At 39.5% G+C, this 53,786-nt stretch overlaps 1 protein-coding gene across 1 annotated transcript; it reads left to right on the top strand.

Moving 5' to 3' along the window:
- The first annotated feature begins 1,805 nt into the window (after positions 1-1,805).
- LGSN (lengsin, lens protein with glutamine synthetase domain) lies at positions 1,806-28,414 on the top strand. The gene is given in 10 exon segments (XM_088455918.1): positions 1,806-1,868; positions 5,293-5,560; positions 5,563-5,667; positions 5,703-6,093; positions 15,512-15,523; positions 22,479-22,544; positions 23,088-23,217; positions 27,258-27,394; positions 27,396-27,917; positions 27,919-28,414. Coding segments are annotated over 10 exon segments (2,190 nt in total).
- The last annotated feature ends 25,372 nt before the right edge of the window (positions 28,415-53,786 follow it).

A 53,786-nucleotide genomic window follows, 5' to 3' on the forward strand; every position in this document is an offset into this window, starting at 1 on the left:
TTCCTGCTCTACTAGAGCAGGAAGTCCACCTACTGACATCACAAGTGATGTCAGTAGGGCCGTCCACAAACGCCAGGCGTTCCTGCAGGAACTCCTCAGTTTGCTCAGCCACCGCCCCGCCTTCCAAAAGGGCCTAGCTGTCGATCAACATCGACAGCCGTCCCTTTTTGGATGCGAGCGCCGGAGCGAGTGCTTTGTGGGCTCGCGCACGCGCAGTGTGCACGCCACATGTGTGCACTGCCTAACAATCGCTTGTGAGCGGATCTGAATCGGGCCCATTGTCCCATTTGGGCAGTTATTTTAGACCTCTTACCACAGATTTGCTAGATATCTATATTCATCTCTATCATTGCATATCTACAGTAAATACTATTTTTGTTATATACCTACGTGCCTATCATTATATACACCTACATTTTGTCAGGATTACACACACTGACATTTGGTAAAATATACCATCTCCAAAGGAGTATAGATCGCATTTAATTGTATTTGCAAGACAAACCTCATTACTTTGCAGAAAGAATGCCAAGAGTGTGTTTGGCAATTATATCTGCACTTACATCTGCAAAAGGTGGCTACTTCGATGCATCATAAATTTAGATCAAATTTTGTTAAACAAAATTATTTTGGTTTCTTTTTTATCTCTAATTGTTTATTAGTTATATGCTTTAATTTCAGAGTACATTAAACTGTGTGACTTTGATTAAAGACTGGAATAATGTGGGTGTTTTAAAACTATTGGCCGATTATATAAATATATACAGCGTGACCATAATTAAATTTCACCTATTCAGAGCCATCTGTAGCTCAATCTAACAACCGTAATGTCACCACATTTGTTAAGGATATTAATTAGGACATGGGAAGCAGGATTCAGATAAAAAACATTTAGTGCAAAATTTCACCAATACGGGGATTATTGCACTGTACAATTTGTTCTAAATTACTGTTCTAAACTAAATTGATATTTAATGTTTTATTGCTGTGTTGTCATTAGTGTAACACAATAAAGGCAATTGTTTATTACAGTTTAGTCTTGCTATTCATTTGTCTATCCATTTTTACATTGTTTTCACATTGTACAGTGCAATATTCCCCCTATCTGCAACGTTTTGCATAAAAAAAAAAATTCATCAGGATCCTGCTTTCCATGTCCTAATTAGCCTCCCTACAAAATGTGGTCACATTGTGGGTATTAGACCGAGCTGCAGGTGCCTCTGTATAGGTGAATTTTAATTATAGCCACCTTGTATATAGTAGATAAAATGCCATGTGACTCCTATAAATTATTATTTCTCGGTACTCACTCTCTAGATAGTATTCCTGAATGCCTGTGTGCCCTCTGAAGTAGGTAACTGACAGGAGGAGAAAGTGGCACTCTCAGGACTTGCAAAAATGTAGAAACAGGCTGTAAAGCTTTAAATGAAGGTCAACATCAGGAGAATCAATACGGAAACACGTCTTACACTTGTACCTGATGTCTACACAGTGCATTGACCACTCCGACAGCGTGCCGCATGTGAGACTTCCATGACATCACTACCCTGCGACGTGCACAGCCTGGCACTCCCAGCATGTGTGGTGGTTGTAGGCAACTAAACAAACCCTTAAACAATAAAAGAGAGGGAAAATTGGATGTTTTACATGTAATATGTTTATTTTATTGTATATGTTTATTTATTTCCAGAAATAAGGTAATCTGCTATAATAAAGTAAAACAAAATGAAAAAATTATGTTTTCTTCTGTTTTATTGATTCGTAATGACTATGTGTACAGACTCACTCTGTCTCTACCAAGAGTCATGAACAGTCAGAACTCACTCGGGGATATCTTGATATCCATTCATTCTATTAGCTTGACTCAAGTAATTTATCCTACAGACTACACTATCCACTTATTAATGAACCCAAAACATCCTACTGTGTATGACAGTAGAAATTGTGAGGTCACTGTATTTGCAAGAGAAAAACTGAAAAAATATCAATTGTAGCTTTCAAAAGTATGGACATTTATTTATTTTGATAATAAACAATGAAAATATAGACTTCCATGCTTTTTAGTTTCCATAACAAATAGTTAAAATCTATGCCATTATTTAGAAGTGAAGCAATTATAGTAAACAATTATGCTTTCCCTGTGGTTATTCAGCTAGAATGTGTTGTTATAGGTGCAATTAATCTCTATAATAAGCACATTTTCAGTACTTACTGAAGTGCAGCATTTACCTGGATTACAGCATGTTCTTTATTGTGTTTTGTATATCACTGAGTGCAGAGAATGCATTTACCATAGAGGTAAATCATTTCTATAATTATATGCTTTTTATGTAGGGATTGCCATCGGAATCTGATGGTTTGTAATTATAAATATTTTGGGGTTTTCTATGGCAAGGGTTTTTCTATTCAATGCTAGCTAAGCAATGGTTGACATTATTGTTTACCTTTTCCAATGGTTCTACCGATATGACCTTGAACCCCCCCTACCCCACTTTTACAGAAGCACTGATATATGGCTAGCAATCCTGCTTATTTGGAGGTATGCACAAGTAAACCATCATTGGCTTAGCCTTTGAATGGTTTGCAAACAATGCACGCATGCCATCATGAGAATGTTGCAAAGGTGCCCTTCCCATGGACATCTCTAGTTCTATAGTTCTAGCTGTGTCTATCATGAATGAAACTAATAGCACTGTAGGTAATACGTGATTGTCTACCTAATGTGTGAGAGCTCATTTTATACAAACAATAATAGAAATTACACAAAGTTATTTTTTGAACCATGTCCTGATGATTGTACAGTGATGTGTGCATATAAGGAAATAATATAATAAACATTCAAAGACAGGATGCAGTTACATAAAATATTTTGCTAAATTGCATGAAAGAAACACGTGGAAGAAAGTATTTGGACAAAACAAAAACATTTTCTTTTAAATGCAGAAAATAAGGAAGTAATAACAACACGAGAGTAGAATATATGATAAATGTGATCACAAAATTATGTAATGTGAAGAGAGGCTAATACCCCTTTTACAGCAAAGTCCTGGGTCTGACCCCCCCTTTCACACTGCGGAGGCGACCCGGGTTTTTCCATTCCGCCCATGTGCAGTGGAACTCTTCTGTTGGCACTTTGGAGATTATGGCCCTCATTCAGAGCCGTACGCTCTGAGCAGAGCGCACGCTCTGAATGAGGGCCGGCCTCCATTTTCATGGAGCGTCCTCCTGGACGCTCGTATAGCTGTGGGTCACCACCCACAGGCTATACGAGCGTCCATTGTGATGGTCGCGATGGTCGAGACCATCGCGACCATCGAATTTGCGAGCCGGAGCCTGCGGTTGAGGTTTTCAACCGCAAGCTCCGGAGTGATTTTGGCTCTATCAGAGCCAAAATCACTCCCACTGACATCACTAGTGATGTCAGTGGGCCGGCTTCTGACGGGAGGCGTTCCCGTGGGAACGCCCCCGTCAGGGAGGCACGCCCACCAAAGGGGGCGTGCTGTCAATCAACATTGACAGCACGCCCCCTTTGATCGGACACAACGAGCGAAGGACTTTCCTTCGCTCGTCGCGTCTGGCGCATGCGCACGACGGAGCTCCCTCCGTCGTGCGCATGCTCAGTCCATAACATCGACCCACTTGCGAGCGGACAGCCGCTCGCGAGTGGGTCTGAATCAGGCCCTATGTCATTTCCAAGCATCGGGGATCCGCATCTTCCAATGTTGTGAATGGGACCCGGGTAGGGTCCCATTCACACTGCCAAGTAATCCAGGTAGCTCTCATGTTAAACCCTGCAAGCTACCCGGGTTGGATTGCCGTGTCACTCAACCCAGGAATCAACCCTGGACCCTTTTACACTGAGCCATGACCTGGGTTAAGCCGATTATAACATTGGTTATTTGGCTTGTGTAAAAGGGTTATAAGAGAGAACAGAATGAGAGAGAAGAAAATTATTTAAAATGAAAGGACAAAATGCAACCTAGGATGATCCACTACAAAGAAAGAAAATAGAGAACTTCATATAAGTTCAAGCATTTCTCATTGCAACAATTGCCATGTATTATATATACTTTTAAAGGTACTAGGAAAATGTATACAAAATCTGTTACAAAAGTTTAAAACGAGGAAATTAGAAAATCTGGAAACAATTCAGACTTGAGGTAAAATAAATACAAAATAATACAGAAGACAGTTTACAGTAAAATATAGTGGTTTATTGTGTTTGTTAGTCCAGACTCCAGCATGTTGACTTTCCATGATAAAAAAAACAAACAAATGTATATTTTCAGTACAATAAGATTTTAAACAGTTGGGATAAAAACAGTATTTATTGTATTGCAATAAAACACATCCAGCTCTGTATACAGAATGTAAAGTATTTTTGGAACTTTTGTATTTTGGGCAGGGAAAAAAAACAAGGAATGTGTAAATACAAGGACCATAAAGCTGCGATTTGGCTGCATGATCAATAAACAATAAAATAAAGTAACATACTGTACAGTATATGTCCACACAGTTCTTCAAATGTCTAACAGAGAAATAAAAAATGTATAATATATAAAATTAATGAAAAGATAATGTTTATCAGCGTATGTATGTTATTGTTACATTACTCTCCTAATACTCTTTTGCTAATTAAGTTAAATTAATTGGCTTGGTTAAGGGACTGAGGAGCTCATTCAAACCCGCTCACTAGATGCGTACGCTCGCACCCAGTGTATGCAAATTTGGGTAGGCAGGCGATCGTACGGCAAGGCATTAGCATGCCCACTATGTCTTGGCGTACGATCGCTTTGTGTATACAGACGCCCACTTGCGCACGTCATCTCCAGGAAGTGTATGCAACCATTGGTATATCGAGCACCATTGGGTGCGATCGCAGCACTTGAGGCGGACCATACCCTACCACAAGCACTGCGAGCACTTCAGTGTAAAATCCAGCCAGGTGACTTGTACTATGGTGCTGCCTCTAAATTATGCATGCCTCTGAAACGGCGTTGAGACGCTCAAGCACGCCAGCGTTCGCATCTCCACTTCCCCGTTTTTAGCAGCCAGCCTCTGTCACCAATCTCAAACGGCTTCTCCTGTCACTCACTCTGCTGGGCAGTCTATGTGCAGCGAGCAAACACTTACCAATCTCTCGCACTGGTTTGCGCACGCGCAATGCGATGCGTACACATGCACATAAAGTGAAAATCACCCAGCTACGAGCGAACGCATCCTAGCGAGCGTGTCTGACTCAAACAAAAAGGGATTGTACACCCTGATTAATATTTACTTTGATGACTTCAGGACCCTGGCAACACTGTAAATGATGAAGTAGATGGCAGTGTGATATCAAGACTTAGAAGAAAAAGAGGAGTAAAAGTTACTGGAAAATATATTCATCCATTAGATTGGGAGAAGATAGATGAATCAAATTCTGTAAGTTCCTTGAATAATTCTTATTTTGCATACATATATGATATGGAAAACAAATGTCAAGCATCTGCTATGTCTATAAACTACTTCTCAAAACAAGGTACTGCACAAACAGACTACAAAGGAGATAATACATCTAAAAAGAACAGGCAAAACAAAGAAAGGAGCCGCTGGGGTCTCTACAGCTTTCTAGCACCAAAAATGCTGAGGACGTGCCCAAAGAAAAAATAAAAGCCAAAAAAAAACGTAACAAAAATATTTATGCAAAGTCAATTAGAGAGAGCTGTTACCTCTGGGCTCAGGAATACCCAAAGAGACATTAGAAGAGCTAAAAAACATTCTGAAGGAGAGTCCATTAGTTAATCATAAAAACCAATGTAACCTGAAAAGCAGCACTAGCATAACTCAGATACAACTTCCAAAATGTACTGAAAATGTAAGTGAAAAACAAAGCTTAACTTTTGAAACATTCCATCTACATTTGAAGAAAGAAAATCAGAAGTCACAGTCCACAAAAGTAACTGAGATAAACAATTCACATATTTTGCCAAGACCTGTAGAAAGAGAGAAACAGCCAATACATCCTATTTGTCAATTTGATGGAAACCAGATATTAATACCCAATAAGTTAAGTATTGCTTCAGAGACAAAGGTTGATTTTCCTGCAACTGAGCTTAATGGGAAGAATATTAATTCCAGAGTATGCAGGTATATGCCTGATGTGAATTCTGTGTATTTCTGTGTTATGCTAAAGCTTACAGCAAATAGTTTTTAAGTAAATTATTTGTTAAAAATTATAATGCTACATAGTATTTTTAATTAAATCTTGGCACAAATTAGTGTACTTAAACTAAACTATGTGTGCATCACAAAAATGGAATGCAGATATTATAAATGGTTTACTTAAAAAATATATTTATTTATAGCAAATAAAATAAATGTCATATGAAATAAAAAACCTTCAATTGGTAGTTCATTCTGATAGCACAAAGAAAACCTTCAAATGTAAAAGGTATTATTAAAAATAAAAATCCTGTATAGGGAAACTATCTCTCTCCCTGCTGGTGTAGTGCTGTTTACTGCAATTGCTGTTGCTGAAATAGTTAGCCAGCTAGGGATACAGAGTCAAAAGCAAACTAAAATAGTCAGGTATCCATGCAGTGTAAAACAGTGTGTCAGAATAATACTTATTTCTCCTTCATCCACCAGGGGACACTGGAGCCTCAGTACAATGGGGTATAGGAGTGGGTTAACCGGGAGCTGGCACCTTTAAATGAAAACTACTGGTAGCTAGCTCCTCCCCCTCTATACCCCCCAGGTCAGTCTAAAAAATGTGCCCTGGGAGCTGGACATAAGCCTCCTTAGGGCTCTGAAAAGTTCAAGATCTTCTATTGTGCAAGAGGACAGACAGGCATCCTTTTGCCCCTGCCTGTCTGCGCCGATGGAGCTGCCGGGGAGACCTCACCGCTGCTGCATGTGGTTTGCGCTGAGGTCTCCTGCTACAGAGACCTCAGTCTCTGGGGTGCCCAAAGACGCGCTGCATGCAGTGCACGTCGCGGGACCCCGTAGCACATGCCCGCCGCAGCACAGGCAGGGCTAAGGTTAGTGTATACCTGGCTCTCTGGTTAGCAGAGGAGCCAGGACAAGTGTTTAGGTGGGCATCCACTGTGCGCTCTGCTAGCGCTGAGAGCGCCATAGCGGGGGGTGGAGCCTAAGTTTCCTTCTGCTCCTGCCTCCCAGCAGCCACAGTGCTTCCAGAAGGACGCTGGTGGCCATTTTACACGCACTACAGGGTGGAGACTGTACAGAGAGCTGTGTCAGGAGTCAGGCTAGTACTCTGTGTATCAGCACTTGCATTTTATTCTTGTTATCAGCACTATTCTGTTAGAGCTGCAAAGACCATAGTTTATCTCCCTCTGTGCCCCTTTCAGAAGGGTCTCTGGTGTGTTTGTATAATCTGTTATTACAGTATTACTATCCTTTTCTCTGTGTGTGTGTGGGTGTCTGTGGTATAGACATGTCTACCAAGGGGTTTAAAGCTGCCCAAAAATCATTTTCTTTCAAGACTTGAGGTGAGAAATTCACACAGGGACAGTCTAATACTTCCTTACTGTGTGACAAATGTGTGTCTCTGCCTCAAGATACTGATCTTGTAGTTCAACCTATGTGGTTTGATCAATTGACATCAGTTATATAAAATCTGTCATCAGAGCTGGAAGCAGCTTGCAAGGACAGGGAAAGGCTAAGACAGACAGCAGCTGAACCAGATTGGGCTTGCTCATTGGCCAGATCTGTTGAGGGACTTACAAAAGCAATGTCCCAGGCTACGTCTGCTTCTTCTCCTGCTCAGGTACTTAGTAAGAGATTGATTCATAGCCCCTTACGCTGGGATGAATCAGAGGATGAGGAGTTGCAGGACCCTGAAGAGGGCGAGGTTCAGGAAGAGGAAATTTACATTCCTGAGGACCCCGAATCTGCATCTCAGGGCGTGGATGCTTTAATTACAGCAGTACGCCAGGTGTTACATGTAGAGGATTTAGAGGTTACTGAAAAACCTGGATGAGATTCTTTCTTCCGCATGGAAACACCCAGACAAAAAATTTCAAATTTCTAAGAAATATCTGTCTTATTACCCCTTTCCACCTGATAGTAGGAGATTATGTGAAACTCCTCCAGCAGTGGACCCATCAGTAGCCCGTCTTTCCAAGAAAACGGTGCTTCCGGAGCCTGGCGCTGTTTCCTTAAAGGAAACCTCTGATAGGAAGATGGAACACACATTAAAATCCTTATATATAGTTGCAGGGGTTTTGATGCGTCCAGCACTAGTTAGTTGGGTAAATAAGGCCATTGAAGCCTGGGCGCTGCAGCTGGCAGAGGGGATTAAGACAGGTACGCAAACTGATGACCTAATTCAGTTAGCCGAACAGATTGCAGAGTCAGCTGCATTCCTTGGAAAGCGTCTAAGGACATTTGTAATCTATCCGCCAGATCTTCAGCATTAGCTATATCTGCTAGAAGGGCTCTGTGGCTGCATCAATGGCAAGCAGATGCAGAGTCCAAGAGAGCGGTAGAGGCCCTTCCTTTTACTGGGGAGGTACTTTTCAGATCAGAATTAGATAAGTGGATCTCGCAAGCTACAGGTGGGAAATCCACTTACCTACCATCTGCAACTCCTCCTCCTACTAGAAGACCTTTAGCAGGTCCCTCCTTTCGGTCCTTTCGTGCTTCTGAAAGATTTAGAGGGCGTTCCAGAGGAGCTCCGGCTTTTTCCAGAGGCCGCAGTAGAGCTTCGGCATCAGCCGCCTCCAACACACAGCAGGACAAGGCAGCTGCCAAGCCTGCCGCATGACGTCCTTCTGATTTGGGGGATCCCAGGGTTGGGGCGCACCTTTTACATTTCAAGGAGATTTGGATCCAGTCTTGCCAGGATGCCTGGGTCAGGGACATCATTATTCACGGCCTGAAGTTGGACTGCAGGGTCCAGCCTCCTTTTCTTCAAAACCGGTTTACCTCTGGTTGCAGAAAAATGAGGAGAGATTCAGGAGGCAATACAAAAGCTGTTATTGTCTCAGGTAATAGTGAATGTTCCGACCCACCAGAGAGGTCAAGGGTTTTATTCCAGCCTGTTTGTGGTGCCCAAACCGGACGGCTCCATGAGACCATACTCAGTATCAAGGATTTAAACCCTCATCTTCGAGTTTTCAAATTCAAGATGCAATCTCTCCAATCCGTTATAGCGGGTCTCGACAGGAACGAGTTTCTGGTGTCCTTAGACATAAAGGATGCTTATCTCCACATCCCCATCTGGCCCCCCCATCAGGCCTTCCTTTGTTTTGCGGTCCCAGACTCGCATTTTCAATTCCAGGCCCTACCTTTCGGTCTTTCGTCAGCTCCAATAGTATTCACAAAAGTACAGCGGCAATGATGGCCCTGCTGCATGGTCAAGGGGTCGTCATTGTTCCATACTTAGACGATCTCTTGATAAAAGCCTCATCGGAAGCTCGGCTGTTAAGGGACATTCACTTAACTCAGAGCATTCTCTTGCAACGTGGTTGGATACTAAATTTCAAGAAGTCCTCCCTGATCCCTACACAACGCTTACTATTCCTGGGAATGAAACTGGACACAGTGCAACAAAAAGTTTTCCTGCCTCAAGACAAGGCGGCCTCCATTCAGCACATGGTGCGCCTGGTCTTACAACATCACCGAGTGTCTGTACATCTCTGTATCCGCCTTCTTGGGAAGATGGTAGCGGCCTTCGAGGCGATTCAGTATGCAAGATTTCACACCCGTCCTTTTCAACTGGATCTCCTCTCCCAGTTGTCAGGATCCCACCTCTTTCTCCATCAGAGAGTTCTCCTGGCACCTCAGACTCGAACATCTCTCATTTGGTGGTTGAACTCTTCCCACCTGCTGGCGGGAAGAAGGTTTGCGGTGTGGGATTGGACCCTCCTCACCACGGACGCAAGTCTGAGGGGCTGGGGAGCAGTGACTCTGGGAAAGCATTTTCAGGGGCACTGGACGCAGCAGGAAGCCAGACTGCCTATAAATATCCCAGAGTTGAGAGCGGTATTTTATGCTCTCCAGCTGGCGCATCCGCTGCTGGAGGGTCAGGCAATCAGAGTCCAGTCGGACAACGCCACTGCAGTGGCGTATATAAACAGGCAGGGCGGCACAAAAAGCAGAGCCGCCATGAGGGAGGTAACCAGGATTCTGCTTTGGGTAGAGGAATTCTACCCAAAGACCATCAAGACCATCGCGACCATCGGGCTTGCGACGAGATCCTTGTGGTAGGGTCTCATGGCCGCAAGCCCCAGTGGACTTCCTGCTCTAATAGAGTAGGAAGTCCACCTACTGACATCACGAGTGATGTCACTAGGGCTGCCCACAAACGGCAGGCGTTCCTGCAGGAACGCCTCCATTTGCCCAGCCACCCCCCCTGTCCGCCTCCAAAACGGGGCAAGCTGTCAATCACCATTGACAACTGAAATCTTCATATCTTAAGAAAATTATCAATATGTGATTGGTCCCTTAGAAAAAAAAGATAACATATACAGTGAGAACAATGATTTACACTCATTTGCCAAGCTGCACAATAAATTTTACAGTTTTATAAGTGTTTCAGAATAATTTGTGTTAAGAAATCTGGTATAAATATAAATGACATGATTATAAATGTTTTAAATGTGTTATTTTTAAAGGGTCACATTGACCTATACAACATTATGCAGAGTATAGTTGTTCTGGATAAATGTATATACAACATAATATACAGTACTGTAGTACTAAAGATTAATTGGCATATAAAGTCCAAAAATTATATCCATATGTGAACTGTACATTCCTTTGAATTATAGGTGGCAGTTGGCCTTTCAAATGTGTTATCAACACTCATAATACAGCATATCAAATTGTGTAAAAAATAAATAAATACAAACACAAGGTGTCCCTGTACCAAAACTATAATTGTATTGGCCACATATAACTGTAGTAATAGCCGGAAATCTATCTGTTGTTTAGTTTCTGCTCCTAGCTGGCAAGGCTGTAGTCCAGAGTCAATTATGTCCAGATGCAGTACCTTGTCCATGATCCACTGCTACCAGGGGCAAACACAAGATTTCTTATGAAATATGACCTTGCAATGTACTAATACTTGATTAATCCAGCTTTTCTTTTTATTATATATATATATATATATATATATATATATATATACTTTTATTGTAGTGAGACAAACAATTGAAAAGAGAAAAATACCAAAATACAATCAGATATAGTAGTTACACACAATAATGAGAAAAACTTGGTATAGAACTCAAACAGACGTGCCAAGAAAAGTAACCTATCGCAAAAGCAATTTTAAGAGCTATAGTACCATAATTAATATTCATCAATGAGAACAATTGATCATTATAGCAAAGCAGATAGGTCAGGAAATGAGATGATTGCAAAACCTTTCACAAACAAGGTACTGTAAACTATAGAAGAAAGGAAGAAATCTGACCAGCAGCATAAAGTCTGACCTGCCTTATTAAATATGTCAATTGTAAATTAAAAATATAAAATCAATTATTTAAAAATTTAACTCATGCATAAATAATCTAATCATAAGTGTGCACATCATGCCTATTTCTCAAAATGTACTTATTCAATCATTAATGAATCTAATTTCAAAAACAATCAATTAATAAAATATATGGAATGTCAGAATCCTGTCCAGAATAGAGGTGTAAACAAAACATAATTGCATATTGTTTGTATTCAATTAAATATTACATTATAAAGTCTGCTTTTATTTATAATTCTAATAATACTGCAGTACTTCATATTGACATCAATCATATTTTAAATATATTCTTTTTATTTTATAGTATGTATTTATTGTATATTAGATGTTTTCCCAAGCACTACCTTTGTTTTATTTTTTTTACTTTCTCTCTCCCCTCTTTTAGTCCTCTTTCTCCCCCTCTTACTCCATCTCTTTTTTCCCAACTCATCTTTCTTTTTCTGTAATCAGTAATAGATTTTATTTTATAGATTATCTTTAGCATTAACTTTTTCATTTTCATCTTTACTATTGTACTGTACAATTGGCTTTAATTCATGGCACTCAACCTTCTGCTGTGCCTGTTATATAAAAAAAATCATGCAGACTTAGCATTTACCTAAATACATTCCAAACTGTTTCATTTAAGTTCAGGGAATGTTAGTTCCAAATTACTGTTTTGTAATAATTTGTCAAACTAACCACATATGTGTGATTTTTTTTTTTAAATGGTGTTGTCACATACCACAGGCACTGCAGATGGTTGAGTGCCATAGATTAAAGCCATTTGTTTATGTAAAATGTTTTGTGGTCACACTTTCTCATGCATCCTAATTTCCCATATGCAAGTCAAATTGTGTCATCTTATTTCCCAGGTACTCATCAATTGATATGCTTGGGTGTGGTTCTGTCTCTTTAAGCCAGTGAGCCAGTACCTAACCCATGGAAGAAGCATAATTTGTGTTTAAAATCTGTGTGATACTTGGAGTCAAGTGATGCAGAGCAATGCTCATATTTTTGAGAGTCAGTGTAGGGCTGTAGGGACTGATCAGAAGGGGATACCCTGACGTGATTAGTCATCTTGACAAATTATTGCAATACCTTGGAACTAACATTGCCTGAATTTAAATGAAATACAGCTTATTACTGGGTTTATTAATAGAACTCAGAGATCCGAACCCACCCGAATTTTGAGTTCCGGGGCGAGAACCGAACGCTTGTTTGGTTTCCCCGCTGGCCCACGAGCAAAAACCGAGGCAAAACCGTAGAGATGAAATCTCGCGGCTCACGAGCTTTCATCTCTATATATAAGGGACCACGCGGCGGCTGCCATTTCACTCCAGCTGTGGAGACTGAACAGGGAGGGTGGGTAGTGTAGGGCTGGGAGGTACTTACCTGTGCTGGTGCTGTGCTGTCCTGTCGCTATGCTGTCTGCTGTGTCCTGGGCTGGTGCATTGCTGATCCATCTGGTGCTGTCACTGCTGTGCTGACTGATGTGTCCATCTGGGCTGGTGCTGTTGTTGATCCATCTGGGCTGGTGCTATGCTGTCTGTGGCATCCATCTGGGCTGGTGCTGATCAATCTGGGCTGGTGCTGTGCTGTCTGCTGCATCCATCTGGGCTGGTGTTGATCCATCCGGGCTGGTGCTATTCTGTCTGCTGCGTCCATCTGGGCTGGTGCTGTGCTGTGTGCTGCGTCCATCTGGGCCCAAGTTCTGGACCCGAAAAAAAATATATTGTCTTTTTATTATTTTCTGTGTGTGCGTGTTAGACTTAGCCGCACAATATACAGAAACGCAACCTAGTGCTGCCCACTGCTCCAGTCATCATCAATCTGTGCTCTGGGCCCAAGTTCTGGACCCCCCCCAAAAAATAAAACAAATAGTGTCTTTTTTGTGTAATATTTTTCTGTGTCTGCACGACTGCACGTTTGTGAATTTTGTAACTGCACCTTGGCTACACTATTGGTGCTTGTGACACTGCTTCAAGACAGCAGAAAATATGTAGGGCTGTCACATGACAGGAGAGCAAGGTCAAGAACCACATGGTGTAGCTGCCGCCAGCAGTCATCATGATAATGCAAGGCCGTCAACTTCCTCGTCCTCTATGAAGGCCCGTGACCCAGGGCTTAAGTCACGCCATGGATATGGTAAAGCTACTTTTACTATAGTAAAGAAAAAAAAATCAAAAGGCAAGTTGCCATTAGAGAAACAAAAAATTGGCAATATGCCATTCACTACACAAAGTGGCAAGGAAAGGATAAGGCCTTAGCCTTTATTTATGTTGACTGCTGGTTCTAATTGCCCTTCTGCTTGTAGTAGTAGTGGTGGTAGTACCATTAAAAAATTGACAGTTAAGAAGAGTAAGGCAGCTTCGGAAAAAACAACTGTGTGCCCTGAGAAATCGAAATCACAAATCCCTGAGTAGAGTCCAAGTGTGTCCACGGTTGCCATTTGTGAGCCAGACCTAAATACTAGTGTACTGGAGGATCCTCCAAGTTCCAACATTTGTGTGCCCTCTGTAAATGTGGGGAAGGGCAGTCAACATCTTGCAGACGTAGATATCGAGGATGCTTCTGTGGAATTGCACATGGAGGAGGATATTTTGGTAGTTGAAGGCACTAAGATTGATGAGGATGTTGATGACGAAGATGTTGGTGATGAGGATGTTGATGCCGAGGATGTCCTTTGTGTAAGTAAGGCAACAGCTGTTGCCCATGGATTGAAAAAGCCAAAGCCCATTGTTGTCATGCCGGGGCAAAAGACAAAAAAATTAACTTCTCATGTGTGGAATTATTTCCACCCCAATCCAGACAACAGTTGTCAAGCCATATGTAACCATTGCCAAGCAAGAGTGAGTAGAGGGAGGGACCTAAACCACCTAGGAACCTCCTTGTTACGTCACTTGGAGCGCATTCTTCAAATATCAAAGTGTATGTCGCCAAGTTCCAAAACTCAAAACATAACAAGTCCAGTATCACCTACCTGCTCCCTCTCTATGGGATCCAAGCGCCTTTGATCTCCACCACCAACACCTGCATCATCAACATCCTCAGTCATCATCAGGAGTAGTCCTGCTGCATCCAATGTTGTTATTCGAAGCATGATTGACTCCTCTCCTATCTGTGATTCTTCAGAAGGATCCTTGATGACTACGCCTGTTGCTGTGAGTGGATCTTCATCCCAGAAGGGGACTAGGAGGAAGACTACTTGTAGCGTATCCTCCAAAAAACAATTGACTGTCAAACAATCATTTGCAAGGGCAAACAAGTGTGACAGCAATCACCCAGTTGCACAGCGGATTACTGATGACATAACCGCTATGCTGGTATTAGATGTGCTCCAGTGTCCACCATTACTGCAATGGGTTTTCAACAGTTAATTGAGGCCCTTTGTCCTCGCTACCAGATCTCTTCTAGATTCAACTTCGCTAGAACAGCAATTTCAAGTCTGTACAAGGACATTAAAAAAAGCCTTATTAATGTCAGACTAACCAGGGAAAGGGAGATAGGGAGTTATCCTTGAGCACTGGATAAGAGAATTACTCTAATATATATGTAATTAGATACACTATTTTGCATATACAACCCTAATTGGGTATGAGAATAACAAATGTGAAGGTGCTCCCCTCGAGAGTAGGGATAATGCAACAAACAGAGAAGGAAAAAGAACTCAAGTTGGGGTCACACTTATGTGATATTAGATCAAATTAAAAAATATCTTTTAATTAATATGTATTAAAACGTCAGATCTGCCATATATTTGTCAATACTGACACACAAATTATGAATATTAATAATGACAAACAGTACAAGACAAAGACAATATATATATATATTAATAATGACAAACAGTACAAGATAAAGACATTTATACATGATAATTGTATATATCACTGATGCGAAAAGCAGGGTGAAGTATTAATTGGTGACAGCAGAGAGTAGGAAATGATGTATCCTCAGATGGATTCTCAGAGTACACCTCTCTTATTGTCAGAGCACCGTGTTGAAATGAAATGTATTGTTGCAAAATTACAACTACTAAAGGTATAATGATTGGTTTACATACCTAACAACACAAGTAGAGTAGTGTGTTGTAGAGCTGATCCAATGTATATAGATAATGTGTTTTATCATAAAACCGTTAGTATTGGATCAATAAGTGCAATGACACAATGGGTTAACAGCAAGCAAAGAAAAAATCATCACAGAAGTGTTATATGGATATTATATTATAATGATACGGGAATATGTATATACCAAGAACTCCCTATGTTTATAACCACAAAATTGGATATTGAGGAAAAGCACAATCATACATCTATCCTGTTAACAAAATAACACAAGTAACCATAAAGATGTAATAAATAACGTTTGTGAATCCACCAATAGCCATATATACAGTAAATTGACAGGTACCTTTGAATATAGTGAGATAAAGGAGACTCAGATGTATATATATAGAGAAAGATCCCTTTATTGGTCATCAGAACGGCAGCTGCTGCCTGTCATTATGTAATCCAAACAGTGAATGACATGTGAGCGTGCAGTTATGTTTATCCAAGGGTAAGAATGAGTTAAATGAGCATCTGCTTTCAGATTCAGTCAGGAAAAGGGGCCTGGTATGAATAGTGCAGGAGCCTATTCGGACTGAACTCTAATGAGAGTGCCCAAAAATAGGATAATAGTAAAATAAATAACTCTGATGAGTGGGGGGGAGGTAATAGAATAAATGTGGGGTTAACACAGTATATGTTCGAAAATAGTGCTGCTGCCACTCACATGCCAGAAGGTATTGGTGGGTAGTGAGAAGCACAGATTCGTATACAGTGATAGAAAAAAGATAGTGAAGGTGGCACAGTGACAGGTATATGGTGAGTTATGCTCTGTCTACCTTTTGGTTGTTGCAGAGCTAATCACTCACTCAAATGTATCGGTCTCCGTGCACACCTAGAAAGAGGGAAGGAAAGGTACCTGCTTGCTCAAAATCGAGCCGGCAAGGGGTGAACAGGATCTGTCCGCAGTCCCGCCTGTACACAGCGGGAGTGCCCGGATCCAAGACGCGTGTTTCACAGCCGCTTCATCAGTCAGAAAACGCCATTGTACCCACTGTCCACTTGACCACCGATATGTGGACAAGTGGGACAGGGCAAATTAAGGATTACATGACTGTGACAGCCCACTGGGTAGGTGTATTGCCTACAACAGCAGCAGCAACATCTACCAAAAGACAGCTGATAGAGAGGCAGGCTACTCTTTGTATAACTGGTTTCACTAAGAGGCATAACGCTGAGAACCTCTTAGAAAAACTCAGGGAAATCATTGCTAAATGGCTTACCCCACTTGGACTCTTCTCGGGATTTGTGATTTCAGACAATGCCACCAATATTGTGAGAGCATTACATGTGGGCAAATTCCAACACGTCCCATGTTTTGCTCACACAATTTGGTGGTGCAACATTTTTTTAAAAAATGACGGGCGTGCAGGAGATGCTCTCAGTGGCCCTCAAAATATCCGGCCATTTTAGACCTTCGGTGACCGCTTGTCGAAGATTGCATGACCAGCGGTTACTGTTAAATTTGCCCTGCCATCAGCTGAAGCAAGAGGTAGTAACTCGGTGGAATTCTACCCACTATATGCTTCAGCGGATGGAGGAACAGCAAAAGGCCATCCAGGGCTATACAATGGCCTATGACATAGGCTGTGGAGGGGGAATGCACCTTACTCAAGCGCAGTGGAGAATAATTTCCATGTTGTGCAAGGTTTTCAAACCCTTTGAACTTGCCACTCGTGAAGTTAGTTCAGACACTGCCAGCTTGAGTCAGGTCATTCCCCTCATCAAACTTTTGCAAAAACAGCTGGAGAAACTGAAGGAGGAGCTGAAATGGAGCGATTGCGCAAGGTATGTCAGACTGGTGGATCAAGCCCTTGATTCACTTCACCAGGATCCAAGAGTCATCAATCTTTTGGAATCTGAAAAATATATTTTGGCGACCATTCTGGATCCTAGGTTTAAGTCCTACCTTGTGAGTTTTTTTCCAACAGACCGAAATCTAAAACTATGCAAAGAGCTTTTGTTAAAAAAATTGTCAGCTGCAGCCGCACGTGAAACGCCATCTTCTCCTCCTTCAGTTTCTGCAGCTGCCAGGAAAAAACTGAATTTTCCTTACAGAAAGCCTGCTGGTCATGCAGATCGTTCACCAAAAAATTACATCTGGTCGGGCCTAAGAGAACTGCCTACTAGTGACATGTCTACCGTGACTATGTGTGATACGGTCTCCATTCACAGAATGGTGGACTATTTCAGAGATAACATCCTAATAGGCATGTCAGACAGTCCCTTTCAGTACTGGCAGGAAAAAGAGGAAATTTGGAGTCCCATACACAAACTGGCTTTGCATTGCTTAAGTTGCCCACCCTCCAGTGTGTACTCCAAAAGAATTTTCAGTGCAGTTGGCAACCTTGTCAGTGATCGGCGTAGGAGGTTATTTCCTCAAAATGTGGACAAGATGATGTTCATTTAAAAATGAATTACAAATTCCACGAGGAAGACCTCTACCAACAATTACATCAAAAAATTACAGAGGTGCCTATGGTGGATTGCAGCGGGGACTAATTAAGAGGATGAGGATGTACACACTGATGGGGAGGACGAGGATGACGACAACTTGTAATGTAAAGCCAGTTTGTATATGGGATCATTTGCATTTCCATGTCCAATTCACATTGGCAGCTTGTTTTAAGGGGGTCCAAACAAACCTATCATTTCAGCCACAATTGGCATTCCTTGTTGATGAAATGATTGGTTTGTTAAACTGTGTCCTGTTTTGTATACAACATAAGGGTGGGTGGGAGGGCCCAAGGACTGTTCCATCTTGCACCTTTTTCTTTTCCATTATGTGCTGGTTGGGGTATTGCTGCCTGACATTTTAAATTAATGTTATGGTTGGTTTTGGAACCAATGATTTGTTTTTAAATTAATTTATCATCAATTTTACAGCCAGGGGCTGCACCAATGAATTTCATTTTATTAATTATTCAGCCTGGGGTTGCACCAATGAATTGTTTTTATAATTTATTTAACATCAATTTTACAGCCAGGGGCTACACCAATTAATTGTTTTCTAATTAATTATCAATTTTACAGCCAGGGGCTGCACCAATGAATTTATTTTTATTATTAATTATTCAGCCTGGGGCTGCACCCAATGAATTGTTTTTTACTTTTTTACTTAAATTATTATTAATTATTCAGCATTGGGGTTGCACCAATTAATTGTTTTTTTTTATTAATTTATTATCAATTTTACAGCCAGGGGTTGCACCAATGAATTTCTTTTTATTATTAATTATTCAGCCTGGGGCTGCACCAATGAATTGTTTTTTAATTATTATCAATTTTACAGCCAGGGGCTGCACCAATGAATTATTTTTTAATTAATTTATTACCAATTTTACAGCCAGTGGCTGCACCAATTAATTGTTTTTTAATTAATTTATTATCAATTTTACAGCCAGGCGCTGCACCAACTATCAACTATCAATTCTTCAATCCTCAAGGGTATCCCAACCATCAACTTTGCACAGTCCTCAACTTTATTAATAATTATATCAATCAGTTTTGAGCCAGCAAGCTGGATGCAAGCTTTTGGCCCTTTAACTAGATGAAAAAATCAATATTGTGAGCTGTGAGGTGGTCAAAATTGACTGGAAACTAGTGGAAATAAATGTTATTGAGGTTATTAATACTGTAGGAACAAAAAAAAGCCAATTTTATGTGATTTTAGCTGTTTTTTTTTAAGAAAAAAATCCAGATCCAAAACCAAAACACGAAGGTGAGGTTTTGGCAAAACCAATCCAGATCCAAAACCAGGGGAGATCCAAAACCAAAATACGGTGGTCGGCGCACATCCCTAGTTATAACCTGGTGTGAATGACAGATTTTAGACAGATCTTTGTACCCAGCGGAGATATGCATGGAAACAAGAGTGTTTGGAGAAGTGGTTTACTCAACATAGGCCCACAGTGTACACGGGGACAGTAGTGTGGTTATCCCTCACCTTGTGATGAGATAATGAAATTATGGGATTTTTGCACTGTACCTATATAAACAAAATATTCTCACCAGGAAAACTGATTGGATGATACTTTTTTAAAAGGTCAGTACTATTTAGAGTGAGATAGATCCTTATGGGCAACAGTAAGTGTGAGCAGTCCTTCTGGATCAGGAAAGTTACTTTGAAAGAACCTTTTTTTGAAACCAATGAAATTATAATAAATAGTTAAAAACAATGATTTCAAAGAATAATTAAAAACTCACACACTGCTACAGCGTTATACATCTTTATTTGGGAGAATTCTGGATCTCCAAGAATTATAGGTTGCAAACTCAAACTATGAGATTAACTCTTGAACATCATCAGAGTTCTTTGGTGTTTTACCACCAATCTTAACTTCAGTGGCAGAACCTCACTGGAGGCCCCCACCTTTCCCCCTCTGCCACTTGGGCATCATCTCCAACAGTCCCTGTACCCTGGAATTAGATTTCTTACCTGACTGAAATTTTGCCACTGTATAAGGGTCTGTGCAGCCTGTGTAAAATGTAAATTGCAATATGCTGCCTCTCTTATACTACAGGTATCTGGCAGCCAGTTTTACAAAGACCATAGTACTATGCAATGGGCCCTGGTACTTTCAGTGCCTAACATAATATAATAAAATATTAAAATTGTGTATAAATAAGGTTCATTAAATACTTCTTAAGCAGAAGATAATTTAAGTTATAATTTTTTTAGATATACTGTATTCCATTTTTTTATCATTGTGTTTTAATGTTAACACATATTAATCATAACAGTTTTGAGGTCAAAAGTTGAAACTACATTACTTTATAACCTAGTCACTTCTGATTATTATCCCTTCTCTAAACAAATATATTAAGGTTAACCCCTACTACACTAAATAAGCTGGCACCTTGAAAGTCTTCAATTAATCAAAATAAAGTACATATGCACACAGTATGTGGATCTTAACATACAAACAATTTTCTCCATTTCTAATGGAAACATGTATTATTAGAAGTGATAAACCACTTACTGTAATAAAAAAGATGTAAAGTCACATAGAAGCTCTATGACCTTTTCTTGGACTCATGGTTTGTCGTTTTAAATGGCCATAGCCTTATATTTTACAGTAGGGGATATACTGTATAATTCCCATTATAGTATAGTTTTGCCTGCAGAATTGACTTTTATACAGTCTGGCCATATATCTCTGGGGACCTCTACTTTTGCTTTTATTTTTACAATAGTTCATTCATCTTTCCTCATGGCAATAACTTTTAATTTGAAAGAAAGTAATTTACCCATATAAGGTTTTCCTTATATATGTGGCATGCCTCCCCCTCATGAGAGTTATGCATTCCATCATTGAACACTTCCAAAGTAGGTCATGTGACACTATTCACCACATTTTTGTGATATAACTACTCAAATAAAGAGTAGTTGCTGATTGGTCTCCCTGCTTTAGTGTACATTTACTCCTTTCTACATGACTTGTAAATAACCCTATCTCTATCAACAGGATTTTTTTCCCAAAAAATATTTTAATTGCAGAAGCATAGGAAAGTCACTGAATGAGTTATGCTGAGCATACACTATACAATTATCTGTCAGACATCTGTTCAATCTGGTTGGTTGGAATGAAAACCTGGTAATGTATTATTATTATTATTATTATTATTATTATTGCAAATGACATTCAACCATGTCCCAAACACTGGAAAACAGACAAAAACGATTGTTCATATTGGTTAAATTAGTTTGATTTAACCAATTTGTGTGAACAACCATTTTTGTCTGTTTCCCAGTGTTTGTGAGCAAATGGTCGATTGTCATTTGCTCCCATACACTACCAGATTTTCATTCTAACCAGCCAGATTGGACATATGTCAGACAGATAATTGTATAGTGTATGACCAGCATTACACAGTGGTCATGTAAATATACAGAAAGTAACAAGTAATGAATTAATACAATTCTCCTACACCTCAAAAAAATTTCAGACTCACAGCTTTTTAGGTATAGAGTATTCTACCCAGGCAAAGAAAAGTTTGGTCTTAAAAATATGTGAGGAAAGAGGTAGAGCATGAACCCACATTTGCAGAATGCTTTTTCTAGCAACTGTGGAGATGATCAAAAGTAACTTCTTGGCTCCTACAGACATACAAGTAGAGTTGGTGGAAATGCCCAACAACATTCAGGGGAAGCGGGAACATAGTTAAGTTAGTGCTGTGGCAGTATCACCAGAGGTGGCACTGGTGAGCAGCAGATTCTGTGTGGGCAGGGGAGATCCGCCCGCACAGACTAGAAAAGCATTGTGGGAAGATGCCTAAGGGCTGCCCTTTGCACAGAGCCCAAGAGGGGCTGGAGAAGTCATACAGTCCAGGAGGACGGCAGTCAGAGTGAAACAGGCCGGGTGGCCAGGGTCAGACCTGAAGGATGCAGGGAGATCCTAAATTCTCTGACACAAACCTCGTGGAGCTGTGGCAGCCAGCTAAGCCAGGCCAGAGCCTATGTTACCCTGCAGGAAGCAGGGCTGAGACTGAAATTGTGAGTGGGCCAGAAGGCCAGTCCAGATCTGCATGTGGCAGAGGGGAGCTACTAAGATTTGGACATTTCATGTGAGAGACTTTTTTTTGCATTTACAGATTACCTGTGTTCTGGTAGTAAGGGTTCAAGAAGTGAGTTAGACGCCCTAAACAGGGTCTAGGTTGTTTATTATTTTCTGTTCCTTTGTGTTGTACCTGTTTTTCCCTGCTGGAAGTAAAGCACCATTTCATTTATTTTACCTGGAAAAGCTGCATGGGTCCACATTTGAGCACTAAACACTGCACAACCGACATCCATCTACTGAGCTAAATACCCCAAGTAATCACAGTGCATAATAAAAAATTGCAGACCTACCATTATTTTATTTTACAATTAATATGATATTTCCTTCTGTTTCAGATAGTTTACACATCATTAGTAAAGAAGTTATTCCAAGTGCTAGTGGAAATCAGAATTCTCTTAACTTAGGGCCTGATTCAGACCCACTCGCGAGCGGCTGTCCGCTCGCAAGTGGGTCGATGTTATGCACTGAGCATGCGCACGGCGGAGGGAGCTCCGTCGTGCGCATGCGCCAGACGCGACGAGCGAAGGAAAGTCCTTCGCTCGTTGTGTCCGATCAAAGGGGGCGTGCTGTCAATGTTGATTGACAGCACGCCCCCTTTGGTGGGCGTGCCGGGGGCGTGCCTCCCTGACGGGGGCGTTCCCATGGGAACGCCTCCCGTCAGAAGCCGGCCCACTGACATCACTAGTGATGTCAGTGGGAGTGATTTTGGCTCTGATAGAGCCAAAATCACTCCGGAGCTTGCGGTTGAAAACCTCAACCGCAGGCTCCGGCTCGCAATTTCGATGGTCGCGATGGTCTCGACCATCGCGGCCATCAAAAAGCACGCTCGTATAGCCTGTGGGTGGTGACCCACAGCTATACGAGCGTCCAGGAGGATGCTCCATGAAAATGGAGCCCGGCCCTCATTCAGAGCGTGCGCTCTGCTCAGAGCGTACGGCTCTGAATGAGGGCCTTAATTTCTTGTGTTGAACATATTAAATAGCAGATTTCTAGAGAAGATATATATTTTGTGCGGTTTGAAGCAGCCGATCTCCATGGAGTCTCGAGGCCAAAGACTATTCCTGCACGAATTTTCCAAGTAAGCTTAAAATATTTTACATTTAGTCTAATGATTACCATGTAATCGAAAATGTTGCAAAGAAATGTTGCATGTATGAGTGTTTCAAATGTATACCTTTCAATTATGTGGGCCATACATCTACAGCCCGATTCCCTGTTCTGCCGCTGCCAATCCACCGATCAGTGACCAAAAACACAGATCGGTGGACATCGATGATATGTGATCTGCTGGGGAATCAGAGAAATTAGACATGTTAAAAATCCCAGACTCATTTATTCCAAGTAGTTTCGGGTCGGAATCGGGGAATCAAGATTGTCCAACATTTAGATATCTCCAGTCCCACGACCCTGTCTGCGTCAGAACGGGGAATTGTCCTGATATAGGCTAGATGTATGGGCCCAATTGCTTTCATACCACTAAAAAGATGTATTTGATTACTGCATTCTATGTTGCAGATCAATGTTTGTTTGTTTTTTTTAATTTATGTTAAAGTACTAAGGTGGGTATGTATCAAAGCTTGGAGAGAGATAAAGTACTAACTAATCACCTCCTAACTTTCATTTTTCAAACACAGCCTGTAAAGTGACAGTTAGGAGCTGATTGGTTGGTACTTTATCTCTCTCCACTGTATCCCTCTCCAAGACTTGATACATAAATATCCCCCTAAGGGTTCTACTTATTAAACAAAAAAATGCTGTCAAACCTGCATTTTAGAGTATTAAGACTATTTAGCAAGGTGGTACTGCAGATACCCCTTATTAGCTTTTACTTTACACTTTACCTGTCAGACTAGTATTTGTTTGTAAACCCGGTGTTGAATATTTGTCTGTGTTGGTGTCTGGAGGTGTGTACAGCAAGCTGGCTGGCCTAAGGAGACCTCCTGGCATGTAGTGAAGAATTCTTCCCTGACTGGGTCTCGGCGGAGAGATGCCGGATTGTACCCACTAGACCACTAGAGTCATCAGTGTTGAAGACAAGTTGTTATGTGCAATCAGAGGAGAGTGTGGCAGTAGATTGACCAGGCTGATACTGGATTAGTACTTTAGATATAATAATAAAAACACTCTTCTTACTGTAACCGGAAATGCTGGAGTGGTAGATCTTGGCAACGTATTCACCAGGCTGAAACTGGGTTGTCGCTGTAGTCCAGGATCCAGGAGCACTCAGATGGTAACACTACCATATGCAACAAAACACCGGAATGGGTAGTAGGTGATGATACCAGGAAAGGCATCTAATGGAGCAGGAATCAGGAACGCTCACCATGCAATGAGAATAGTATACACAGGCGAGTGGCAGGTTCGGATATCAGGAACAGGTAGGTATTTTCTGTGCAACTAGTAGGATAGCTGCCTCAGGCATAGACAGAACCGGATTCAGACTGGACACCGGAATGGATAGTAAATGATACCAGGGATGGCATCAATGGTGCAGGAACCAGGAATGCTCACCATGCAATGAGAATGGTATACACAGGCGAGTGGCAGGTTCAGATATCAGGAACAGGTAGGTATTTTCTGTGCAACTAGTGGGATAGATGCCTCAGGCATAGACAGAACCGGATTCAGACCGGACACCGGAATGGATAGTGAATGATGATACCAGGGATGGCATCAATGGTGCAGGAACCAGGAATGCTCACCATGCAATGAGAATGGTATACACAGGCGAGTGGCAGGTTCAGATATCAGGAACAGGTTGAGATTCTCCGTGCAGCCAGTGGAATAGCTGCACCAGGTGTAGATCACTTGCAGGAGTCCATTTAGCAGAAGGAAGCAAAACTGTACAAACAGGATACAAGTAAGCAACAGGAGCTCATTATAGCTCACTCAGTAGGAACTGAGGATAGGTTGAGCAGAGACAGGTGGTACGGAGAGGCTCAGGCTATAACTTTGATTAGCCGCTACAGTCAGGTGATCGGGTCTTGTTAATGCAGTACTCTGTAGCAGGCTTAGATCTTGCTTGAGGCCTAGCAGGCCGAGAAACACTGAAACCTATGTGTCTGGAATGTGACAGAGAATGCTGGCAGAATTGGTGAGTGACCCGGCGACAGGGGAAACAGACTCGGGTTGTGACATTACTCTTTAAAAAGATGGGCAGCATAATAAATAGCCCCTAATAAAGCATTCCATATTGCAATATGCAGAGATAAGGAATGCAAATTTTTAGGGCCAAAGTACAGTTTTTAATGAACTAGTAATATGGACCTGAAACTTGCCAAACTGTACACACCCCGTGTTGGTGCTTCCCTTCTCTTGGTTTGTTCCGTGTATGCCCAGACAGCAAGCATATGTGGCTATCAGATTTGTGTGAATTTGAAATGACCACTTGTGACTGGGGGATGTGGGAAGGAAGAAGCATTCAAGCGTAATCCAAGTAAAGTAATAGCATATTTAAATTAATTGCAAACACATGCAGATAGGCACACAGACGCATATATGATTGTCAACGTCCTATTTCATGAGGGTGCCAGCGGGCTGATGCAAATATGTAATGATTATGGTCACCAGCAATAGCTATCCAATTCTAATTAGCTGATTCGGGATTCACCCCTGAATCTGCTTTTTTTGCACATGCCTATGTTATGATTTTGTGAGCAAAGGTAATTCCTTAAAAAATATAGACACAAGAAGGAGAGTTGTACCTGCTGTTATTGATAGATTTTGTTTACTTGATTCATACATAGACCCGTATTCAATTTGAAAGACTTTTCGCCTAGGCGGAAAGTCAATGCAATGTAATAGGCGAAAAAGTTTCGCCTATGAATAGCAGGCGGAAAACAAGTGCAGAATTGGGGTTTTGGGGGGCAACATTGCAGGAACCCCCGTGCAGCCTTCAGACAGTCCCCCAAATGTAAACTGTGTCAAAATTTAAGAAAAAAACACTTTGAATTTGGGGGCAAAAAAAAAAATGTTGGGGGACAAAGATAAAAACTAGCAAACTTGACTCTGGGGGGGTCCCCAATAATACCCCAAGTGTTTTTTGATTGCAGGTGCTTGCGGCAGGTGGATTTTTCACAATTTTTTCAACTTAACTTTAGCAACTTTTAAATATGCTGGCCCCCATTTTCAAGTACCCCAAATTTGCTGGGATAACTTACTTTCTGGAAAAAATACTCCTGAATACTATTCTGCACCACGTATAGAAAAACGCTATTTAGCAGCTATTGAGCCCGTTTAAATACACCAAATACCTCCAGCAAGCCAAATTGGGGGTTATCATAGCTAACCCCCAATGTCAGAGCATCTTTTGTGGGGTGTCAGGCTGACTTCCCCAAATCTGACAGTACTTTCCACCTGTTCAAGTTTCGCCGGGTCCTGTTTTCACGTATTCCCATATTGAATACGGGGTAAAGCCGGCAACGGCCGTGATACTTTTCCACCTACAAAAGACGCAATGTAGGCGAAAAGTCTGGGAGGCGGAAAAGTATCGCGGATCCGCTCTAATTGAATACGGCTCATAGTGACAACAATTTTTGCAACTTTGCATATTGTGTTTTTTTTACTGATGGTATTTTAAGGTTGCAATCAGGTCCTATATGATTTGTTTTTCTACATCAACTTGCTGTAACTCTAGATAACTGGATTTATTGCTAGCATGCTATTCACTCCTTTTTGCTCAATAGGCAGATGATTCATCTACCTGTTCCATGTCCATGTCTTCCTACACATTCTAGTTCCATTCCTACCCACTAGTTGTACACAATTACAGGCCAAGCGAAAATAAAATTGCATTGCAAAATGATGAGCATGCACTCGAAAGAAAAATCTGCATAAAGACCCAATTAATCCAAATAAAAGTAAGAGAGCAAGATAATACTTTGAAAAAAAAATAAAAAATCCAGGCTATTACATTGAACTTAAATGAGAAAAAGAAGCTGTGATATCTTAACATTTGTAAACCCATTGTCAGATGTATTGTACATTGCTATGTGAGTAGTAGTCATTGCTATTTGTAGATCTGTGAAAGAAAAAATATTTACACAAAGACGTTATACATACAAACGTATATGATGAATAATATAAATACTTTGGTAACATGTCGAATATGTTTTGTAGTAAAAAGTGATTAGTGGTATTTACATGCCATGGAGCTACATTGTATTGACTTAGAATTCAGAGGGCAATGAAGTAGACAACATCAACTCGGAACATTTTAACAATGATGTAGTCTTGAAACCAGACTTACAAACATTTACCTTGGACTGAAAAAACTGCCAGAGTGATTTGTGACTCATTTACCTTTTTAGGAGCTCCACTTCCTACTTCCCCACGGTATCTAGCCAAATAGTTACTTAGTCAACTTCAGGAAAGTGGTTTCTTGCTACATGCCACGTTCACATACCATTGTTATATATTTGGTATTCCTGAAGTGATCAATTCAAAAACAATATAATTGCCTGCTGCAACCTTGTTGACCGACCATGACCAGTTTTTCATGCAAGAACTGTTTGATGGCATGTATTACATAGGTGAGAACATTGAGAGCTTTTCATCTTTCAGTGGGCCTGGACAAATGGAGATTTATTTTCAACCTGAATATGGATAGATGGCAGCTGACAATGCATTCACCATTAAAACTGCCATAAATGAAGTAGCTAAGAAACATAGCTATGTGGCAAATTTTCATACTGATATAGTAGGTTTCTATAATTCTGGACATTTATTACATAGTTTGTGGGATGTGAATGGAATCAAGAATTTATTTTATAGTGGATCATGTACAAGAACTTACAGACATGGGCAAGAAATGGTTATCAGGTCTTCTTTTCCATTCCGCTGCACTCAGCTGCCTAGTTGCTCCAGGAGTTTCTTGCCGCAAGCATTTCTCTAAAGATGTTAAAGGCTCACAAGACAGTATTTGTGCCACCCGGGGATCTAATAATAACAGCTGTACATATAATATAAAGCTATGTTCAGCAACAGCAAACCCTTACCTAGTTTTAGCAGCCACAATTGCTGCTGTTCTGGACGGGATACAGAAAGGTCTTGACTTTTTCCATGGGGAGAACAGTAGCCCAGACCTTTTAGACCTGATAGGTGCTTCAGTACCACTGAAACTAGAAGATGCCCTGTTTGCGCCGAAGGAAGACAAATGTTTCAGAGAATCTTTGGGTGAACCATTTATTAAATGCTTTGTGGCAATGAAACAATATGAGTTAGAAACAGAAGAGATGCGTTCTGCAAGACATAGATCTATTGAATATTTCATATAAACAATTCAAGGTATCTGCTAAATGTAGCTTTCATTAATAGATTTTATAAAAAATTCATAGATTTTACAATACTATAAATAATTTTAAGCTAAATGTGTAAATAAACATTTGAAATTGTAAGTTTTGCAAACAAATTTAATTTTAAAATTCTCTGACAAAAATGTAAATTAATTTGTATAATTTGCTAATTTAAATTCCAAATGAATAAACTTAGTATTTTCCAGTCTGTTGACCTGTTTGTATCAGAGCTTCCACATTTTAAAGAAAGTGAAAATCAATAAATGGAATTATATAATGAAATGTGAGGCATGTAAGCTCATTTTAACCTAAATGACACCATTTATCAACATTTCTAGAACATAACACAAATGATGGTGATTTGTGGTAGTATTGTTTATATATTTATATATTGCCTATATGTAATTATAAGTTAATCCCCAATGGTGTTTATTGGGACAGAATATATAGCAAACTAATGCAATTTCCACTGAAATTATGTCATTTTCTGTTTTTCTGTTAGCTCCTTCTGTTCAAGTTTAATTGCATGAAACAAATAACTGCTCCTCCAGGGTGTTGTGGTAATAAATGTAAAATAATAATAAAAAATAGTATTTATACTACAAATTGCATCACACCCTGGCAACTCTTAACTGGTTGGGTAATAATTTTTATTTAACTGTTTGGCATAATAAACCATATGAGGTAGCGTAAACACTTATGCCTGATCATACTATCACTGTGAACTACTACACTGGGCTATTTATTTAATTTATTTAATATATTTAAAATTCCAATCAGCTTCATTGAGTATCTTGATGCACTTCAAGTGAATATTGATACCACCTTATTATAAAAAACTATTTTGAGTTGGAAATACAATTATAAACACTATTTTGCAACAGAAAATTTTACATACATTTTTGGCCTGCAAATTGTACACTTAAATCTAAATGAACGAAAATATTGTTATTGTGTAATTCAGTAATAGACCACATATTCAATATTGGGTGCAGCTTTGGGCACCTCTCTGATGAAGAACATGGGAGAATTTGAGAGGGACAAGGGATAACTTAAGCGGGTTCTGAGGTAGGCAAACTTATTAATAAAGATAATAGTAGGGTTTACTTAAAAAGAGAAGTTAGAAAAATCAGGGTGGTTTACTGTGGAAAATAGACACCTTAAATTTGACCTAATTAAACTGAAGAAATTAATTCAACCTTCAATATAAAGATTAATGTCATCGGGCATGCAGTCCTGACTTAAATAAGGTTAGACTATTTTCTCAAAGTGTTCCTGTTTACAAGCAATAAAGGTAGCTGGCTACAAGCAACATTATTTCATTAAAACAATACTGTATCTCTGTCCTGTGCCACAGCTACAAATCTAGTTTTCACGTCAAAGCTCTGGGCCTGATTCAGCAGAGGACGGAATTGCAAAGCTGCACACAAGTGGCTGTGCAATTTCGTCCTTGCTAAAATGTAAATGCAGCAGGAGGTGTCTGACACCTCCTTGCTGCATCTACGATCCTAGTGCTGCGACCGAGGTCACAGCCTGGTATCACCATCTTGACCACCATTCGCAATGGTTGACCCTTTGGTCAGGCTGCAGTAGCTGAAGCTTACCATAGCCTGCTCAGGTCCTGTCATCCTGCGAGGCCAGGAAGTCTGCATCCGTGGATGCAGATCCTGACCTTGCCACTCCCAGAGAACAGAGGTGACATGCCCCCATTTATGGGAATGCAGGCTGTCCCTGCACCGCCCCGCAAGCGCCTCTTCCTGTCAATCAGGTATAGGCATAGCAAGGCCTGCGTGCAATTTCGCAGGACCTTTTCTGCACATGCGCAGAATGGGTCCTGCGTATGCACAGATTTTCGATAATCGCGAATCTGCGATCAACAGTGCACTTGTGTGCAATGCTGAATCAGGCCCCCTCTGCGCTAAAGAGCAACCTGTTGTTTGTGTAAAAACAAGCATCATTGGATATATCAACAGAAAACTCCCAGCATCCTCTACCATATTATTAACAACTGTAAGCAGAAAAGTTCTTAGTTTATGTAAGTAAATACACTTTTTAAGTTCACAAATTTCCGTACATACAGTATTAAGATATATTAGTACTTATATATGCCACAGTTATCTGAATAATGTATGATATTACCATGTAGTGTACAGTATGTATATGCGTTTTTGTGTCTACAGTATATACTTAGCAAATACATTTTTAGAAATGTTCTATCTGTGGATAATGTTAATGATATTCTGCACCAATTTATATGTCCAATCGTATTTCATGCAATTTTCCTCTTTGTCCACTAGATGCTACTCTTGTGTAACTAGTTAGCACACTTAAAATGTAGTTATTTGAAGATACTGACAGCTAAACAATTTGTGTTTATTGTAAGAAAAATTCAATGAAAGGCTTGATGCAAAATGCAGTTAGTAATGAAGCTGTTTTGTTTTTGTGATTTGCACATTATTTTGATGACAGTGCCCAAAATGTTAATGTGAAAGAGATTGATGTATTTCAAATTTTCTGTACAGGATTTACATTCACAAAAACTATTATCATCGACACAAACCATAATGACTAAATATGGGCAAATATTTATGTAAAATGGTTCAAATAAGTACACCAATACAGGGGCACATTAAGAACTGGGGGAGCCCGTGTGCAGCCACAATGAAGCACTTCCCCCATACCTGATGAAATGTGTCTCTTGCTGCTTGTGCAGTGTGTTAGTTCCCTATGCATTCACCTGCCATCTCCTAAGATGGCCCTTTACCTTAAAAAGGTTTCTCAAAATCAGGCTGCACTCACTCTTGCACTCCCATGCATAACAAGACTTTCCTCTAGTCAGGGTGCTTCCGCCTATTACATTTGGTAAGCAGCCACATTGCATGTGCCCATGCTTCCCTTACTCAGTAGAGCAGACAGGGGCTGGAGGCAGGGTGGTGCTTTCTGGGGTCAGAGATAGGGTTGAAATAAAACCCTGGGATCCTTCCTCCCTCTGTTGGCTGGCACCCTGTGCATCTGCTTAATCAGAGTATAAGTCTGGCTGGCCTATACTTTGTATATGCTCAAATTCATTAGATTTACATAAACACTTGAAACCAAGGTAGGTTCTCATTTAAGCAAAAGTTGATGGTATTGTGGGCTTTTGACATAAGTAAAAATATTAGTACAGGGTAGGTGCAAATACACGTTGGTGATAATGACCAAACCTGGTGCACATGTAGAGGTGGTCGTATGGGGGAATGCATACACCTCTGCATACAGTTGAAGATACACATTTTTTCCATACATATATTTCTTTTTAATTCTGCATCAATCCCATGGTCTGCTCCAGCCAAGCAGGTGATTCCATTAAATTGTGAATGGCCATTGTTGGATTTTGCACACAAGGAAATTCTCAGTTAATAACTCAATTAAAACCTAGACCTAGAAATTAAGGAATTCAGTTTCTTCATGTAGCAGAGGAAGGTTGTTGCTTGTGGTCCTCATATGTTATTCAACTATCTTCTTTCCACTCGCTTTGTAAGAGAACTATTTAAACTGGTAAAGGGAGGACCATGGGAGCATGTGCAGAAAGTTGATAACAATTAAGCAAGTTTAGAGTCATACAATTTGTATCACTGATCAAGGAATAAAAAAGGGAATAACAGCAGAGAAATTCCAGAGACACACATGAAAACTAACCTGATATTGCTGTTACATGATCTTGGAGTGCAATATTTATCAGAGAGAATAATAGTAGAGCCATACTGTACCTAGTAATGAAGTGAAAGCAAAGGGGTTAGAGGGAGATGAACAGTACATAAAATAACTGTCCTGTCAAATCCAATAGGAGATCATTCTAGCACATTGATGGAACATCTAATTTGTCATACAAAATCAATATAAAATTTGTTTACTTAAATCATTCCTTCTTCTAAGTGCTTTGAGCCCTGTTGGTATCACTAATATAATAAGACATTCCAATTATATATTGTTTCACTTTATAGTTGTATTTAATGTGTGCTAAGTGACAATATTCCCATTAAATCCAAAAAAGGCAAAAGTCATGTATATTACAATTTTTACCATAGTTTTTAAGATCAAGTTGTTGTCAGTAATGTTACTGTAGTTTTTCTTAATGATCGTAGCATTGTTATTTTACATACATACATTGCTGCATATATTTTCAGAATCCCGCAGGGTAAAGTGAAAGGAAAACCCTCTTTGTCATTTTTTAATACTACGTATCTTTTTAACGGAGAGCTTGATTCAGGGATGGATGCAGTGCTAAGATTTATGCAGGTAAGCAATGTTTTGCTACTGCACTTGCACGAAAAAGTCTAGAAAATCCTCACTTTGCACGTGTGAACTAATGTGTGCGATGCTGTTCACATTTATGTACAGAATCGCTAACACTTGTTAAGGGGTTTACGATCCCTGGGTGTATCAGGATGGAAACTAGGAGGTGACCTAAAGTGATCGCAAAAAGCGGCCATTTCCTGGGTGTTAGGGGATTGTCACTGGGAACACTGCTGCATTCCCAATCTCAAATTCATTGTTTCAGAGGCCACGTTTAGGTGGATTAGAGGAAAGTATCTAGCGTAGACCCTAGGCTACAGCAAATGTGAATGGTATGACTGATGTTACATCGATGTTGGTGTGTTTACAATTTCCATTGCAAATGCACAGACCTCACAGCTTGAACGTGGGCATCTCACCGGTCAAACACTTAATCGCAGAGTGGAGCACAAAGGGAAGGCTGAGATTAGCATTTGCATATTCCCGCAACCACTATTGCGAGAGTGGCAGCGACCGATGCTGCATTACCAACCATCTCTCAATCAGGCACAGAATTCAGAAGTAAATGGATTACAGTACATTGAGAATAATAGGTCTTTGAAGTTGTAAATCCTTAAAACCAAATACTTGTGTTTCTATTTATAATGTCACTCATGTTTGACTTTAGAAAATCAACTATCCAATCATCTAAACATATGTATACTTTATGGGCTTGATTTATTGGTTTTACATCTGGCAGTGGCAGCCTACTGTACAGTACTTACCATAATGTGCTGAAACAACTATCTGACCGCCTATGTGAGGATTCATGCGTCTGCATGCTTTGGACTCACTCTGCCCACTGTTTTCCATCTGCAATCATCATCATTAGTATCAGGACTAGCAGTCAGCCTGTAGTGGATGCAAATATAGCGGTCAGAAAGAGGCATCCCAGCTGCATCCACACAGCTGAAATAAGCACAGATTTTAGGCTACATGCCCATGACACTCCTACAAGATGCATATGATCCTTTTATCTGAATAGTCACCATCCAGCTGCCACCCAGAAACATCTATTTCATGTTTAGCTTCCTCAATGATGCAACACCGACAGAGCTACTTATTGTGGCAGACACATCTTGTGATGCACGTGCAGACCATCATTCTCAGCTTAAGACACAATCAGTTAACAGAAGATGCAGCCATTTCTGTGCATGTTTTCGACTAAGAATCAGGCCTATGCGTTGAGTGCAGGAGTTTATAGTAATAAGCAATGTCTAATTTTTTTTTCTTATTACTCATGATGGGTGTCGGAACGATTTTATTTTGGGGGGGAGGCCAACCATAAAATCCTCCCAAAGCCCCTGCCTCCATGCAATGAGGCCCTCTCCCTCCATCTGACCTGTTGCTGGGCCAGCAGGGACTGGAGCAGTGGCCGTGCATAGCCAGGGGCTGTGCTTTATAGCAATAGGCTGCACAGCCCCTGCATTGCACAGAGGAGAAGGTGTAATGTGCAGTCTTTTAAGTTAAAGACAACTCATTACATCTCCTCCTTCGTGCAGTGCAGGAGCCATGCAGCCTATCAATTGTTTGGGGGGGACTAGCCATCCACCTTGCACCCATGTTCTGATGCCCATGAATCATGACCAAATAAAATAGTATAACTTTGTCATTTTTAACCCATCAGTAGTTTTGTTTCATGATATTTTCCTTTGAAAATTGTATCATACTTTAGTTAGGACTTTACTAAATCAGATCTGTGGTGAGCTCCCTTTTTCCAACCCAAATTTGCAGCAGGAAGAGTTTTATTTTATGGTTAGTATTCAACATTTTTCATGCAGCTCCCTTAATGACTCAAAATAATATAAACAATAGAAGAGGGGGTGCAGTATAGTGAAGTAATGTAAATCAAAGTTTAATTATGCATTAAATATTGAACATATATCCAAAAATAGCTCTCAGGACTTGTAAATGGCATTGCCTGCCTCTCAATCATGGTACTGCACTCAAGCCTCCAAATGTCCTGCACTTATCTCCAAGCTTCAGCTGCTCCACCCTGGAAGTATAGTCCCGCTGTCCACTTCCCAATGTGTTTCGTCATCAGCTTGACTTGTCTCCATTTTATAGTAGCCCAGGACATCTGACTAACCAATAAGCTTCGGCAATTATTTTCTATAAATTCATCATCACTACTAATGCCGCTAAATTCAATATGAATGCTCTCAATAATACAGAATTTGTAACGTGGCATCACCCTATCTACTTAACTCGGCCTGATTCACTATGGATTGATATTCTGCTTATACGCATGCAACACAGTTGCTAATATCAGCGGTGACATGTAAATGTTTGCATTCGCATTGCAATCGCAGCCTGATATAAAGACGCCCACTTCCCCTTACATCCGTATACTTGGCCAACATAAATAAACAATCAATAACATCGAGTAACATCGGACAGTTAATAAAGCCTAGACCTTACTCAGGAATTGCTTACTTCAGCGCACCATCTGGTATTGCAGTGGATAATTTATGCACGCCAATGAAATGGTGTTAAAATGCACTGGCATGCCTGTGTTTGCCTGACCCCCCCCATCACCACCCACAAATGGCACTTCCTGTCAATCACTGCATGGGTTAGCATAGCCTCTGTGATCACTGGCCCTCATTCAGAGCCACTCGCTAGCGGCAGTACGCTCGTTCCGAGCGATGTTCGCACATCTGCGCATGCGTACGGTTTTTAGTATGCATGTGCGAACCAGTCAGTGCGGCCGAAAATCATTGGTACGCAATATAGCGAGGGCCTGCTATTTTGAGTGACAGAATGAGGCGTATGTGGGTGGTAACAGGGGAAGGTGCTTGAAAACGGGGAGTGGAGATCCGAACGCAGGCGTGCTTAAAGGTCAAAACGGGCGTTTTAAGGGTGTGCATAATTAATACAGCAGCGTCATTGTCCACGTCACTTGGTTTTTTTTAACTCAGAACTGCTCGCAAAATAGCGGTTGAAAACACCAACCACAAGAATAGCGAGCAGTTCATACGCTGTATGATGTACTCGATTAATCTAATAAATAGCGGACATGATGTATGGTGCGTGCGGCTAGGGGGCGTTTTTATCAAAAAAACGAGCGTATGTTTTGCTCGCTCGTTCAGACTTAGAGGTGGGAACAGACTGCAATTTGCGAACGGATCATTTGAATAGCCACCCCTTGTTTTTGAACGAATGACCACAAATAGCGAACGGCTCTGAATCAGGCCCACAGTTCCAATCGCATCTGGCCCGCGCACGCACACTGTGATGTGTATGCATGCGCAGCACAAATTAAATGACCAATTGTGTGCATATATGCAACTGCATTCCTTGCTGAATCAGGCCCTCAGCCAGCAGCAGGGGGCGATCCTAAGGATGTCCTTCTGACTCACTGCTGGCTAGGGATGGCCATCGGTGGTTTTTCATCGATGGTCACTATTCATGATGCCATCAGTGATAACTATCAGTTGTGCAATAACCATGGTGAACCATTGATGGCTTGCACCACTTGATGGCCACCGCTGCTGGGTGCCTGGCAACCACAGGACAATCAAAAATGGGGACAGGGCTTAGCACTCCACCAAGGGGCGAAACTAAGATCTGTTTCGAGAGCAAAAAAAATCATCGGGTTACACTTTTCCATTGATGGCAGAAAACCAATGGCTCTCTGCCATCGATGGCAACACCATCGACTATCAGTAGTAAACCTTCGATATTTGTAAACTATCAATGGTCGATGGCCATCCCTATTGCTTGCAGGGAGGAGGAGAGATTAGGGGAAGTGGAGTTGCTGCAGTGCAGTCTGCCCAGGCTAGTAAGTGATCCTAACAAGATCACTCACCACAGCTGCCCATTGGGGGTGCCTGTTAGCCAGGGTAGAGAAGGTAAGCTGCAGCTTCCCTGAGCACAATGTAAGCTGCCTCCAGCCATCCAGGCTACTGATTGCCCACCCTCAGCTGCAGGAAAATAGTCTTGCAGCTGAGGGTCGGCAATCAGTAGCCTGGATGGCTGGAGGAGGCAGCTTGAAGTTTGCCATGGCTGGATGGGCTGAGATCAACTTCTAGCAGCTGCCGGCAGGCTCCTCTGATACAGTTGTATTAGACGTGAAAATGTCAGTGAAAACCCAGGCATAATAAAAAGCACATCTCCATCCAGGCAGGCTAAATATAATGTGTAGCATCTTCATTACCTATAAGAGTTGCTGCTTAAGAACTAATTTTGAGCAATAAACATCACTAATATTAAACATTCTGGTAAATAATTGTGATATATACCTGCTGTGTGAATATGTATTCCTGCTGTGTTCCTGTCACCAACAGCTAAGACTTAATGCTGTAATTCATACTCTGGCTGTTATATGCTGAGCTCATATTGAGGCTTCAATGCCCTACCAACTGTCCAGCATTTCTGATTTTAAATAAATGGTCAGGGGATCCAACAAAGAGGTGCTGCCGCAGTTTCATCATCTTCTACAAGCAATCAGTTATCCATGCTGGTGAAAGTGCCTTGCATTTGCAGCGACTATTCTCCAACAAATGGTGGCATCATGTTTGTGTGCAGTTGAAATGTACAGTAGCTGGTTTAGCCAAGCACAACTTGTACTCAGGTTACTGTCAGTAAGTGAAACCCAAAGTTATCTATTAAAACACAAAAAAGTAAGCAAATCTTCACCCTCCCTTTCCATTATTATATGTTCTAATTAGTAAACAGGCACACTTAAAGCTGGCACCATAGGTTATCATCTTGGGCACTGTTTGGGTCTCTCTATAGTGGCTCTATCTGAATACTGTAAGAGTTGCCTGTGTAGATAACTAAAAAGAAGCAAAGGTGATTTGTTATTGTCCCAGCTAACTTTGTTAAATACAGTGAATGAATGGGTGTTAGGGGAAAGGAGAAAATTAGCACAGTTTTTATAAAATGTAGACTGCTACTATACTTTTACAAATAAAATTATGATGAAATAACACATAATCTGCAATTTTGTATTAGCACCACTAGATGTCACTAATGTAGCATCACTGCAGTAGAACTATATTTCTTGCTTCGGTTAGTTAATATTTCTGTAACATTCCAGTGGCCCCTGCACTACTTTGCATGGTGCACTCAGCTTTGGTGCCTTGTGCATGTTTTGGGCTAGTCTTCGTTTCTATTAAGTTTTGCAGCCTCAATGTTGGTTGTGCTTGCTGATGTCAGTAAGTCTTGGAATAAAAAGTACACTTAATGCACATTACTATACTGAGCAACAGGTACAGTATATTTGTTATTTCTGTGCTACTTTATTGAAACTCTGGTATCTGCCTAGTATTTAAAGGCTGCAGTGATCTGGCTGGCTAAACTAAGTGAGGGAGCAGTGGCACAAACACATGACAGTTTACAAAACAGTGGCAATGCAGTGGCCGACAGGATGGCAGTTTAATATAAACTAAGATGCTATAGAATGTATTCACTAATCAAGAACTAGATCAGAAGCCCAAGGCCAGCACAGGTGAATGGAGGTGGAGAATTTAGTGGAAGCCTCATAAAGCAATGAAGATCGATTACAGTGTTAATATAACTACTGTATTAAAAAAAACAGAAATGGAAAACACTATTAAAAACCAAGCATCCAAAATCCCAATTAGATTGATCAATTAATTGATTGATTACAGTACTAATATAACTAAAGAAAAACAAATGAGTGAAATTGAAAATCACTATTAAAAAACAAGCATACAATATCCCAATAAGATTGTTGGGAAACGGAATCCAAACAGCAAATAACTGACCTCATGATTGAAGGCAGAGTAACAGCCGAAGTCAATAAATAATTATTTTATTAATGATATGATTGGATGATACTACTTTGTATCTTCTAAGAATCTACAGGAAATGGAACCTAGATTCTTGGATGAGAAGCTGGGGATGGGCGGAATTGCACGATACAAGAGAACATGAATGTCCCAGTAAAATACGGTAATATACTGTACACCGGCTGTCAAACACAATCTTGGCAAAGCCAATAATGAAAAGTGGTACACAATGAAATTGCCCTTGTGCCCAACCACCTTTATATTGTATATTAAAAAAGATATGCACAGTTTAATAAACTAAGAACTTTAGCGACAGGGACTTACACTTTTGTAAAAGAAAAGAAAGACCTCTGGTGCTTCTCTTGCCTAGTTAAAATGAGCTTCGTGATGACCATGTCATACAAAAAAGTTTTATTGTTTTAATAACATACAGCCTAAATAAATAGTAATGATAAATTTTAAAGGCTAATACTGGTATACATACAAATATGACCCAATACATACAAAAAACATTCAAACAAACAGTGTATTCCCTATTTTGGAGGGTCAGGGGTAAGATACGCCTCAAGGGCATTTTACTCTAAATCCCAATTACAATATAGTATGTCTTCCAAAAAAACATTGTGTTCCTGTATAGGGTATAGATCAAGTCCCAAGTGGGAAAGCTTGGGCAGAGAACCACCACTATGGTATCTCTATGCCCAGCAATTATATTCCTGCATACCCACTAGTGTTTTGTAGACACAAAGAAAGTGAGGAATACGTTACTTCGGTAGCACAGTGTGTGTCCTTATAAAGACTGATTGTAATTTCGTGGGTATTAGGAAAAAAGGTTTCTTTCACCATTTTTCGGAGTCCTAATATTCCTTTTTTTCAGTTCTTTTGATATAGGTGGTGAAAATGGATTTAGTATCTCCTCATTTAGGCTTCCCCTCCTCTGAGAACCTAACATCAGTGGGGTACAACCATATTTCAAAAATGGGTCATCATATAAATTCTGATAGCCACTAGAAATATACTGTTTCCCCCATCAAATAAAGACCCTATCCTATGCCATCATGGAATCCCCTGTCCCACATAATGACAAAAATCAATAGGTTAAATCTTTATTTCCTTTTTTCCCATTATTTATCAAAACCTATTTTTTTATCTACTTTTTATTTATTTTAATATATTTATTAGTTATATATATATAAAGGTGTCTATATTGAATGTTTTGTGGTTTTGTTATATGTTCACCACACATATCCCAGTAAAGTTAGATTGTGTTCACTTTGGAACAGGTTCTCCCATACTCCTCAATTAATGGATCCCACATTCTTTACAGCTGCCTAATACACAGATTGAACTTTTGTTCCAAACAACTATACTAAAGAGTATGGGCAAAGAAGATTGTGGCATATCCGGGCGGAAGAGGTTTCTCTGAAACCGTAAGGAGGGAAAATCCCTTGCGACGCTATGGACTCAGCCGGGCGGAAGTGACGTAATGGCCGATGAGGCGGAAGTCCCATTATGGAGCACCGGAAGTGAGGTAGAAGACGCTATCCATGAGGAGGTGTAAATGACACTCACACACTCACTCACACACACTTATTCACCTATACTGATGAACCCCAGTACCTTGGTGAAACGCGTAGATGACAGCGAGGTAAGGGGACACCAGCAGTGCATGCATTGTCACTGATGCCCCACGTGTTTGCTGGCAAACCACCTCTACCCATTTTCACCACCTATATCAAATGGACTGATAAAAAGGAATATTAGGACTCCGAAAAACGATGAGAGAAAGAAACCTTTTTTTTCTAATACCCACAAAATTACTATCAGTCCCTATAAGGATGCACACTGTGCTACCGAAGTAGAATATTCCTCACTTTCTTTGTATCTACAAAATGATAGTGGGCATGCAGGAATATCATTTGCTGGGCATAGAGATACCATATTGGAGGTTCTCTGCCCCTCCTTTCCCACTTGGGTCTTGATCTATACCCTATACAGGAACACCCTGGTTTTTTGGAAGACATACTATATTGTAATTGGGATTTAGAGTAAAATGCCCTTGAGGCATATCTTACCCCTGACCCTTCAAAATAGGGAATACACTTTGTTTGAATGCTTTTTGTATGTATTGTGTCATATTTGTATGTATTGTACTATGTATTTATGCTGAGCTTGTTATTAAAGCAATAAAACTTTTTTGTATGATATTGACGTCACAAAGCTCATTTTAACTAGGCAAGAGAAGCACCAGAGGTTTTTCTTTTCTTTTACTATTGTTAAATAGGGAAGGTGAATCCCTACATACCTCATGGCTAGCATCTCCTAAAGATCCTTCAGTTTATTGCAGCCATCACCCTCTTTTGACTTACACTTTTGTGGCTGAAGTGCTTGTTTTTTTTAGGCCCCAACAAAACAAGTTACTAATAAGCTTAAGGCAGCTAACTGTTATTAATCATCTCTGTAGTTGGAAGATGTCATTATCATCCTGATCATCACACTCATCACTGTTGTTAATATCATCATACAATATAAGTTTATCTCCACTGGAATCCACCATTACAGATGTCTCTGTAATTTGTTGTAATTTGTGAAAAAGGTATGCCTCATAGAATTTGTAGTTCATTTATGAACATCCATTTTTCCGCATTTCTTGGACCTAGCCTCCTACGTTGATCGCTCAGAATTCCAGCTGTGCTGAATATTCTTTCTGTGTACACACTGGAGGGTGGGCAGCTTAAGTAAAGCAAAGCTAGTTTTTACAAGGGGCTCCAAATTGCCTTTTTTCCCTCACAGTATTTAAAGGGACTGCGTGATTTGCACAATGGGCCGGATTCAAATACATATGCAAATCTAATCATTTACATACATGGATGCTCCAGATGGGCAAACTAGTCTGTGCAGCTGACCAGTCATCCTTAGGATGCCCGGTCAGTGATGCACTTACTGGTTCTGCTGGCCCATCTCTTATCTGTGACATCTTGACATGTGTGTGACATCATGATGTTGCATGCTCATGGGCAGGGCAAGCACAGTGCACATTTGTGCCCTGTTATGGCCATGGTCAGTTGTATAGGAAATATCTTTTGAACGTTTATGCGGAGATGGAGTAGAAAGATTAAGGATTCAGCTCAGTTCCTAAAGAGCAGCACTTTTGACCTAAAGTATGTGTTTTAGAGTCATTGAGAATGAATGCAAAGCATATGCTAGTTGGATACCAGAAGCACAAAATTTACCCCCTACTCCATATGTACCTCAAACTATATTTGTTAAGGAAAAACTGTATCCATCTATACCAAATGCACCAGAAAAAGACCTTATTTCTGTTTTGCAAAGGTAAGGTGGGGATCAGGTGGGGCATGCACAAAAAAGAGAGGAAGTGCAGCCTTTAGATACCCTTCTTGAACCCTCTATGTTTAAACATACCCCATGTCTGTATTCACAATCCCAATCTTCTGCATAACATTGATTTCAGCACTCAGTTGATGCAGCCAGAATTACGCAGTCTAGTATTTTGCCTGATGGTGCTTAAAGAAATCATACACCTTCAAGATTTTATTTACCAAGTCTGCCTCAAGCAGTGAGAAGAATATTCCAAGTTGAGTTTCATCCAGAGAATAATAACCTGTTCACTGGCTCCCTGGTTATTGCCACATTATGCACAGTTACTGTACCATTGGGAGATGGGGAGGCAGAGGTAGTTGAGTAGACTATATATGTCACATGGTCTGCCACTGAACACAGTAGTGTCATTCATACAATACAGATCCACTTGGTTTTATTACATATTTGAATAGAATACATAATTTTTATAACCTTCTTTATATTGATTTACTCCAAATCACAACTGCTGTTTTCACAAAAGTGAATGCAGAGTCATTGTTAAGGAAGTTAAAATAGTCATCTGATTCTAAATATATTAATACCAGAAAAGATTGGTCTGGGGCATGGGCCGCATTTCCATGAGTGATGTCACACATCAGGCCTACAAGTTGACATTGTGCTGCCACTTTTTGGTTTTAGGTACCTCCAAGGGCTGCTGAAGATGTTCCTGAGTCTGGTGCATGCCATACAAAAACAAAAGAAAAAGAATTCATATAGGGCACTCACAGACAAATTATTACATACTACCCACTTGTGATTTATAGAGTGTATCACTCACGGTGACCCTTCCTATCACCAGAGAATAAATGATAAAACATAACTTTTATTTCATCCTTAAAATGGAGTCAGCAAAATATACTTTAATATTATGCATATATCTTTATTAATTATTGTATCATAAATGTGAAAATAATAACAATGTTTCAAAAATTATTGTGTAACCACCTTCAAATGTCTTGTGTGATTATTAAATAGAATAAATACACCCAATGTCCGGTAATTTTAGGTCTCACTCAGGTGTCTGTAGAACGTGGACAAATGTTGCCTATTTTTAGTACAGGAATACTTCGTACCTCTATCAGTAAGGATTTAACTACAAGTACCTCACTATCCCATTGGCAAAGTCAGCTAATTAACTAGGTATTTATCAACCTCTGTAACATAGTATCGTAAGGGTCATACGTAAGTTACTCTGTAATAACTGTACAGCCATTATTAGTTGGTCTTATTAAATAATATGACCAGCTATCGAGCAGTAGGATAAAGGTTAACTGCTGTTGTTAAATATTCCCAATAAATAAAATTGGTGCTATTATTATTATGTAATAATATGTATACTAATGGTATAATGAAACAAGAGCTAAACACTGTTATTATACAATGTTGCTCTTCTCACTTGGATACAACACACACGTTGAATTAGTTCCCGTCTTTTTGACAGCTAATATAATCTACCGTCGTCAGATAACATTACAATGTAGCATAATTTGTTAATCAATGTAGTATTAAAAAAATTATCAGGGGCTGATTAATCTATTTTATCAGTGGACCATCAGCATGCCAATCAACCTGGTGCTTGGCATATCTCCTGGATCATCTCTCACATCAGTGATGCATGGGTGCAACCATTTTGATTCTTGTTAGCTGACTTTTTTGCTTACCAAAAATGAGCTTCTCTAGGATTAGCTGACCAATGGAGCCTATCAGGGCCAAGGGCGCCCTATTTAGAGAAGTCCCGGTGAGCAGACCAGTGCCAGAACTTCACTCCTTTTTACCTGCTACTGGCTGTCAGATGCTAATTCTGGTGTATTCCGATTCAAAGATCTGTGACTTGATCTGTTCCTGCACTTCAACCTGAAAAGACCATCAGAAAATCTGTTCTGCTCTTCAGTCAAAAGCCAGCCATTAGTTTTGTTCATGCATTTCTGTCTACAAATACCAGCATTCATTCCATGTAGTGCACTTTAGTCTGTCAGTACCATCATCCACTCTATGCAGTGCACTTTAGTCTGAATAAACAGCATTACTTCCATCTTCCATTCTACACTATGCACTTTATTCAGTACGTTCCTAGTATTTATTCTAAACTGTGCACTTCAACCCTCAGGCCCAGTGTGGTGAATTTTCTTTGGAATACTCTCTTATTTACTGAGTGGTGCACTCCTTCCAGCAAGTATCAACATCCCCTCTTCACTGTGCACCTAAGCCAATTCCAACATCCGTCTAGGACTGTGTGTATGTCTTGCCAGATAGCAGACCTGGTCCACTGCCTTCATACTCTGCTTTTGGCAACTCTCCTCATCAATCCCTTTTCTTGTGCTCCCTTTCTTGGCATAATGCCTACTACCATCAGTTTTCAACCTGCTTACTGACAGGCTATCTCCTGATTGTATCTCCACAATTCAGTGGTAACACTGCTGATACCCAGTTATTGTACACATGAGGAAAAGTCTCATCAAGCTTCTTACACTCTCTCAATACCCAAGCTGATCAATTGATTCACACATTTCTAAAGACCTGACAATTGACTGAATACTGGAGACATAACACTTGTTTTCTCCCTAAGTGGATTGGGTTAAAATAATGACATCACACCAGAATTCTAATGAGACTAGTATAATATCATGTTTTATGAAGTCAAATCATGTAATAGTATTCCAGACATATTTGAGAAGACCACAATGTCATAGGTTGCTTCTTTCACTTGTCAAGTAAAGGAACCCTTTTGCTCAGAATTGCAGGAAACCCAGACTCCCTTAGAGAGATAATAATTCATATTCTACTCTCCCTTTAATTTCCTTGTGTCCTTCCTTAAACTGATTCTAAACCGTCTGTCCAAATTAACATTTACAGGAGGAGATATCACTTTGTAGTGGATATGGGAGCTGCAAGATAATTTGTAGCAGCACTCTCATAACTCCCTTTATCATCTAAGACAGTACAGGCAGTGTAGGTAGTAAATAAAACTCTTAATTTACAATAAACTAACCTTGCACAAGTTACACTTGGTCCACTAACAGCTGAGCATTTTTTTATAGTGACTACAGATGCACCCATCAGTTTGTATGGAGGAAATAATTGAGTAAACTAATTTGTACAGTGTTTTACAACCTGGATGAAGTATATTTACAGGTGCCTGAGCAAAATGAGCAAATTGTGCAGGATCTGTTAAACCCACCAGTTTTTCTTCTTGCACTATTAAGGGACTTGCCTTCTGCTCTAGACCTGTAGTCCATACTACTCTGGCAAAACTCCCCTACAGTTGTGGGTAAAATGTCCACAGTCTTCCCCATACATATTTGCCTTAAGTCTCACAAACAACCACTGAAACTGCCACAATGCACCCTGAAAACAGAGGCAGAACATCTTCCCAGTTCATCAGGAGTTAGTGTCCCAGGGCATGGTTATAAAGATGACCAGCCCAGCTAACATGCTCATCTTCCCAGTCCAGAAAGTGGGAGGGAGTGACTGGAGATTTGTGCAGGTCTTGAGGGTGGTTGACTCCATAGTCCAGTCTCTATTTCATGTTGTGCCCAACCCATTTACCACTTTGATGCAAATACCACCCACTTGCACTCACCAGTGAAGGGGTACCCCAGCTGGGGAATTACACCCCTGCTAGAAAGAGTCAGGTTCTGGTTGCGGAGAAAATTAGAGCACTACTGTATACTAATTTTGTCCCCCGTATTTCCACAACTAGGATGGGCTAGTTGAGCCTGGTGTTGGTTGCTGAAAATACAGGGGAACTCTATGCATTTATTCCCTTGTATTTTAAGAACCAGGTCATGCTCAACATAGCCTGGGTCTGTTTATGCTTGTGGGGGGTATGCACATCATTTTTTCTTTTACAGATTACTTTTTTTACACACAGAAGCATGCAACAATTTCACAGATCTCTACATGTTTCTGTGTAACTCGGACCTGCTTAGGCTAGACTCACTAGCCTGAAGCAGGTCTGTTTTTTACAAGTTTTCAGACAGTAATAATGTGTGAGTTAAACACTTGCACTCTATTACATTGCCCGCGATGTATGCTCCCAATGGCAAAACATCTGGATGTGTGTTTTGCCATTGCAAGTTGCGGTGGTGTGAGAAATGTGATACCTTATTACATAGGGTAAGTTCTAAAAAGGTGCACGTATAACTCTATACTGGCACATACGGACCATATTACATTTTACCTTATATAACCAAATTTAAATATTATTACTTAATTTGAGTTTAAATTGTTCACCCACCATACTGTATTTAGTTCAGTTTGTAATTCAAAACTTAGACATTTAACTTCATCTTCAAAAGTGTAGGGGGTGCAAGCATTAATCAAACATTTCCTAAGGGTGCGGGACATAAATAGGTTGGGAGCCCCATATATAGGGAGACCTTCACTGTGTAGGATAGCCTTCTTCTGAACATCCAATAATTTTAAATCCATCTAGTCCCTTCCAAACCCTGTTTTATTATCTATACACTGATGTAACTATGCGAGAATATACAGTTGCATCTGGCACCTGCTGATATTGGTAATCCCAGAGATCATCTAATGCAATGCTAACACATTTCTTAATCAGTGTACTGTACATGTGAGTTTAGAAGTTTTGCAATAACAACCTAAAGTCCTCAATCTTAGTACAGTAACACCTAAATCAGCATACATTGCAAACCAGGAAGATACAACACAGTCAGCTCTAGTTCAGTAAAATGTTAGAAGAGCAGACTCTAAAAGGGACATTTGTCAGGACTGTATGTGAACTTGTCAACTACAGCATTAAATGTTCTAATTAGATACTGCAAAAGTTTGCATGAATCATTAGCATATCATTTTGATACATTATGAAATATGCCTCATGTGAATAGATTTGAAACTCAAGGTCTCAGCAATGCACTTACAGGGCATTACTGCATTCAGAATGACAATGTGAAAAATAACACTATAAAGTCACAAAAAAAAATGATTGCACATGCACTAGGCAGGAAGTTGGAGAGGTGTGCAATACAGCAAATGACTCTATTGTTAGCCACATGAGTGTGAACTAGAGACCCCCAGACACCACCTCCTCCATGAACAGAAACCACAGGCAGTGCAAGATCCATGATTACATTGTAGCTTTGAAGAGAAACAGGGAATCCAAAATGGTGGATGAATGGACACAAGTACATTTTGGCAATCAAAGAAAGCAGCAGCATGATAGAGGCTGTTCAGAGAGCTCCTTTACTTGGTTAAATCAAAAAGAACAAAGGGACAGTACATCTGCACACATTACATGTAGCTACGAAAAAACCCCATAATCAGTGTATATAATTTGTAATCATATTGGGGGTGCTTCCTTCTGACAATTGTTGATAGTTACTAAGTTGCTTGGAGAGGAAAAAGAAGAATTTGTCTTAATGTATGGCGTACATAGGATTGTTTCTTAACATAAAAACATCAAATCTTTATTAGGTATACATTAAAAAGGTTGGTGCAAATAGCACCAATTCAGCGAAATATCAATTAAAAAAGTGATACAAAGTGAAAATGTGATGTGTATATATGTTTTTTTTTAAATAAAAATAAATAAATCCCCGCTGTGTGTCTCAATTTGTTAATCTACTATTGTTCCGATATGCAATTAAATTGAGCAATCATATGGCCACAATATTAGTGGATGGAACTACTATATGGAGAAAAAGAGGACCTCAGAGAATGGTAATAAACCTACAATATTCATATGTTTCAAGAGATATATAAATGTACCAGTATGAGAATCTCCTTGAATGAAGGGGCACCCTTCTATTCAATAGTATCACATGTATTGATACAGTTTCAATATATGGTCTCTTAAATATATATATTAATGTGGTTCACTTCACCATAACTGGTCCTTAAGTCGCCCTTTGTATATCACGAATACACCTGGTCTATCTCATGCTTTATCATTATAATAATGGTTCGTTGAATTCATAATTCACACCAAAAATATATATATATATATATCAACCCACCATTGGATTAATACACCACCTTATAGTAGTAATAGTATGCTTATGGTCGATGGCGCCATTCATTCATGGGATATCGATTTTATGGTGTCTCATCCACAAATTGTTAGGGCAACAGAGTTCGATGTTTATAGTTCACCATTAGATTAGTGCACAATCACTTTATGCTAATAATCATTGAATCTAATAGTGTGATTCATCCATGGGACATCGATTGTATGATGTTTTTTCACTGATTTATTGAAGGAGCAGTGTTTGCTGTTTATTTAATTTATTCTTCAAACATTGCTTCTCCTCTCCGTTCATTCATAATGTATTGTAATAGTTAAATCATTCACTTTTGATATCTGTTTAGTCCCCTAAACTTAAGTACATAAGGCGGTTATTTACAGATGATTTTGGATGATATAGGAATTCTCTATGTTATCACCAGTATAGCATTGGCTACATTAGTTTGTGAGATAGCTGAGCTCTATACTGCCATGTCCTGTCATAAGGCAGGTTTCTCTGTATAATTGCAATAATGGAATATCAGATTACAACATATTAGTGCATGTTAATTAAATTCAAACATAGTGCACACAAAGCAGGTGTGCCGACGTGCATTTCGCTGTGGGCTTTTTCAAGGGAAGACGATTGTATGCATTGCCCCAAACTAAATTCATGTGTGTGGACCAATCAAATCACTTGCTTTGGTAACACCCATGGCCAATCATGTGTCATTTTACACTCACACTCCGAGCTCTGTGTTTCTGTCAATGGAATGGTTGGTCTCTCATACTATTGACGGAAGGTGTGTTGTTATTCACCAATCAAATTACCTTCATTCATAATTATATCCCTACATCAGTCTAGTCCTGACAGCTAGCGTAATGTTATATATTAACGGTAGGGAGTGTGTTCATTCTGCATTTGTATAATGCATCTCTATTTGTAGTTGACTTAGTTGAGTATATTGATTAAATATTAAACACATCAATAAATTAACTTATTAAGATGAAGAAATTACTAAAAATTATTTAGGATGGGGAAATAGGTAATTGGAATAAGGAATTCACTTTATTAATGTCCGATATTAATATAGTTTAATGTTTCAAAGTTAACCCATTATTCTAATAAGGTAGATATGCTTATTAGATACTCCCCCTTTATTACTAAAGAAATGTTACAGAATACATCCTTATAACTGATAATAATTTTATAGGTTACGTTAATAATTAAAATAGAATTATTGGAAAGCTCATTCTTATATTTATCATTCCTCCTTGTATTGGCTAATAAATAACTATACACATATTATCATAAAGAAGAAGAAACGAAAGTTTATTGTAGGTGTTGAAACAGCTCATATTTCTATATTAGAGATATTGTATTCATAGATTAGATGTAATAAATATGAAGTGATGTGATATTAGTGAAATATTGTCATAGTTAATTTTAAGACAACACTTATTACAGTATAAAAGTGTTGTCATGAATATTGTGTAATAATGGTGAAATAATATGGTATTAGTGATATGGTATTGTAAGTAAAAGTGATATTTATTATACATATACTTTGTAACGAGAATGTGTTATGAGTGTATGTGAAGAAGTGATGAGTAATTGATATGTGTATAAATTACATTGTGAATGTGACAGTATTCTGATTTGTTATAAATATGTGAAAAAAGGTCTAGTGTAGAAACAATAATGGTAAAAAAATATATTAATAATAAGTGAATAGGTGCAAAGTTAAAATGTGAATATATATATAAACCTATAATGTGAAAAAATATTGACATTATATATCTGATTCTATGACTTACCAGAGAAATCTATCTGTATTATGGATATGTACACACACATAAATATATACATATATAAGCATGTATATGTTAATGTATGTATTCAGATTAATTCCCAGCAATAAGTTCCCTATAAAGAGTCTTCTCAATTAATACTATCTATCCATAATCTAACTCTTAGTTTGCATTATTTAAAAATTGTATTGATAAGTAAATTTAAATTCATATTATTGATCATCCTATTAACATCCCCTACCCTCTTAGAACGGAGGTTGAGCTAAATTAAAACAATCTAAAATGTTTATCTCCTATATTACCCTCCAGAGATGAATGAGTATATCTCTATATCTTCAGACTTTATGTGATCTCAATCCCAGTCAGGGATAAATATTGTAACCCTAAACAGTCCTTGGAAATAATATATTGTGATGTTATTATTTAGGTTATGCATTAGAGCTTCAGGGACTGACGTCCCCCCAACATTAGTTTAACAGTTGGGTAATAAATACATTTATGTTTCATCTTGTAGGCGGCAGCATTCACATTCCCACCACACACTGACACAACTCCACACTGAAACCACCGGACCCCACCATCCAAGACCCACGCAGAAGAGTGGCGGCCTGAGACAACCCACAAAAATGGTAAGTATGTTAATATATAGTATGATATATTTCAATATTTAATATTGTATTTGAGATAAGATTAGAATCTTCAAAGGTAAAGGATTGTATTCAATACACCACAGTTTATTCAATATTTTCCTGATGTTGTCATGATCTCTATATTCCTACTAATATTATTGTTTAGATTGTGAGACAAAAATCCATGGGACCCAACATCCACAAACCCCCCAAACAAATGGTAAGTGTATTAGTATATGATATAATACATTAGAATGTTTGTTATCACATTTTGGATGAAAATTAGATCTTCATAGTAGATGCTTCACAATAAATATGTATTGTTCCTGTCTTACTAGGAACTGATAAATTGTCAGTGATTTCTCAAAGTCATCACATTCTTCAGAGGAAAGGGATATAACTGTTATTTTCATTAAGGCCCTTGGGATATAGACTGTCCATCAGAAAAATCATTTTGGTTTCTTTCAGAACTTCTTCATCCAGATTACCTCCACTAATCCCCATCTGGATATGTTTCATTCCAAAGGCTCTCAAGGTGTGGAAGTTACTCTGATAATATTTCAGAAAATGTCTGGCAACTGTTGTAAGAGGTTTGAACTTGCCCATATATTGACTGGTATTTCGGATTCTTCCGACATGCTCCAGTATTCTCATCTTAAGTGGCCTTGATGTCTTGCCTATATACTTCTTTCCACAGGGACATTCCAGGTGATATATTGTCCCTACTATGGTACAGGTAATGTAATTTTGGATGGTCCATTTTTTCCTATATTTATCATAGAAGCACTTAGTAGGGTCATGTATTTGCAGGCCTTACAGTGTCCACATCCAAAAGAGCCTTTATTATTGTACATTGGTTTAGCCCTTGTAGTTAGATGGCTTCGTACTAATCTATCTTTAAGATTAGGGGATCTTCTGCAGCTTGTTTGTATTTTCTGTGGTAAGATCAAGGCTAAATCAGTGTCAGTTTGCAAGACTGACCAATGCTTCTGGCGAATATTGTTAATTTCTTTCCAATGTACATTGAAGGTTCCAATGCATCTGATTTTATCCTCCTCCTGTGTTTTCATTTTTGGTTTCAGCAATACCTCCCTTGGATATCGTTCAGTTTCCTTTATTGTTTTATTAATTAACATTTTGATGTACCCCCTATTTTGGAGCCTCTCACTCAATTTTTGTTGTCTGATTGCAAATGATTGTGGAGTGGAGCAGTTTCTTTTAGTTCTTAATAATTCACCCTTCGGAATTGCTCTAATAGCGGCAGGTAGGCGGGAGCTGGTTGGCTGCAATATGCTATTCGTAGCCATATTTTTCTGAAACATGCCAGTATTGATTTAGCGTCCTTCCTCAATCCGTATTGTCAGGTCCAGGAAGTTGATCTAACTTTGGCTCATGACATGGGTCAGTTTTAAGTTTAGGTCATTGATGTTTAGGTTCAAGATGAATTCTTCCCATGTCTCCTGGTCACCTTCCCATAATATGAAAATGTCATCAATGTACCTAAGGTACAATAGAATCTTATTGGTGTACTGGTCATGGCATTCTTGAAAGACCACCTCTTTCACCCACCACCCAAGGTAGAGGTTGGCATAAGTGAGGGCACAAGCTGTCCCCATTGCCGTCCCTCTAACCTGGAGGTAGTGGCACTCATTACAAATGAAATAATTTTTGGTTAGAACGAAATTAAGTAGGGTGGTCATGAAATTCATTGAAATCATTTGATGTTTCCATGTTAAGGAAGTACTTGACTGCTTGAACACCATTGTGATGGTTTATACTGGTGTATATGCTTTCTACATCACAAGATTGATCATCCTATTCACATCCCCTACCCTCTTAGATTGGAGGTTGAGCTAAATTAAAAAAATCTAAAATGTTTATCTCCTATATTACCCTCCAGAGATGAATGAGTATATCTCTATATCTTCAGACTTTACGTGATCTCAATCCAAGTCAGGGATAAATATTGTAACCCTAAACAGTCCTTGGACATAATATATTGTGATGTTATTATTTAGGTTATACATCAGAGCTTCAGGGACCGACGTCCCCCCAACATTAGTTTAACAGTTGGGTAATAAATACATTTATCTCATCTTGTAGGCAGCAGCACTCACATTCCCCCCACACACTGACACAACTCCACACTGAAACCACCGGACCCCACCATCCAAGACCCACGCAGAAGAGTGGCGGCCTGAGACAACCCACAAAAATGGTAAGTATGTTTATATATAGTATGATATATTTCAATATTTAATATTGTATTTGAGATAAGATTAGAATCTTCAAAGGTAAAGGATTGTATTCAATACACCACAGTTTATTCAATATTTTCCTGATGTTGTCATGTTCTCTATATTCCTAATAATATTATTGTTTAGATTGTGAGACAAAAATCCATGGGACCCAACATCCACAAACCCCCCAAACAAATGGTAAGTGTATTAGTATATGATATAATACATTAGAATGTTTGTTATCACATTTTGGATGAAAATTAGATCTTCATAGTAGATGCTTCACAATAAATATGTATTGTTCCTGTCTTACTAGGAACTGTTAAATTGTCAGTGATTTCTCAAAGTCATCACATTCTTCAGAGGAAAGGGATATAACTGTTCTTTTTCATTAAGGCCCTTGGGATATAGACTGTCCATCAGAAAAATCATTTTGGTTTCTTTCAGAACTTCTTCATCCAGATTACCTCCACTAATCCCCATCTGGATATGTTTCATTCCAAAGGCTCTCAAGGTGTGGAAGTTACTCTGATAATATTTCAGAAAATGTCTGGCAACTGTTGTAAGAGGTTTGAACTTGCCCATATATTGACTGGCATTTCGGATTCTTCCGACATGCTCCAGTATTCTCATCTTAAGTGGCCTCGATGTCTTGCCTATATACTTCTTTCCACAGGGACATTCCAGGTGATATATTGTCCCTACTATGGTACAGGTAATGTAGTTTTGGATGGTCCATTTTTTCCTATATTTATCATAGAAGCACTTAGTAGGGTCATGTATTTGCAGGCCTTACAGTGTCCGCATCCAAAATAGTCTTTTTTATTGTACATTGGTTTAGCCCTTGCAGTTAGATGGCTTCATACTAATTTATCTTTAAGATTAGGGCATCTTCTGCAGCTTGTTTGTATTTTCTGTGGTAAGATCAAGGCCAAATCAGTGTCAGTTTGCAAGACTGACCAATGCTTTTGGCGAATATTGTTAATTTCTTTCCAATGTACATTGAAGGTTCCAATGAATCTGATTTTATCCTCCTCCTGTGTTTTCATTTTTGGTTTCAGCAATACCTCCCTTGGATATTGTTCAGTTTCCCTTATTGTTCTTATTATCCTCCTCCTGTGTTTTCATTTTTGGTTTCAGCAATACCTCCCTTGGATATCATTCAGTTTCCCTTATTGTTCTCTTAATTAACATTTTGATGTACCCCCTATTTTGGAGCCTCTCACTCAATTTTTGTTGTCTGATTGCAAA

The sequence above is a fragment of the Taudactylus pleione genome, unplaced genomic scaffold (genome assembly GCF_031769625.1).
Source record: "Taudactylus pleione unplaced genomic scaffold, aTauple2 ptg000678l, whole genome shotgun sequence".
NCBI classification, from domain to species: Eukaryota; Metazoa; Chordata; class Amphibia; order Anura; family Myobatrachidae; genus Taudactylus; species Taudactylus pleione.